This window comes from Erithacus rubecula, assembly GCF_903797595.1.
Source record: "Erithacus rubecula genome assembly, chromosome: 18".
Taxonomy (NCBI): domain Eukaryota; kingdom Metazoa; phylum Chordata; class Aves; order Passeriformes; family Muscicapidae; genus Erithacus; species Erithacus rubecula.
Genome location: NC_136670.1, coordinates 6,263,781 through 6,328,517, shown reverse-complemented (window position 1 = coordinate 6,328,517; position 64,737 = coordinate 6,263,781). Strand labels below are relative to the sequence as shown.

Here is a 64,737-nt window from a genome sequence, read left to right as displayed (position 1 = left end):
AGCTGATGAGCCTCGCTGCTCCAGCTTCTGATACCCTACCTCGTTTTGGAAAGCTGCCCTGGCAACAGGGTGGGGGCAACTGGATGATTTAAGTGCCAGGCAATGTGAGTGAGTGTATCAGAATCTGGCCGGGGAGGAGGCGGCGTGGCCCTGCTCTGGCAGGGCGCTGGGCTGGGGTCTCACTGCATCTCATCAGGAATTCTCTCATGGAGGATGAAGAGTATTTCTGCAGGTTTGTGTGTGAAGGGATGACTCAGGAGATGTGTCAGCAGGACTCGGTGCATTGCTCCATGCTTTGGAAACTGGGAGGCCACAGTTTGTTTCCAATGTTCAATGTTTGAAAAGCTGGGACGGCGATTGCTGCCTGGTTCTTTGCACTGAGTACAGGGATGGGGCTTTGGGACCAAATTAATTTCTGACATAACTTTGGACATTGGTGGAGTTTCACCATTGGTAACTGTGGCCAGTCTTAGGTTTGTGAGATTGACTCACTCACAAATGACCCGCTGAGTCACAGGTCAGTGGACAAGTTGCATTGGAATATTATTGACATTTCTTAAAAATAGGCTTTGATTCTTAACGTCTTTTTTAATCAGATTGCTTGGGTACTTTCAATGAAAGCATTGCAAATTGACAGTGATTTTAATCACCATTTATCCGATTATTTTTATTTTATTTTCTGTAAGGATATAAAATATTAAACTTAAATCATCAGTCATTGAAATAGATGATTGAATGATAAAGGATCTGATTCTTGCTTTATGGAAGGTGAGTGACTGGATCCCTGTGCTGGGACCAGTTTCTCTGACCGTGTAAACTGGTGGAGCTGACAAGAATAACTGGCCTGGGGCAGGGATCCAGTGCATCCCCCTGCTCCTGTGCTGCTGCTAACCCCCAGGGCCAGGTGGGAGATGCTCCCCAGCCCCTGCAGGGGTTACCCTGTGGGTTACCTTGGGATGATGTGGCAGGTGGGAACTCAAGGGGGTTGAACCACTGAAATCGCCAAAACCAACCGAATGTGGAACTTTGATCAATCAAGTTTAAAAAAGAAAAAAATCCTTAATGTTCCAACAAAATCCTTAATGATTGTGGAAAACTTAAAATAAAGCACGTTGGTTAGCACATCCCATGGTCCTGTTTGCTCTGTAGTTTGAGGGGAGAAAAGCAAAGCCCAAACTTGCCCCTGCTCCAGCTTCACCCCTGATTTGGGCTCCCCAGGGGGAGCAGGAGGCCAGTGCAGCCCTGTTAAGCAGCTGAGCAATGGGAAAACCCCTGGCCCAGCATCTCAGGGCAGCTCTGCCAAAGAGCCTTTGAGCATACCCCAAATCCCTGCTCTGCTTGGCTGTGCTGGGGCTGGGCACTGTCGTTCTGCTTGGATGCTCCTCATCATGCCTTAGCAAAGATGGGCTGAATGGGAAGGGAAAATTGCTCCCTGCAGTTTGCTTTCTCAGCCAGCTGTCCCTGAACAGCCCAGGATTGCTGTCCTGGGCCAGGGAACAGGGATAAGGGAACAGGGATCAGGGAAGGGGCTGTGCCTGCAGGAAGGAGCCCCATGGTCCCACTGCCCTGAGCCACTGGAGCCACTGGAGCCACTGGTGCTGCTGCAGGGAATCCTCATCAGCCACTGGACAGAGCTGCTCTGCCCCTGCAGCCTGGAGCACAGGCAGCAAGGGCTTTGGGATCTGAAGGGTAACATCCAGTCCAGCTCCTGTGCAGGTGTTGGGGAAGGAGGTTTGTTTATGGTCTCAGCTCTGACTTGGTGCATCCTTAGTGAGGGTTTTTCTTGGGCTTGAAAGCAGAGCTGAGACCACAGAGTTTGTGTAGAAGTCTCCAAAAATCACTTCCAGTGTCCTGGCATGCCTGTGGCACTGTCTATCCAGGGCTCAGGAGGTATTTCACAATTCAGCCAGGGCAGGGCTGTGATCTCTGTGCCAACATGAGGAACTGAGGCAGAGAAGGGACCAGTGACTTACCCAAGGTCCACAACGAGACCTTGGCACCTGGGAAAGGTGTAAGAAGCACCTGGATCCTAAAGCTCTTTAGTCCTAGACCTGTTTGCCAGCTCTGCCAGCAGCCCCTCTGTTTCCCAGAGCTCCCCAGAGGATCTGATTTAAGGCATGTGGACACAGCATTACCTAATTCTGCTCTTTTAAACCCAGGCATCTGTGAGAGTAAGACTAGTCTGGCATGCTTGAGTTTTAATTAATATTTTTAGCAGAGATTTCAAGATTTAGTATTTCTGGGGTTCAAAGTTGAAGAGGCCTGCATGAATAATTTCTGATTCCATTCACTGCTGCTAGTACTAAGATTTGCCAAAAGCAGCTTTTAATGGCAAGTCAACCCCATTAGTCTTGAAGGGTCTGTGATATGCTTAGAGATATGAAAATTCCCAGGAAAGGGTATTTCAAGTGCTGTAGTGACCTTCTGTAACTTTGACTGTGTTATTTTAAAGAAACTTTGCTTGCCTGTGCACCATTTCTCTAGAAACATAAAAATCCAACAACCATCACAAAAGCCATTCACATTAGCAGCCTCCTTGTGAATTTTAATTAACAGGAAATGCCACTCACGCATTGAAATTCAACATCCAGAATATCTCTGCTTTACTCCTTTGATGTTCCCCATCCAGTCCTGGACCAATATCCATATGTTCTCCTGAGACACTCGGAGGAAAATAATTTTGGTTTATTTATAGTAGGAAAGCATTTTGTCGTTGTCTTTCATCCCAGAAGCATTTGAGCTGCTCTACAAACTGTTCACACGGAGGAGTCTCTGTGGGTCCTGCAGCAGGGAGCTCTGGTCCTTGCATTCCAGAGCTGTGATCCTCAGCTTGCACTCAGCAGAGATGCTGGAATTTCAGGAGAGGCAGGGAAAGAGTCATGAAACAAATGGAAGTCCAGCATGACTGGAATTCCAGGGAATTCAGCTATTACAGGTTGGATAGCCTTGGTTTCCTGATCACATTTATCCCTCAAAAAGGATATTGCTGGGATTTTCCTATATTTCTATAGTAGTACCTAAGAAAACATGATCTGGCTCTGTGTTACTGTAAGATGTTCATTTGGAAGTGATTTTAACAAAGAGCCATCCCTAATTAGTTAATCTTTCCCACACCCTCAATTTCTCAAATGAGCAGAATAACGTGATCAGCAGGTGCTGATGATACAGCCATGGAGAATTACCTTCAGAGTTAAATCATTTTATTTTAACCCTTCATTCTTCTTATTTCCCCAGCCATTTTATTAAGCTGTATAGTTAATTTACCCCACCCTCTGCTTGGGGTAAGCATTGCACCCCCTCCCATCCCTGTCACCATGACAAGGTGACATTGTCACCACAGGTTGAACCCGCAGGTGTCTTGGCACAGGCTCACCCCAAACTTTGCAGTCTGCACCCAGAACTGAGTTTAAAACCTCTGTGCTGGTGGGTACAAGCTCAGTGCTCATCCCTAGTCCAGGTAAAGCCAGGCTCTGTTTCCTGGCAATGCTGCCAATTGAATCCTCTGCTGTCTCAAGCTCCAGAAAGCTGCTCACAGAATGTGGGGCTCACTTTCCTCCTGTAGTGCTAAAAAGTCAAAATCAGTGATGTAAGAAAATTTTAGAGCCTGAGTTCTACAGAGAACAGAGCTGGTGAAGAAAGTAAATTCCTTTTCTACTGTCTGGAAATGGCACAGAGCGGGGAAAGGCGCCTTGGAGCATTCCAGGAGGACACACAGTTCCTCCTTAGAACTCTCCCAGCCACAGAGTACTTTTTTCATAACCAAAACGAGCCAGACTCAGGGTCCTTGAGCAGAGTGTCACCACAAGATGTCACAGTTGCTTCACTGCCATGAGTGGTCCTGCCTGTCCCATGTCCCAGTCCTGCCCCTGTCCCACTCCCAGGTATCCCTATGAACACACATGCTGGTGTTTGGGGGTTTTTGCTGCTGTGTTTTGCTTGTTGGGGGTTTTTTATGGCAAAGCAAACTCATTCATTGTGTTCTGGGGAAGGTTAGGCATTTAGCTTTCTAGCTCATTTACAGGTAGTTTGTGCTATAAATCAGTTACCCCACATTTATGCCTTTGCTGTAGGTCCAGCTGGCAGACAACAATTTTGAGTAGAGTTAGAGGAAAAAAAATCTAACTTTGACTGCAAGCAAACACTTCTTGGTGCTACCAGAGTTACTGCTCAGTGTCCCCACAGACCTCAGGTGCCTTTGCCAGATGGTGTAGCAGACTCAGAAACACCACAATGTTGTGGACTTGAGAGGTTTTTGTTCTTTATAGCCAATTGCTAAATTTATTTCTTTTTCTGCCCCAGAAAGCTGCCTGTGCAGCCTGGATGGGGTCCCAGGGGCTGATGCTAATATCAGTTCACTCTGCAGTAGAGTGAGGAAGGAGTTCAGTCTTAGCAGAAGCTGATGAGCCTTGCAGAATCCAGCTATGGGTCTTTTGGGTTAGTCCCTTATAGAGTGCACATTGAATTCAAGACCTAATTCATGGCCTGTGCAAGCCATTGCTATGGATGCCCCAAACAAACAGCACTTTCTTTCCTGCCCGCCTGGCTGGTGCCTGCTCCCTGCTGGAGCCAGGCAGGGTTCCTCCTCTGGCCTCTGTGCTCTGGGGCACCAGGAATAAAGCTTTGCTCCAGCAGCCACACAGGAAAAACAAACCCCCAGCTATTGAAGAGGAGCTGTTGAATGGAGCAGCAAGGGCACAGTGGTGCCTGCAGGAAGGGCAGGGGTTTGGTCTGCCCGTGCTCGTCATTCCTTGTCCTCCAGTGCTTCCCCTGGGGAAGGTGCTGCTCTCCCACCTCTCTCTGGAGGGCAGAGCCTCACGTGCTTTGTCCCCAGGGGTGGCTGGGACAGGGCTGACCTCGAGCCCTTTGCCCTTTCCAGCCCAGGGGAGCATGAGAACATCCTGGGGGCCCCTCAGTTCCCAGCTGGAGGGGGGCTTGGCTTGGCCAGCAGGTTCCCATAAGGGATGGGCTCAGTGGCAGCTGGGTGAGCTGTGTCACCTTTGCCCACAAATCCTGGCTTAGAATGAGTGTCTGGCCAAGGGGCAGGTTTGGTGAGAGCCAGGGAAGGCTCCTGTAACCCCAAGCTCATAACCAAGGGGCAAACACCGTGGCTGGTCCTCATCTCCAGGTGAGCAGGTTTGGAGGCTGGAGCTCTGCTGGGCACATCCTGGGGCCAGGCAAGTTGGTCCCTTGGGACTGCACATCCTGGCTGTACATCTGGAAGCTTCTCAACAGTTTGGGAGTCCTGACTGGGGCTGGGTTTTTTCTGCAGTGGGTTTTCTGGCTACAGAGAATTCAGAAATGTTCAAAAATGAAACTTCCTCTGCTAGGACTGTGAGATGAGCCTTGAAGCTGTTTGTGAGCCCTGCATGCAGTTTCAGCAGGGAGCAGCAGCCTGGCAGAGCAGTTACCAGCTGGGTTGCTGGATCCCCTGTGCCCTTTGTGCCATGGCTGATGTCTGGAAGAGGAAAAGATCCCTTTTGCTCTGAGATGCCAGCCCTGCCCACTGCTTGCTGGTGGGCAGGGTGAGGAGTAGTCATCTGATTTCCCCACAAGGAATGATGACACCCCAGGTTCCATATGATCCTTGTTCCATCTTCGTCAGCCCATGTGACTAATTTTTTTTTTTCAGCTATGTGTCATTAAAATAAGCCTTCTCTGCAATAAGAGTAAGACCAGAAAAAGTGTGAAGCCCAAGCAGTGCTGTGCATCCTGGTGCTGTTATTCCCCAGCTTCACTCACCAGGTTTTGCACACTTCAGGGATTGCCAGTGTTGCTGATCTGAATTGCCTTAAAACATCCTGGGATTTGAGTCTTGGTGCTGCCTTGGTTTCCTCCCCTGCCTCTCCCAACAGCCACATCCAGGATCTTCTTAGAGCAGTAAGGCACTGGAGCATGGAGAATTTTCGGGCAAGTCTGGGGCACCTCACTGCCACTGGGTATGTAGAGTCAGCTTTAATCCCTCTCTTTCCCTCTGTCTTGATAGCTGTTGTATGGACTTTCCACAGAAAACCCCCTTTCCTAGTTAAAATTGTCCCTCAAAGGATAGCTGAGGCTGCTGTCCAGCAGTGGGAGACAGGGATTGCCTGGCTGGGTTTAACCCTTGGGACAGGCTCTCCTCTCCTCTCCTCTCCTCTCCTCTCCTCTCCTCTCCTCTCCTCTCCTCTCCTCTCCTCTCCTCTCCTCTCCTCTCCTCTCCTCTCCTCTCCTCTCCTCTCCTCTCCTCTCCTCTCCTCTCCTCTCCTCTCCTCTCCTCCCTCGTCCTCCTCCTCTCCTCTCCTCTCCTCTCCTCTCCTCTCCTCTCCTCTCCTCTCCTCTCCTCTCCTCTCCTCTCCTCTCCTCTCCTCTCCTCTCCTCTCCTCTCCTCTCCTCTCCTCTCCTCTCCTCTCCTCTCCTCTCCTCTCCTCTCCTCTCCTCCTCTCCTCTCCTCTCCTCTCCTCTCCTCTCCTCTCCCTCCTCCTCTCCTCCTCCTCTCCTCTCCTCTCCTCGCCTCTCCTCTCCTCTCCTCGCCTCTCCTCTCCTCTCCTCTCCTCTCCTCTCCTCTCCTCTCCTCTCCTCTCCTCTCCTCTCCTCTCCTCTCCTCTCCTCTCCTCTCCTCCCTCCCTCCCCTCCCCTCCCCTCCCCTCCCCTCCCTTCCCCTTCCCTCCCCTCCCCTCCCCTCCCCGAGTCATTTCAGATGTGAGGCCTGAGAAATTATATTCTTTCCCAAATGATTTAAATAGCTTTGTGAGACATTTCATCCTGTCTTTAGTGGCCAAATTCTTGTCCTTGGAGACTTCCTCTGGCACTGCAGCTCCAGTGTGAAACTGTTTTCTCTGTTTGTCACCCTTAAACATGTAGATTTGTGTTCAGAGGCAGGGAGAGCACCACTCAACTGCCTCTTGTCCATGCAACACCTTTGAAATACAGAGCTGTCTAACAACTACAAGAAACCAGTTGACTCCTCTTTCTCCCTCCAACATCCTCTAAATAAGCACCAAACCCTCAACCACTGCTAATGAGGTGACCCCTCAGAATGTCTCTATTATGATTTTTGTAGAATAACACAATGTTTTCCCATGATTGCATTAATAGAGGAGCAGTTGCATCGTACTTAGTGTTTATTTTTCAATAAATGCCTTGAACTTCCCTGTCCTGCTGCTGCCAGGGGAGATCTCAGCCCCAGCTACTCAGGGAAGTTAGCAGGGAAGCAGAGAAGGCAGAGGCACTCAGAGGACAGCATAAAACCCCATAAACGAGCATCTCAAGAAAGCCCCTAATCAGTGTTCATGAACACAAAATTTCCTCTGCTAACACCCAGGTACTTGTTCTTTCCCCAGGATGAGAGCCCGTGTTTACTGTGAAGACTTTCTGTTCCCAAAGATGCACAGAACTGTGGCAGAGCTGTGGTGGATTTACTCCAAACCTGTCCCAGCAGATGGCAGAGAGCTATGGACCTTGTTTCTGCAGTGTTCCTGCATTACAGTAGTGATAGGAGGCCTTTTTTACAACTGGATGTTTGCTTCCCTGGAGTACTCCTGGCACCTCTCCATTGCCATGGCTGTCTCCTTCAGTCTGCTCCTTCTCCTGACTCTCTTTGTGGTGCATCCTGCCCGCTGTGTCTTCAGCATGATCATGCCCACATTAGGCACCAAACAGGGCAGGAAGCTTCTCTTCTCCACCTGCATCATGATTGCAGTGGTGAACATAACACCCAACATCATCAGCAACATTAAAACCATACTGCAGGTTATTAAGTGCATCTGCAAGAACTCCTCTGACAGCCTTCTGAACTCAACTGCCCTGCTAGAGACAGTTTCCTGGGAGTTTGGGGCTGCAATCCAAGAAACCATTCATTCCATTTATAAGCCTATGAATGGACATTTTCGCTTTTCATTGCTGCAGAACAGCTCCTTGATTTACGAAAAAATGCACCTTGCTGGTGAGAAAATGAGCAGAGAATTCTTGTCTGTTGAGGTACTGGTCAAAGACTCTGTAAGAGTAGCCAACAGACTGGCTGCTGGTTTCTTCATGCTCTACCTCTGTTTTGAGTCCAGCTGGTATTTGAAAAATTATCTCACCGATCTCCGCTTTGACAACTTTTACATCACCACGCAGCTGGAGCGTTTAGCCGCGGACAGAGGAGCATCTCATCTCCTGGTGGGCTCCTCCAAGAAACTCATCCGACCCACAGGCTGGAGGCTGTCCTGGGAAGAGCTGGCTCTGTGCCTCGTGCGAGCCATGCTGGTCACCGTGGCCCTGATGCTGATGCTGGTGCTGGTGGCCATGGAGCACTTTGCCTTCAGCGTGGCGCACACGGCGGTGACAAAGGCAGCTCAGTTCTCTGCAGTGCCCGTCACTCTCAGCATCACTTACAAGGTGAGTGCTGCTGAAACACTCATCTTAGAAAATTAGGATTTTAGTTACCTTGATGAGAATAATTAAAGGTTAGAAGTTAGAAGGGAGTAGTTATCTGAAACTTAAATAATTGATGTCTGTCATTTCATGTTTACTCAGCTGTGCTTAGAATGGGAAAAGACAAAACTAGTGAGAAGATCCAAAGGAACATAGACAATGCACCCAGAAACCCATTCTTTGAAAAACTGGACTAACCCTAGAAATCATTTGTATTGCCATTGATAGGAAAGGTCAAGAGTCTAGGGTGAGGAAGACTCGCCTTTCTTCCTCCTTTTAAGACCCCTGCCCACGAAAACGACCCCAGACTTAATTTAAGAAGTCAATCACACATGCCTAATAGCTATTGAAGCTAATTACTATAGGAAGCAGGGAATGGGAGGGGCTGTTATGGATATGGATTTATTTGAATCCTTTGCCAATAAACAGACTCTGTGATCACCTGTGATTTTGCAGTGTGTATTAGAGGATTACCTCACACTGCTGCCCAGCACTGAATAAACAGACACTTTCTAACTTTAAATTCTTAGAGAATCTTTTGTCCCTCAGTATGGGTATTAGACCAATACTCATATTTTGGTAAATCACTGGGGTGTCCTGCCCTGTCCTGCCCTGTATGGGGACCCCCCTCTGTGGCCCCTCAGGGAGGTGGCAGGGTGTCACTGTGGAGCTAGAAAGCAGAGAAGAATGCAGCAACATATCTCCTCCTCCAAGAAGCAAGAAGGAGCGATTTATTGAAAAAACATGGCATTTATACAAGGGAGATTGTGAAAAATGAAGTAGAAAAGGCTCATTGGTCAAAGAAGGCAACAGCTCTTCCAAAATATGCTCTCTGCAAAATATCACGAGACACTCACACAGCTCAGTGGTCAACACCAGGTGTCTGTCTGTGTTTTCTTTCCACCTTTCCTTGTTTTGTCTCTAAGAAAGAGTTCCAGCCTGGGAAAGATCCTGTCTGGAGCTAAGAAAAGTCAACAATCTGGGAAAAAACCCGATTAGCTTCCCCACGAGCCATCAGCAGTGTCCACAGTAGTGGGGATTGCAGTCTTTGTACTCATTACACAATCCTGGCTTCCCTCCCCAGCTGCCAGCTGGATGAGCCACAGGCTTTGGGGGAGGAGGCGGTGGCACAACCTCAGTTTCTCTCTCCCAGTGCATCAAATAGCAGCAGACACACTCTGCAAGTTACAGCTCCTTGGGAGCTTGGAGGAGAGCAAACAGTGCCCCAGGCCCCTTTCCTGAGCAGAGGGAGGAATGGGAGTGCCTTGGACACTGTCCCCCCACTGCAGAGTGGCTGCAAGTCCAAAAGGAAGGGGAAGCTGATGAACACTGAGAATGACTCCTCATCCTATTGCACAGGCTGTTTCCTCAGTAGAAATCCCTGCTTGCTGGCTTTGTTGTCACCCTCTGCAATCCTTTCCACAACCCCCCTCCCCAGTTTCTATTTAAATATCCTTGGGCTTGGTGTTTTAGCTTCCCTCTTCTGTCACACAGCCTGCCTCCTTCCCCAGCCCCAGGATTCTTTGTACATACCTGCTCATGATGCATTTACAGCTTAGAAAAAGCCTCTAATACTCAGATATTCAGCCACGGTCTGGGTGATGTCTTTCACCATAAATCTCATACAGTGAATGCTGTTAGGATGTGTCTACCAGTGGATGGGGATGACAGATAGGACTGACTCTCAGCCTGCCCAGTACTCAGTGGCCACACATCACACTGTTACTCAGCCTGAAGTGATCACACACCTCAGTGTCCTCCTCTTAGTGCTGTAGCAGTGATTCCACACCCCTAGGCAGATGTTTCTGTACTAATCAGTTGCTTTTGCTTTCTCCACACCCCATTTACATTTTAACTCTCCTCATTTCAGGCTGAAATAGGACCCGTACCCTTTCTATTCAAAATTTTCAGACGTCCTTCTGAAGAATTACTCCTCGGGGGTTTCAACAAGACCTACCAGCATCACCTGGTCTTCAGCTCACGGCGGTGCGGGATCAGCATCCCCGCAGCCCCCAGCCACTCCGTGCTGCTGGCGCTGGGGCTGCTCTTCTGCATCCTGTACGGCTCGGCGCTGCTGGAGCCGCTGCCGCGCCGCCTGTGCCGGGGCATCGCCGCCTCCTTCTTCCCCGGCCGGGAGCGCCGCCGGGCGCTGCACCTGCTCGGGAGCCTCAGGAGCCACGGCAGGCGGCCAGCACCGGGAAACGCGGCCGGGGGACGGCAGGGGGATGGCATCAGGGGGATGGCTGACACCCCGGCACCGCCCGATGCCGCGGCATCGCACATTCGGCTCTCCGGAGTTGAGGCGTGTGGAGAGAAAAAACACTAAAATTGCAATGTCATATTTTTGCGTTGATTTGGAAAAATGAGCTGCGTTTCTGTGGATGATTCAGACACCCCTTTAAGGCCCCCTTGGAATTTTATCCTCTACATAAGAAATCCTTAGGATGACTCATGCTAGAGAAATGTCCATCCCCCTGTAGACCCCCGTGTTATCTTTTAGAGTTCTAATTGGTCATTATTTCTCCTAAGTAAATGGTCACTTTTCACCTACAACCTTAAAGTAATTGGATAGCTTTTAAGTTGTAACTTTATTGGTCACTTTTCAAGCCACCTCAACCCTATAAAACCCCTTTGATATTCCTGTCGGACCCCCTTCACAGAAATAAAGTTGCCTGCGGAATTTCTGTGCAACATTCCCAGATTTCTTTCTCTCGCTAAGGGAGTGCTGCATCTGTGCTGGAAGAAGTAAACACTTCCTTTATTTCTTAAGTAATACCTTCAGGAAAAAAAAAAAAATTAAAAAAAAAAAAGAGAGGGTCATTTGACTTGATTAATTTAATTTTCACTGAGTTTTTCTTTCAGGTTTTGTGCACAGAAACCTGGGTAGACCAGATGAATTTATAAGATAGTTTATTCACCAAAGAAAGTGTCATTTCAACCTGCTAAAGTAAATTCAAGATCAATATGACCATGACAGGCACATCTGGGCATGGGTGGTGACGGAAATCAGCACAGGAGGGCTTTAAAATCTCTTCAAAATGGCTGTTCAAAATAAAATATAAATAAAATAGCTGCAGGACCTCAGAGGAGAATGAGAACAGTCAATAAAGGTCAGTTTGGGTGCTGGTCTCTTTTGCCAAGTAAGAAGTGATAGAGTGAGAGGAAACAGCCTCAAGTTGTGCCAGGACAGGTTTAGATTTGATATTAGGAAAAAATTCTTCAAGGTTTACCAAGCACTGGCAGAGCTGCCCAGGGCACCATCCCTGGGGGGATTTAAAAACACATAGATGTGACACCTGGGAAGATGTGTGAATGGTCCCTTGGCAGTGGTGGGTTAATGCCTGAACTTCATGGTTTTAAATGTTGGGTTGTTTCAAACTTAGAAACTGTGTCACTGTATCCAAATTAATAAATGCATCACTTGGGCAGCATCTGAATGTGTTCTTTTTGATAGAGAGGCAGACTGGGCACCTCTGTAAGGGCAGATAAATCCCTGCCAGATTAAAAACCAAACAACTTCACAGCTTCATTTCTTAGAAGCATGTCTTTATTTTCCACCCTTCTTCCATTAAAGTCTTCATTAAGGTAATTATTTGACATAATGCACCTCAATGAGATTAAATGACAGAAATTAAGCGGTAGCTGCTGCCAGATGCACTGAATTTTCTCATCTTCTGAGGTACTTGAAACAAGTATGTTTGGATTATAATTAAAAAAAAAAAAACCACCTGTTGAATTCATCTCCCCAGGTTTTTTAATGCCCTGTTGTTCTGATGATTAATCCAAGCACATTTTATGCCTACACAGCAACTGGGGGCTTTGTCATGGTGTTTCTGTAGAAAATGCCCTGTGCTCTATTGCTTGGGTGAAAGCAAAAAGATTTCCACTGAGCAGATAAAATTATCTGGAGCTGGGGATTCAAATAGCTGGGAGGAGAGAAACCCTTCAGACAGCAAACCATCTGAGCAGCACGTCTGCCATCAAGAACAACTGGAAAGGAGTTTTTCCTCAGGACAACTTCTCTTTTTGACATCAGCCATGCTGTCCCTGGTGCCAAATTGGGCTGTCATGTTTTCCCCAGACAGGGGAACTGGCAGGAGGCAGAGCTGCTGGAAATTGCTCTGCTCTCCTGAGAGGCATTGTTCCTCAGCCAGATAAAGGTGTGACAACACAGAAAACATTGTCATTATAAAGCTCTATTGCCCACTGGAGGGGTGAGCTGCCTTGCTTGGGTTTGCTTGATGGTGCAAGAGAGAAATGCTGAGCAGATTAACCAGATAGAAAAGTTAATTCATTCACATATTTTTTATTAAGTACAATCAATGTACAAGTCTCGTTATTTGCTGAGGGATTTTCGTCCCTCAGAGCCTCATTCTCACACCTCACTCCTGCTCATGGGGCTCTTGCTTTGGTTTTACTCAGCACATCCTTCCCATCCCACAGGCAGCAGGGAATGGGGAGCAGGGCTTTGTCCTGGGTCACTCACCCAGCTCCTGGGTGTCCCTCCTCCAAGGGGAGCCCTGCTGCTCCTGCTCACTCCCTCATTTCTCCCTGACTGCAGGAAATGCTCCAGCACTCCTGGTTTCTGTTTTGGGTGCTGGTGCAGGGCAAAGTTCAGGTCAGAGGTTTGTGTGCCACAGGCACAGGCAGGGCTGGGTGTCCCAGGGGCTGGGGAGCCTTTGGAGATGGGCACCAATGATGGTGCCAGTGCCAGCCCCAGCTTTGCTGCTGCCAGGGGTTTGTCACTCACCCAGACCTGCTGCAGCTTTGCCACCAGTGCAGATGTGGCCCTGGATCTGTATCCACAGCTGCCATTCTTCCCAGGAGTTACCAGGAGCTGACAGCCTGGCAGGACACACAGCGGTGGCCTGCTTGACTGGCTTATTCTTTGCACTTATTGAGATTTGAGGCTTCTTAATTATTTAGAGAAAAAAATTTAACCATGAGAGAGAAAAGCCCATGGATTGCTTTTACCTCCACCAGTGCAATAAACCCAGGGGACAGAAAGACACTCACACATAAGACAAATTCCACCCTGAAGCACCTGATTCCCTTGGAATTTTGTGGTGTGTTTTAGTGAAGGGATGGAGGTGAACTGACTCCATTTTCTCTGCCTCAGGTATATTAAGTAAAATATATGCTAAGTTCCTGCTTGTGGCTGGCTGGCAGGCAAGAATGAATGGCCTTAATATACTGAGGTGCAAGTATAAATAATCCAGCTCAGACAGTCTCTAGGAAAGATCTCATTCATAGCCACAAATCTGCATCTACCAGAGCAGAACAGGCAAGCAAAAAAAAACCTCTATCCAGAAGTATTTTCTGATTTTTAAGCAAACTCTATTTTTCATTTATCCTATCTAATAATACTATTAGATAGTAATACTATCTATATTATGTAACACCACTATTAGACAGTAATATTATCTATAGTATTTGCAAATTCCATTTTTATTGCATTTATCCTATCTTAAATATTTGCACTGTTATCACAATGGAGCAGAGACACTTCCATGCACCAAATTTTAGAAAAGGAAATCTTAATGGACATAAATAAAAGCAAAAAAGCTACTTCATAGCATTTTCCATATAATTCACAGTGAGTTTCCCAAATCCTGGCTCTTTCAACTGCAGATTGTGTCAGGTTTCACTCTGAACTCAGTGCCTCACATTTTGCAATAGAAAATTTCCAAATTAGTTGTAACTGGTTTCCAGCTTGCAACACAAACAGTAGAAATGAGGTAGAAGCAACACTGGTTATCCCAGAAGGCTGCTAAAAGCTGGGATGTGGATACAGCAGCCAATCCTCCAGGCATGTTTCTGGGCTCCCTGATTCCCAGAACTCTGAGCACATCACTGATCTCAGTGTTCAGGTACCCAGAGAAGCCCTGAGGTGTGTGACTTCAGCAAGAACCTCCAGGGGTTCACAGGATAGCACTGGCAGTTTGAGGAGGTGCTGAGGAAATGGAGCCAGTCCATCTCCATCCCCCAAGCCCTTCCCAAGGACTGAGGCAGAGGCATTTGTGTGTTCCTTTGCTGATGAGCAAAGATTAAATCTCAAATGAGATGTTTTCAACACACAAACTGAACATGAACAACTACCAGGATTTTGCACATTTCTTACTTAGATGCTATTCCAGTTGAACATTCTGTACTTTCTCATCCCACCTGGAAACAGCTGGGGAGATGGTTTCATATCTGAGAAGGGAGAGAGGCCAATTCTGTGAATTTATTTCCCAAGAGATTTAAAATAAAAAGGCCTGACTAGTCAGGGGTGATCCACAGCTTGGACAAGAGGTTTTCCTTTGAAGTAGGTTGAGAAACTGAAACAGCCAAGTTGAAAGGCTGGAAACTCCCTCTTTGCACTAGGAATCAAGCTGTTCAGACATTAAAGTGAGAACTCTGAATTATAGGAAGGAGCAGGTCAAGCCAAGGCTGTGTCTGGGATGGGGTGAATCACCTTTTCCTTTCACCAGGAGAGGGAAGAAATTGCTCCATGTGCCCAATGCTCTGCACTGCCAGGGCATCAGCAATGCCAGGCTCACAGCCACTGTGAGGGAGAGAGGAGCTTTGCCCTCATCTAGACTTTTTCAAAAAAGAGATGCCTAAATTCATGTGAGTTTTGCTCTCTTAGAGCAGCTGGTGATGCAAGTGAGGTCCTGGGCCCTGAAGGAGGTGAGTATGGTGCTCTTGTGGGGCTGATGGGAGGAAGGAGCTTTCTCTGGCATTAGAATAAATTCCTCTAAGAGCTGGGAGAGGTTTGCCCTCTGTCTGGGCACTGCAATGAGCAGTGCACACAGGAAAGACTGAAAAAATATTTGAAACCACAAACTGGGTGGAGGCTCCTGAGAAGCAAGAGCTGCTCTGATTTCACCATCTGTTTTTTCAGACTAACCAGAACAGCTCTGAGGAGGGAAGGCTGATGGATCAGAGAGATATTTAGGGAGAAGATCAGCAACAGGACCAGAGGTCATCTTTAGTCAGGCTTTTTTCTGTCCTTTCATGCCCTAAACAGCTGTGCAGGGTGCAGGGATGGAGTTCAGTGATGAAGAACTTTACAGACACCTGTTCCAGTGTTTGCTGGGTGTTTGTACCAGTTCCAGCTAAGGACTTGGAGCATTTTGTCACCCCCACTTTGTCACACCTGTTTGGTGTGACATCCGGCCATGGTATGATACCAAGTGAGGGTGGGCTTGTATTCCCCCCTGATGCATGCCACAGCTCTGCCTGCATGGATGGGGAGCTGGAGGCTGCTGTGCTCTCCCAGGGCTGTGCTCATCAGGTGTGCAGAGTGTGCTGTACCAAGTGCTTGTTGTTACAGAGTTATGGTGTTGACATTTAGATGTCACAGAAAATGAAATAACTCATAATTACAGTCTAATTGTTCTGCCAGAGTTTTATTCTTTCATAATATTGCATGAAGAGCTTTTATCTCTCCTTAGCATTACCATGGCTATTATCCCCCCAGGATGGCCTGCAGCATTTATCCACCCTGATTTCTGCTCTGGGAACTGCCAGTCTCTGTCCTGACTCCAGGCACATCCTCCCCTGCATGCTGGCAGGGGAGCACTGGGGATCAGCACTGGGATGGGTGGTTGAGGTGGGATGTATCACAGACAGTGCCCCAAAACCACAGAAGATGTGTCATTTTTCACAGCACAGCTCCAAGCCTTGCTGGTTCTGGCAAAGACTCACCTTTTGTTGCCCAAACCAGTTTCCTCTTACAGACATCAAGACTCCAGAAAGACTGGGACTCCCAGGGCTTCCACTCCTTTGTGCTGCCCTGAAAGCCAATCCTTCTACCTACTTCTCTCTTTTTGCTTATCCAGGCAGATTTCCTGGAGGATGAGCACACTGGAGCAGGTGGAGCAAGAGCTGTGAGCCCTGACCTGGTGCTGTGGCTGATGCCTGCAGGGGCCATGGGGTGTGCAGGGGATGCCATCCATGGGTTTTGGGCTCAGTGAAGAGGAAGGGACAGTTTGAGCCCATTTCCCATGGCACTTCCAGCACCCACAGCCAGCCCAGAGCAGCAGTGCTGGTGACACAGGGTGGGGAATCCCCTGACACAAAGGATGACAATATTTGTTTTCACAGGCTTTGTAAAACACACTGTGTCCTATGCACACTTGGCCTCACTCAAACCTGCACAGACCATCCTTTTCCATTCTGGTAATCTCTGCAGAGCTGCATAAATCCCAAGTGGTTTGGTTAAATGACTTATCAAATCAAATAACTGCAGATTTTTTTAAACTTTTTTGTTTTGTTTTGTTTACTATTTGGGATGCTTAGCCCTTCCAGGAGCTACCTAGAGCAGAGTTTGAAGGATGCACCTCTTAAAATATTAGTAGGGACAGTTCACAAATAAACTATATTCAGAAATTAAAGGCTCATGAATGGCTGGCCCTGGCCAAGCCCCTTGTTTGCAATACCTATTTTCATCTGTTTGATAATTTTGGGGTCTCAGACTGCAAACACAGCAAGGAAGCAGGGGAAGGGAGAAGGGATAATCTTCTTGTTTGTGAAAGTGGCCTCACTTGACTTGCTTTGAAAGCTCAAATTATAATTATTAGCTGAAGAAAAGTCACCAGTTATTTTGTGTCCTGAAGTCATTTGCAAGGCATGGTGCATCCCAGATTTAATAGCAACAGATCTTCAAAAGAGATGATAGAAACCAGAGAGGGAGGTACCCAGGAGCCAGGAGGAACCTGCCAGTGAGACAGGGATAAGAGAATCTTGAGATGACCCACAGAGCTGCCTGTGCTCCTTGAACCTGCCATTAAAAACCATCCCTGTCCCCATGAGAGCATGGGGAATGTTCCTTTCCCTGTGGCAGCACTGCCCCAGGCTCACTGGTACAACAAAAGGCTGGAGCCCCTCGGGCCTGGCACCAGCAGCTCCATCAGACACCCCCTGCCCACGGGAAATGCTGCTGGTCCTGTTACCTGAGAGAAGAGCCTGGAATGGTTTCACCCACAGAAGCCCACACCACTGCTTTCCTATTAATTGTTTTCCATTCCTTCAGTCTTCAGCGTTTTCCATAAAGCTGTTCCCTTCCACACCACCAGATGAGATGCAGCCCAGGTCTGGGAGCTGCTCCCTCTAGAGCTGTTCACAGATATCAGTAGAAAACCACCAGGTTTTTTTTTTCCCTACATTTTTTTGTTCATGAAGCAAAAACCCAGATCGATTTTGCACCTGTTTAATTCCTTGACAGCTGCCTTTTTGGCTTGATTTCTGAGGGCAATAACCCAGAAAGCCCCAAAGCAATTTACTTCTTGGCTGTGACTCTGAAAGAGAAGACATGTGAAGGTGATTTTGACAGAACTTCTCTCTCCTTTGTCTTTCTGATCGAGCAATAACTGCTGCCTCTGTCAGGCTGACTCATACCCCATCCCTATTGGCACTTGTCAGCCCTCAGGCTGCTCAGCAGAGCCACCAGCACCTTCCTGCCTGGTCCCTGCTGAGCTGCAGGAGTGCAGAAGTGGGAATCACTTCCTCACCATCACTGGCAATTCAAAATTTGGCCATTGCCTAGGGCCCTAGACCCTGTAACCAGCGTCTCAAAACCACTTGTGGTTTCTGTAATTCCACTTCACATTCACTGGCACCACATGGACACAGCCTCTGTGCCCCAGCTCTAACAGCAGAAGTTTTATGGGTTTCATATTTGTAGTAATGAAGCCCAAGGGAACAGAAAGAAGTTTTTCACAGATTTAGGTAGGAGGATACTTTATTCTAGCTTTCTTTCTTTAATATATAAAGCCTCAGAGTTCTTTTCTGTTCATAGGACTAAGGGAGCTGCCCAGTGAGGCTGTGTGAGAGGGATGAGCAGCAAGAAAAGTTCATGGACATCCTGAAGTGTTGAAGTGCCTGAGCAGCCTGGGCACAGTGCTGCTAACCTGGCCACAGAGCTGCACAGACACTCCTTCCCAAAAACAGCCCTGCCAGCATCCAGGGACACAGCCTTTTCCATTTGGGGACCTCAGGAAAATGAGGATTTCTCTTTCCTGATGTTTCAGAGTGGGTGGTGGCAGATATTCACAGAGGATGGCAGTGCTAGGCAATGCCAGCAGAGAAGGAAATGCTGATGTGTGTTAAGAGAACAAAATATGGAATGTTAGTTAAAAAAAAAAAAATCAATGTCTTTGGCCATCAAAACATTTAGATTTAAGTCAAGCTGAAAGAAAATATTTTAGGTAAGTGTCAAGCTGGGTAGACTCTTAAATACACAGCTCAGTCACATCCTGAACATCACAGTTACTGAAGGAGTCTGTAAAGGGAATATTAACCAATAATACAGCAAACCTCACAATTCTGACAACAAAATCCCCCAGTGGGTGCACTGGGCAGACACACATTCCCCCCCAGCCCAGCCCCAATCTGGTGATGGACACAGAGCAGCTCAGGGACTGGCAGGAGGAGCTGCTTCAGCAGAGTGCTTTAATGCTGTTGTTATCTGCACTAATAACTGCTGGATTGTCAGTGCTACAGAGCAAAACAGCCAGGAAATAATTGCCTGCAATTATCCTGCACAGTGTTCCAGGTCAGAACCAAAACAAAGCTTTTTCCAGAGTCTGCAGGAGTTTGCTTTGGTTTTGTTTCCTGATCCCACAAAGCAAATTCCTGGAATGGATTTGAGGAAGCAAATAAACCCCAACTTCCCTCTCAGGACATTTGTCCTGCTCCTCTCCCACACACAGTTCTATGACACATCCTGAGGACTCCCAGCATCACTGTGACATAGCAGCAGTGGGATGAAGTGCTGGAATTGTGTCTGTGTTAGAGTCACTCCAGAGCACCAAAATACACAATCCCTTGGATTATGTGAGAAAACATGTGCCCACACTCCCAGTCCTTCCCACAAAAGTGCAGTAAGGGACAGGAGCTGCCAGGCCTCCCAAACCTGGGGCTGCACAGGGTGAGGCTGGCTGGGACACAGAGGACCAGTGGAACCCTAAGGAAAACAAATGGAAAGAGAAGAAGAGAATAATTGGCCTTTAAAACTGACCCAAAGGTGAATGAAATATCATGGGAAGTAGTGAAAAACTGCATGGTTTGTTTTCTGCCAAAGAGCAGCATAAGGTTTCCCAGAGCAAAGGAGAGAATACTATTTGCCACAGCAAGACAAGACTCTGGGGACAGAGTGCTGCTCCTTGTGCTGAGGCAAAAGGCATTTTATCCACACAGGTTTAAAAGTCAGCCTGTGAAACTCTGGGCTTGAATCACCCAGCATCAGAATGATCCTTCACACTTTGGGTATGTACTTCAGCCTCTGGGATCAACAGGACACCTCTGTCTTTCATTAAAATCTAATCTAATAAAAAAGAGAATTCTCCCCTCGCCCTTTCCTCCACTCCAGAGTTTAGGGAGCCCTTAGCACAATTGCTCCTTCAATTTGAAAATGCATTTTCTGACAGATTGCAGAGATGTCAGGAGCAAGCATGAAGCTGGCAGCAAACTGTGGCTACTGCTGACCATCAGGGAGACACTGGATACACCAGCTGGACACAGATACCTCAGCCTCATAGTTGGAAAGATTTGGAATCTCTCAGTCCAGGACTGGTTAAGCCTTCTCCCTCAGCAGTGACTGTGCTTGTTTGGGACAGGGATGGCCACAGGAAAGGCAGGACGAGGATGTCACTACCCCATGTCCAGGGAAGGAATTCCTCTGCCCCAGCCCAAGCAAAGAGGAAAGGCTGTGGATCTCCCTGGCATCACTCTGCTCCCATCCTCCTGGGGATGAGGAATAAAGGACTGCTCCCCTCAGCTCTCCTCGTCCAGTGAAGCCCGTGCCTCGGCTGGGGACACAGGCACGCACAGGCCGGGCTGCCACTCACTGCTGCTCTGCCTCTGCGCCTCCCCACCCTGGGATATCTCACCTGCACCTCCATCCCCTTCCTCCCCATCCTCCTCCTCCTCCTCGGAGCGCTGGGACACGGCGGGTTCAGCCGGGGGAAGCCGGCAGGAGGCGATGCGGGGTTCGGGGGAGCCCTGGTGGTTCCCGGGGTCCCGGCGGCTCCGGACAGTCCCGGGGGATTCACGGGAGCTCCTGGAGAGCTCCGGGGAGTGGCGGAATCCTGGCCGCTCCCTGCCCCTCCAGGCGGAGAGTTTGCAGGGGAGAGGGACGCCAGGAGCAGAGCGGCTGCAAGACTTGGGGTGAATGATGGAAAAAAAGGGGAGGGAGGAGCCAGGGTGGGCGGGAATGCGGGGAGGGGGCTCGGGGCAGCCCCGGTCCCCGCCGCCAGCGCACGGTGCGCGGGGCTGCGCCGCTGGCTGCGGGCACGATGGAGAACGGCTCGGGCAGCGGCAACCAGAGCCTGGGCAGGATGCCCCGGCAGCCCCTGGAGCTGCAGGTGGTCACCATCCTGCTGGTGCTGCTCATCTGCGGCGTGGGCATCGCGGGCAACGCCATGGTGGTGCTGGTGGTGCTGCGCACCAAGCACATGGTGACCCCCACCAATTGCTACCTGGTGAGCCTGGCCGTGGCCGACCTCATCGTGCTGCTGGCGGCCGGGCTGCCCAACATCTCCGAAGTGGTGGCTTCTTGGGTGTACGGCTATGCCGGCTGCCTGTGCATCACCTACCTGCAGTACCTGGGCATCAACATCTCCGCCTGGTCCATCGCTGCCTTCACGGTGGAGCGGTACATCGCCATCTGCCACGCCATCAAGGCGCAGCTCCTGTGCACCGTGTCCCGCGCCAGGCGCATCATCGCCTCGCTGTGGCTCTTCACCTCCCTCTATTGCCTCATGTGGTTCTTCCTGGTGGACACCACCCAGGTCACCTTCTCGGATGGGGCGCAGGTCATCTGCGGCTACCGCGTCTCCAGAAGCCTCTACATGCCCATTTACTTCTTGGATTTTGCCGTCTTCTATGTCATCCCGCTGGGGCTGGCCACTGTCCTGTACGGGCTCATTGCCCGCATCCTGTTCGTGAGCCCCGTGCCCGGCAGCCCGCAGCACTCCTCCCTGGGCTCCCTGCACCAGGGCAGCTCCCTCAAGCTCTCCTGCCGGGGCAGCAGGGGCCCCCTGAGCTCCCGCAAGCAGGTAGGGGCTCCCCGCTGGCCGGGAATGCCGGGCTGCTCTGCCGGGGCTCAGGGGCATCCTGGCAGCGGCCGAGTGCCACAGCACTTTGTTTGCTTTAGGGAGGGAGTGGGGAGTGTTGGTTTGCTGCAAAGGAGCCCCTCAAGCCCAGCTGGGGTCTGGCAGCACAAACGGGCTCCCCCTGCTTCGGTCGGGCTTGGTGGAGCAGGACAGCTGGGGAGAGGCAGGAGCGCAGGCACTTTTGCTGGTTAATTAATTATTGATTGCCTCCCCGAGCAGAAGAGGGCTGGTCACGTTATGCCAGTGGGACTCACCTCTCAGACAGCGTCCTGTGTGGGTGAACTCGGGTTTAAAGGAGCAAAGAGAAATGAAAGCTGTCTTCTCTTGGAGCCCAGCCCTGGCTGCAGCCCCTGGTCCGTGCAGCTGGGCTCAGTGTCACAGTGGTGTGTTTGCATTTTGGTGATTCCTGTGTCTCTCAGCTGCCTGCTGCCTCCCCATATCCTTCTCCCATCTCCTCCTGTCCTCATTGCTCGTCCTTCTCTGCTCACATGGACAGTCACTGCCTTGTGTCCCATCCCTCTGGACAGGTCAGTATGTACAGGTGGGACAGTCCCATTCTGAACAGGCAGGGCCCATTCAGCTTTCTTTTAAATGAGAGGGCTGAATCTGGGAGTTTGGTTTGAGTCGTTGAAATCATTATTTCTGTAGTGATTTCCAGATGGCCCACAGTAGACTTTAGCCTGCCCTGAAGTCCTCATGTTTGCAGCTCAGTAGTTTGTTGCCTGCCTTGCACAGGAACCTCCATTCCCCAGGAGAGACGAGTCAGGGTCACGGAGGGGAAACAGCTCAGAGGACGTGTATTTCTCCATGAACTGCTAAATCTTTCCACTCCAGCTTTTCCTCCCTTTTTCTCTGGCAGGTTTAAAGCAAGTGCTGACTTCTTCAAAAGCATTTTCCTGCTCTCCCATGCCCGCTGGCTGCTGCAGGAGCCTTGGGCAGGGTGTTTGGCAGCGAGGGCTGGTTGATGGATCTCTCCTTCCAGAGCAGCTGCTGGGGGGGCTGGAGGGGCTGTGCTGCTCCCCCTGCAGTGCTGTGCTGTGGAGTGGCACAGCATGCTCCAGCATCATTGGGACAATTGGCTGCTGGGGCATTCCAGCTCCTGGAAACACCTTGTGCTCTCTTTACTCTTACATCAGAAGTTTACTAGAAATTGTCCTTACCTCCCAAAATATCCTGGCATGCAAAGACTTCCCCTGAGCGGCCTGACATCACAGTGCTGCTATCACAAGGAATAACGATGGCACTGAGTTTTTAACTGTAGAGCAGTTTTCCATGGCTTCCAGATGGTGTGTGTGTGTAGCTCTGCAGGTGCCTCTGACCCGAGTACAGCCATTCACATCAACATTTCTCCTCTGGTCTCCCTTTATAGGGGAACTGGCTCTTCCAGACCCCATGCCCAGAGCTCCCTGGGAAAGGTCCTACAGGGGCTCTCTCAGGGATTTTTCTCCCATCTGGATGGATGAGGGAGATTTTCTGTGGCTGTGCTCCCACACAGCCCCAGAACTGCACTGCTTTCGGGGTGTGAAGATGCTGCTGTTCTCTCACTGGTGCTTCCAAAAGCACCTAAATCCTGAGCAGGACAGCACAAAGTGTGAGCTTGGCTGTATTTATAATTTCTACAAACATTTCGATGTCCATAATTCTCTTTCAGGAGAGAGACCACTAGAGGGAGTGGGATTCCTAAAAAAAAGGATATGCAACTCAGAATGATGGTGCAGGAACAAGGGGGGAGGATACTGGCTGGGGAGAAGCATCTGTGGCTTCCAGGAGAGGGGCAGAGGCTGGACACAGCTTTGTGAGACACCACATGTACATTCTCTCATTCCCAAAAGGCAACAAACTGTGGCAGCAAACAAGTTTCAGTCTTAGCAACAGCCTCAGCACTCACTGTATCACTGCAAGATCTTATTTTTGGAAGTGTCCTCACATTTCTATTAAACCACACACAGCAAACCCCTTCTATTTTAGCCATAGCTTGGTAATAGTCTCTTTCTTCTTCAGGGAAAGTTTTGTTGCCACAAGTAATGACTCTCAGTTTCTACTCATGGCATCACATAGTTTCTTTTGATGAAGTAAAAAAAAAAGTAAAAAAGCTGAGAGACTCTGAATATGATCCTAGTGCTTATGTCCATACTAAGAACTGGATTATTGCACAACTCCCCTTCCAACTTTTGAAACACCACTGCCTAGATATGCATGTGGCATCAGTGTTTAGTCATACTTTCCTCCTTGGGGACTTGTGTATTTTGTTAGTATTTGTCTGAGGAGGATTGTCACTTACCAGAAATAGCTGTTGAAATTATTAGGATGACTGGTGTTTCAGTGCAAAACTCCAATTTCCTTAACAAGCTTAGATTGTGCTGAGGGCAATTACTGCTCACTTCTGAGTTTTCAGTTTCTTTTTGTTCCCAATATGTTTATGTAGTACTCCCCTAGTGTGCTGAAAATGAAAGTAACCCATGGGCCATGGTAAGTAGCTAAGTAAGCCCTATATCAGCCCAAGTAATAGAAGATTCCTGACAGTCTCCTCTGCTTTCAGGGTCGCTCTGTACCAGGAGCCTATTCCCTGAAACAATATAGGTGGTGTAGGGAATCAGGAAACCTTAGGAAAGAAGATGAAGTGTATCCCATGACACCCCTAAAACTGAGATTCCCACCTTTAGACAGTATTTTCCCCATTTATTTACTGTAATGTACAATTTTCAAATTTGCTTTCTAGTACAGACATTCCCATGGTTATCCCAGTCCATTTCGAGGATAGTGAATACTTCTTCTAAAGAGATTAGAGATTTAAAACCTATAATTTCCTGGTTTACTTATGCAAGATTATTTATTGATGAAAATGATTTCAGCAAGAAACAGCGCCATGGCTTGGGTGTTTCCTTTAAATGCTTAGAGAGAGAAAGCAGCTGTCTGCAGCTGGGAAAGCTGTGCTGGAGACTCAGCAGCATCTGGCTGTTCCTGTTTTGCATCTCTCCCCACGCAGGTGACCAAGATGCTGGCTGTGGTGGTGGCTCTGTTCGCCGTGCTGTGGCTGCCGTACCGCACGCTGGTGGTGGTGAACTCCTTCCTGGACCCTCCCTACCTCAACACCTGGTTCCTGCTCTTCTGCCGCCTCTGCATCTACCTGAACAGTGCCATCAACCCCATCATCTACAACCTCATGTCACAGAAGTTCAGGGCTGCCTTTAGGAAGTTGTACAAGTGCCAGGAGAAGAGTGCTGGGCACCCTGCCCCGTGCACCACCCCGGTGTACTACAGTGCAGTGAAGGATTGCTCTCACAACAGCTCTGAGCACAGCCTCACCCTGCAGGAGGATCTGAGCAGGCTCCCTGCAAAGAACAATAAACAAATCCTGTGAGCCTGAAACGCAGGCACTGAGCTATGAGGCTGGGAGAGTGCCAAGAATTGCTTTGGCGTGGCAGTGAGCTTCATTCAATACTTCTTCAGGGCATTTAACAAAACATATTGTTATAGGCAAATTAATTTGCTTTTCCTTAGTGCTAATTTATTCTTGTTTGGTGGAGTGTTAAGCCCATGTCAATACTTAGCATCTCCAAAGCATCTGTTGTTAAATAGAGCAGTGCTACCCCACTTTGTGTTATGTGCAAATGCTGAGTTGGGCCAAAGCATTGAAAGGAATCCCAGGAACAGAAGGGAATTCAAGTAAAAAATATATCTCTTTTTAGAGTGGGTCTCTCCTACCCAAATGGACATGGCTGTAACACAGACACCCCATGGAAGCTCCTCCTCTGGAGTCCTTTTGAAGTTAATGGGAACAATTAGGCACTTCCAGGTGTCTGCTCTCATCTCAGCATTCCCCTGTGAGGAATACACATCCCTACAGAGGAGATTAATGTCTCCAAGATACGAGGCCATTGACTGTAAAGGGACTCTCAGGGGGAGACTCCTACATTAGGAATAGCCAAAGTTGGGTGTTGTGAGCCTCCTGTCAAGTTTCTGGAAACACAGAAACCCAAGGTGGAGACCAGATGATTTGCTACAATGAACTAATAATGAACAAACTAATAATGAGTGCACCCTATTGTAACAGAAGTACTTCCAAAGTTGTGATCTGAGTTTCTTTTGGATAATTTTATCTTTCCTGTCCAAATTCCTCTGGTTGCTTCAGCTGGAAACTGTACTCTTGTCCTGTAAGTGTGGGGTAGTCATGCACCATAGAGCAGTGTTGCTCTCTGCCCCAGCTACAGGGGTGAAGATTTCAATGGCAGCTGAAGAAATTCTCTTATTTCCTGGGAATAACTTGTGAAGTCCGTTAAGTGTTTTGTGACTACTGACACAAATATTTATTGCTGCTGTCATTTTGTAAGCAAAGTAGATATTCATACCTTGCAGGAGATCAGTCCAAGGACACTTGCCCCAGACTTGCAAGAGACTATCTGGACTATGAGTAAAATCAAAAAGATTACACATGAGCCAAACCCTAGGGCTCTTGCCAAATAAAACAAATGTCTGCCACCAGTAAACCTCAAGTGACTGTGAAGTATTACTTGAACAGCCAGTGCAGCCTCACTAGTCAACACTGGCTTTCACCAAACTATAGTGTTAAAAGATCTTAGAATTTTGCATCCACTCTGTGTGGATGCTATTTGTGTGTGATATTTTCAAGGGCACAAGATGTTAATTAACCATTCTGCATCTACAGGAAATCACTTTGCTGGGTGAGTCAGGACAAGAGCTCAAGTGCTCTCAGTGTGTTGGAACTGTCCAGGACCTATTTTGTTGTTTGTAGGGAGGTTTTGCATGTATGATTATTGTATTGCATGATATTAAACAATCTATGTAGCCTAAAATGGATATAGGATGAAGAAAGATAATATTGGCTTTTTGTAATTATTTTAAACATAATGCATTTGGAATTTAAGGATTCATGCTATTTTTGCACTGTTTTGTGTATACTGTATAATGAGAATTTAGGAATAGAGTTCCTATTTATTATTAAGAATGTTCTGCACAGAGATTTGTGATTTACTTATTGAAGAAAATGGAGGTGTTTTTGCTAACGTGAGGATTTGCTTCTAATATTTTTTATAGTACAGACTTTTTTCCCCCTTAGAACAGATTTTTTCCTTAGCAGCTCAGAACAAGCCATCAATAGAAGCATGTGCAGACAAACAGAGCAGGAAGGATCAGGGTAAGGTGGAGGAGAGGGAAGGGCATCCCTGGTGAGTGCTGGTGCCTCCCTGGGGCCTTGAGCACAGGCAGATCTCCTCAGGATGGGCTGTGCTGTGTCCTGAGCCCTTCACCCTGAAGCTGTGAGTGCAGAGAGCTGGATGTGGGAGGAGGATTTACTGCCTGAGCTGGGAAACCCACCTGCATCCTGACCTAAGGCACTTCTCAGGCATGGGATGTGCAGTTAGACAGACAGCCTTCATCTCTGTGAACACCTGCATTCCGAAGTATCTCCAGCAGGATGTTTTCCACCTCCTCATCACATTTCCAATCTTCACTCTTCCCTTTTCTGCTTCTCTCCCCAGATGGAGACACCCTAATAGCATTATTTTTTTATTTAAATTTCAGCCTCAGATCAACAGCTAATTGATAGTTCTGAAATATTTGTTCAACATACTTGAGATTCAATTAAAAACTGGTTCTCTTTCCTCTTTTCTGCACTTAGCTGCTAAGTACTGCATGACCCTTTGCTATTTTTTGAGAAGTAATTAGCAGATAAATTCTCCTGGAACCACAAGGTCTCCAACAAATGCACCAAAGCATTAAACTCTGTAGATGAGGAATGAGTTCTCAGTCCTTCCCCCTGCATGTATTCTGATACTTTAGGAGGAGCTGAGAGACTTTTAGGTGGAAGTGGAGGCAGAAGGTCAGCACTCAGCTTGCTAAGGAGATGCTGGTCGAGGGATGCATGCTGCTGGGAAATAAATCACTAGCAGAAAGGAATTAAAAGAAATAACTCATCACTGTAATTTCCTTTGAATGTTCAGGGTCTGAATAAAAACCTTAATTCCTTGTAAGGAATCAGAGAGCTCCCTTGAAGCTTCAGCCTGCATTACCTTGTACCTTGCAACATCCCACCCTGCTCATAAAGTCTCAAGCTGTATTTCACCCTCAGCATTTATTGGTCTCAACAGCATGAGTGTGGGCTGTGAGTTTATAAACATGCCAGCAAATAAAGAATCTCTTGCTCCTAAGTAATTTATCACATTGAAGTGCAACTCAACGTGATCAACCTGTTACTCTCCTAATTAAAGCTCATTATTTCTAACCCCTGCCCTTTCAGGGGTTGTTAACCTGGTAAAACACCATCTGGTTTCTTCAATTACAGACGAGTCAGTCCCCTGGCAGGAGAGGAGGGATCTGGCAGTGCTGCAGAGCCCTGGGGTGAGGGGAGGAATGTGTGAGTAGGGCAGACAGGGGCATGGAGGGGGCAGAGGTTTGGGGAAGAGCTGATGGGAGAGAGGGGAGTGAGGTTCATGGTGAACCATAGGCTGGCTGAAGCTCCTGGCATTCATCAGGGAGTTTCAGCTCAGGAGACACCACATCCAGCACTTTCACCTGAATTTGGCTGGTCCCAGTGAGAGAGGCCACACAGTAATTGCCTGTGTGCAGGGCATGGATGAGACCTCAGCAAGGGTTATTTACTCTGGCAGAAACCACAAATTTAAGCAAATTACTAAAATCTGTAGCTAAAGCTCCTATCAGGTTGTCTTCTTACTTTGTCTCTAGATTTGGGTGGTGGGAAGTAGGGGAAATAGGGCATCTGTGCCAGCCTGGGTCACAGGAGAGTGGCCATGCAGGTGGTTTTTTGGGAGAGCCTCTCCACTGTGATGCTGGTCAGCACTCTGAAAGCCAGCCTGCTCCAGTGACCCACAAAATACCAGAAGTTCCCTAAAAAGAGGGATTAAAAGACCATGAGAGCATCCAGCACCTTCCTACAACCAGAAAAGGCTTCCACTCCGTGGTACCCAACCACACTTCCAAGATAAAATAGTGGTACCTTGAATGAATAATATTCAGATCACCAAAGAGGATGCTGAGCAATTGCTTAAATTTTTAAGAGCCACAAGAAAGAGTGCACCACACATTAGGGGAAGAAGCAGATGCAGCCCTTTATCAATCTGGTCTGACCCCAGCTGTTTCTTTCAACTAATTAGTTCAAGCAGATCATAAAATTAAAGAGCTGCTAATAAAACCTGGGGATAGTCCAACAGCAATATGAATGTAATCGCTCACAGTTACTTGTCTATTTTGTAATTCCTGTTTCTCAAGGCTCTTGGGCCAGTGCTGCCTCCAGGCCTGCCCTCACTTGGGGGTTTTTCCTCAGGACTATTCAAACCAAGGCAGGAGTTCCAGAACTGCCCTGGGACACACAGAGGATCAAAGTTTGCCAATCCTGTGGGACTGACTTTAATTTACTGAAATACCCCCAGTTTAGCAACATATTTCTGTCCTGCCAGGGTCTAAATGAAGGCTTCAATGGGAGGGCACTGCCTGTGCCCCAGATCTGGGCTGCTTCCCCAGATGGTGCCTGAGGAAGGGAACATGATGGCAACACCACCAGTTCCTGTGCCATGGGTGATGGACAGAAAAATTAAGGACAATTTGTGCTTTATAATTGTTGAATTTTCTTTAATAACCACTCCATGAATTGGGCTCTGAGTGTGCTGTTTCTATAGAGACAGGGTGCTGTGAGTGCACCAGTGGCTGCTCATTGCTCTGCCAATTGGGAATTAATGACTGAAAACACAACCTCTGCAGCCTGTAAGAACTTTACCTGCTCACAGAGATGGCCCTGGGGTGGTCCTGGTGCTAACAGGTGCTCAGCAAGGGCCCACTGGGCTCCCACTGGTTGATCCTGTCCTTGTGGGCACACTGTGGATGGTTGCTCAGAGGAAATAAATTAAAAGCAACTTTTTCCAGAGGAGAGGGTTCCACCCTAAGGCTCCTTGGTGCCAGCCCCAAGCTGGCCACGGGATGCTCTTGCTGGGGGTGCCTGTTCCCTGATGCATTAATGCTCCTGGGGCTCAAGTTAGCTTCCTCCAGGAAGGGTCCTGAAGCAAAGGCAGTGGTGTGGAGCCAGACCCATTCCTGGCTCCTGGGCCAGAGAGGACCACAGGAATCCTTCTGCATGTTCCAGCACCTTCTCAGTGTCAGGGTCACCTTCACCCCAGCTCTGACCCTTCCTCTCGTGTGAAGATGAAGACCAAAAGAGAGGGTGGCTCCTGGGAGCCCCCATGCCTCACAAGGACAGCGGGGAGCAGCCTGGCTGTGCCCAGGATGCCTGGGCAGGTCACTGTCAGGGGACACTGGGGCTCAGATTGCACCTTCCCTCCAGCAGTGGAGGGTAAGGCTCCTGCCCTTCTACACAGGATCAGGCCAGTGCTTTTAGCTGGCTTCTCACATATCAGACACCTCCCTGCCTGCCCTTGGGGACACTTGGCTGGACACTGTGGGGACATTATCCCAGAAACCAGCAGCTATCGAGGCAGAGAGCCCAGCACTGACCCCCCTACCCTGGGGAAGCTGCAGACTTTTTGTTCTGCCTTTATTAATGCTTTTAAAGCAATGTGTCATTGCTTCAGCAGCAGAGCCACCTCCCTCCCTACTGTCTGTGTAACACATGAGCCAAAGACCTGTTCCATTCATCAGCCTGAGATTTATGAGGTGCACAAGGCTCCAGTTACCTTGCTGACCCTGACAAATGAATGAATGCTGGTTCCTTCCATATTAGAAGCAGAGCAAGCCCAGAGGAGAGCAAAACCATCATTTCATCAAACTTAGCTCCTTAAGTCTCTACCAGGGCATGAAATCTTCTGCCATGAGACCCCTCACACTCACAGAAGCCGGGGCAGCACTCCTGCCCGTGGAGGATGAGCCTGCCTCCCACCAGCCTCTCTGCACAGTCCAGCTTTGCTCATAAGAGACACTCCAGAAATAGAAAAAGGACTGAAGGCTTCAGCTACTCTGGATTCCTGGGCTGCAGCTGGGCCCTGCCCATCCATCCTCCCCCATACAGCACCCAGCTGCCATTTCCCTCTACCTCGTGCCTGGCTTTCCTCTCAGCTGGGCTGTTTCAAGAGCAGGAGGATGGGGGCACAGGCAGTGGAGAATCTCTCCTCTCCAAACCCAGGAGGAGCAGCCAGTGATGCACAGCTCAGGATGAGCATGGCAGCAGCCCTGGGGTCAGGAGGCAGCACAGGGACCTGTCAGCATGGCCTGGGCAGGCTCTGGGCCAGCGAGCTGCCTTTCCTCCTGGCCCTGTGCAGCCCCTGCCAGAGGCCAGCATGATGGGAGCATATGCAGTGTGCTCAGAGAGTTGCAGGGTCCTTAAATGCTGCCTAAAAGCAGTTAGTGAAAACAACTCTTTGCAAAGTAACCACATCAATAAAAAAAATGCAAAATTTTGGAACAGATAATTTAAAAAAAAAGTTAACATCAGATGCCACCAATGAAATTCTGCACTGCTCTCTGCTTTAAGACTGGGGTGAGTGTGCCACCACGGAAAGAAACCTGGAGATTCCCCTGCAAAAATCCACATGGGTAGAGTGAGCAGATAACTGTTTATTATTGCACATAATCCAGCAGAACAACCGACAGAAAACTCTGGACAGTAGATACTACAGAGATTGTAGTAAACAGCTTGCAAAATCTGTGATGAAGGTAAGTTTGTGTGAAGAGTGAAAGGTATCTGCATCTTTGTAAGACCTGAAAAGTATAACACAAAATCCTAGTCAGTTTTGAAAGCATGCACTTTGAGGTAAATCTGGTATTTTGCATCTAAGAAAATGAAATCCCTAAGGGGCTCTCTCTGTGTATATATATCCATATCTCAGTGCAATATGGATACAGTTATACGTCACATAAAAGCAAATCTACCTACTTTTCTCAGAAGGTTACTAGGAGGAAAGCACATTACTGAGTGCATATCACATGCATAAAAAATAGGGGGTGGGGAAGGAATTACCTTAGCACTGTTGAAAAAGATCAATTTTTGTGCTTAGTGATAAATAAAAGCCCCTCAGGTCTCTCAATGGAAATTGTCTCAGTGGTGAATAAGAGCAGTTGGCATATTGAAACTGCAGAGCTGGCAGGTGAATGCCATCAAATGAAGATAAAACATCAAAGGCAGCAGAGCCTGGGGTTTGCAATACATTTATATTAAAGGAAAGAAAAAAAAAAAAGAAAATAAGCAAATTGCTACTAAACTATGCTCTGTGGAAGTGTAGATGATGCTGCACAGCTTTCTCAGGACTGGTACAGCCACATGGCTTTTAGGAAAGGATCACATTCACTTCCCCACACTTAATACCACGTATTTGCTACTGTGGCAATGTTCCTGAGCTGATAAGGTTAAAAAATAGACTTGGTTCACAAAAAAAGTATTGAATTATTCTCACTCTCTTATGCCATAACTAGAGTAGTTAAATTAGGCAGGTTTTGCCCTGTGTCTCCAGTGAGTGTAATCCCCTGTGTGTCTGCCACTCTGTCTCTGAAATCCTTTCAGATTGACCTTTGAAGCAGACTGGGCATCTGTTTTTTTCCTTAACTATCATTTCCCCATTCCTTCCAGTCCAACAAGGTTTTCCTACCCAGTCCTGTGCTGTGGGACTTCAGGATACACAGAGGTGCACAACCAACTATAAATAACATCTCTTAAAAAAACATTATCTTAAAAAGGGATAGAAAATACACATTGCTCTTAAAGAAGAAACATGTCCAAGCACTCAGCCTCACACTAAACTGTAACTTCATCTGTGCTGACTTTCTAAGCTTGCACTGCTAAGGATCAGAGCAGATCATGGTGGAAAAATCTCCTTCCAAAGGTCACTCCCTGTGGCAGCTTTGGGAAAATGGGTGCAAATCGCCCAGGCCTCTCAGCCTCACACACACGAGCAACAGCTACAACTGCCCCACTGTACTCTGCCACTGCTCAAAGCCTGGCTGCTGCAGATTTCTGAGCCCAACACCCAAATACACTGCACTCACTCACATCTCTGCACCTTTGCTCTTTGAGGAGTAATGCAACCTCTCCCACGATAGCCACCCTGCATTCTCTGGCTGGAAAATCAGTTTGTTGGGTGCAATAAGAGGCCAGGACCTCCTGCAGCCTGGCACACCAAGGGGAGGAACCTGCAGGTGTATGGAGGCATTTTCAGCAAGAACCTCCTTTTCACTTTAACTCACAACATTTTCATAGAAATAAAGGGGTAAAGGGACAAATTCAGCACACCTACTGCCTTTCCCCTTACAGCAGGAAGCCACCTACTGCAAGACACTTCTGTGCAGAGCATTGCTGGTGGCAGGAGAGGGCTTGGATGGTGCCTGGTCCCAAAACAGGCCCCATCTCCACCCAGAGCACCCCCACAGGCACCAGCAGCCTTGGATCCACCAGTCCCTCACACCCCACCCCGCAGCCCCATCCGTGGTGCATCGGCCGCCACGGGCAGGACTCGGGTCACACTTCAACAAGCCCAATTTCAACTTGCTCCCCCTCTCAGTCCTCCATACATGGAAAATGATGCCAGGTGACAGGGGAAAGGAAAGACTTTTTGTTCATCCCTTTGGATGACTTCCAAGCACGGAGAGCAGCGTGTCCGCCCCGAGGCACGGCACGGCCCTCATGAGTCATTCTGGTTCTGTATTGCTTCATCTCCATGCCATGGATGACAATCTTTGGAAAATCTCTGACACCGAGTCAACCAAGGGAATAAAAACACATCAGTGTGCACACATGAGACCTTCTCACTCATTTTCCTACAGCTACAGATAAATCCCTCATCCCTGGCATGGCAGGACAGTTGATGGCTTTGGTGAGAATAATTTAAGGCAACTGCTATTTTATACAAAGAAGAGGAGACCACGGTGCAGAAACCCTGGCTTTTCCTTGGTAGATTGCAGAGGCCAGCCACAGCCTGGGAGCAGGAAACTGATCTTCAGACACTTGTTTAAGGTTGGTGTTTGCAGTGCAACCTTGGGATCTCAAGTCCTCCTCTTAGGTGTTTCCAGGTGGCTGAACTTTAATCCCCGCCAAGGTCTGAGGTCTCCACCAGCAGCAACGCCTGGCCCAGACACAGATAAATGAGAAAGTGAGAGCAAAACACATGACAGCACATCACCACAGCTGTCTGCAAGGCTTTCACCTGTGCAGGCTGAGTGAGACTAAAAACATGACAAAAAGCAGTACCCACAGAACAGTTTTGTCACCCAGGAGGTCCTGGGAAAGCAGCCCCATATCCTCTCAGGGGCTTAAAGGTGTCTCTTGTGTTAAGTTCACATGAGGATCAAAGGTCAGGTTCAGCCTTGATGGCAAAACCTCACAAGATTTTATTGCCATCAAATCCAAATGTAAACCCTTATCCCAATTGAAGTGGAAGACCTGAGCAAGCTCCAGTCTTACAGACATCTTGATTCATATTTATCTTTAGTAAGATAATTATATAACAACCACTACAGAACTAGCACTGGTGCAATCAGAGCTGCAGTTTTCACAGCTGAATATTTCCTATGTGTTCTTATATCTTGCTGGTCTGAGTGCCAAGAAATACTGTAATGCACAAGTTACCTGGGAGTAGCCATGTTGAAACAGCAAATTGAAAGTGTTTCTTGAAACACTTCAGCATTTGCAATAAACAAATTTCAAATTTAACATCACACACTCCCACACTGGAATTTTCCCTCCATTAAACATGCCCATGCTACTGGGAAGGCAAAACTATATAACACAGTCTATGTTCTTAATTTTGAGAAAATTTATGAAATTATGAAATAATTTCATGCAATAATTTTATGACATTTATGAAAAGTGAGTCAAAATATCCAGTGACATCTGCCAATTGAGGATAAAATCTCATTCTGCTTCTTACCTTGTTCAAGAGGCTCATCATGTCAAAAAATGTACAAATAGGATGGCCAGACCAATGTTCAGTAAGATGACCATACAGATCACGATTGTGTTAGGTCCCTGAAGAAAAAACCCAGGAGAGAGTATTACACACCACAGCTCCAGGGGAGGAGACAGACAGCTTGATTCTGCTGTTCAAAAATACCACAATCATCCCCTCCCAATGCACTGAAATCTGCCATTGAAAAACCAGCCTGAATTTCAAACTAGTGGAATGTTTATCCTGTCCTATTCCTACTTCTTCCCTGCAAATTAATTTGAAGGAGGTTAAATCAGGCTTCTTTTGCAGCTAAATTAGATTAAAGGAGACCCTGATCACAGAAACATGAACTGCTGATCCCATGTCAGTCTGCTCCTCCCAACTCTCTTCTGCATCCACACTGCCTGTGTTTGTAAACTTGCCATTTTTAATATCATAGAATCATAGAGTGCTTTGGTTTGGAAGGGGGCCTTGAAGATCATCTATTTCCAAAGCCCAGCAAATGAACCCATGTGAGATTGCTGTAATTTCAGACCAAAGTATTTCCCAGCTGAGCTTTTCTAAAGTCACATCGGAATCATTCACATCCAGAGGGCTGCGAGATGGGACTCAGAGGGCTAATAAAATGTCTGGGTTTCCAGCTGTATTTGCTAAGAACAAAATTGAATTTCAGTGACTGTATTTTAAACCTGGGAAACTGACTGGTGATTCAATACCACAGTTCAGCTCATGAGGTGCCCCTACAGCAAAAAAAAGTAAATGTAAGGGGTAAAAGAGAAACACACTTGAGCTTCTCCTGTTTTTCCCCCCCAAATTTCACATCCAATTTGGCTGGTAATGGGGTGGGTAAAGAAGGCGAGAAAAGTGTATAAAATAAATTGGAAGACGCCTGGTTTTGCACAGATTTTGAAACACAATGTGTCTGAAAGCATATCTGCCCAGGCAAAGAGAGGAGGGCAAAAGAGGAGGGTTATGAATGTCAGGCCAAGCACGCAGGCAGGGCAGGGGAGGGGGATAGCAACACTCTCCTCCGGTGGGCTCTAGATCCCACAGAGAGCCTCTGGGCACCCCCTGCAGCCCCAGGGACCTGCATCCTCTGGGCCCTGCCAGAGCTCACGGGGAACAATGAAGGAAAGGCAAGGGATGCCCCACGTCACCTCGTCACACTCCTCCGCCTTCTGTGCTGCCAGCAGTGCCGCCGGGGCCGGGCCGCGCTTGGCCCCCGCCCTGGGCTCCGGCCGGCCTGGCGCCCGGGCCTCAGTCTTCCTGTCGGCCGCGGGCTCGGCCCGGCCCGTGGCTCTGCGCTCGGGGCTGGGGCGCTGCTGCGGCTCCGGCCTGGCCTCCGCCGCCTTCTCCTCCCGGGCCTGCGGCGGGCCAGGGGTGCCCCCCCGGCGCTGCGGCTCCCCCCGGGGCTCGGGGGAGGGCGGCTCGTTCTCGGGGAACTGCTCCTCCTCATAGTCCGTGGCGGGGGTGACCGGGGAGGTCCGCACGGCGTAGCTGTGGTAGCCCTTGAAGAGCTCGGCGTCGGGCTCGCCGTGCGCCATGCGCTGCAGCGGCCCGATCTCCATCTGCTCGGCGGGGCGGCCGCGGCCCCGCGAGCCCGGCCGGCCCTCGCCCTCCGAGGGCGCGGGGCTCCCGCCGCCCGCCTCGGCCCGGCCGCCCGGGCGCGGCGCCCCGTCCTGCCGGGGGCCCGCCTTGGCCCGCTTGGGCTCGGGCGGGGTGGCGGCGGGGCTGGGCGCCGGGCTGGCGCGGGGCCGCGGCTCCTCCTGCTCGTGCAGCTGCGGGCTCTCGGGCGGCGTGGGCGGCGGCGGGGCCGCCTCGGGCCGCGGCGGCGCCTCCTCCTCCATGTTGACCGCGTGCTCCGCGTTCTCGATGATCTCCTGCAGCAGCTTGCGCTTCTGGTACTCGGGGCCTGCGGAGACACGGCTGGCGTGAGGAGTCACAGCCACACAGAACCACTGCTCGAACACACCGCCAACATCATCCGCTACAACCCGTGCCCCAACACCTCGGCTAGACCACGGCACCAAGTGCCACACCCAGTCTGTTCTTAAATGCATCCAGGGATGGTGACTTGTGGGATTCTTTGGGCACGGTTGTCAGGACAAACTCAGGAGCTCTCTATATTCTGGTCTTGAAGTTTGCAGTTTATTACAAAGGGCGTGGGTGTATAGGGCCCTGCTGAGAGCTGCCAGAGAAGAGAGGGGGATAAGAGACGTAAGAGAGAGATTTTCCTGTTTACAACACAATAAATCTTCGTTCATGTTGAATATATTAATTTCCACTAACCAATCTAATACAATATACAAATTCTCTTAACATTTGCATGCAACCTATAGAAATCACTATATTACCATGTTTAACTGCTTTCTTATCTCTAAACTTTATCTCTGATCTTTCACATCATACTTGGAGAGGATGTCTGCTGGCTTTTGGTATTTGTGGAATTTGGCATTATCTAAACAAAGGGAAAAGACCTTCAAGTATTCACATTGTTGCTCTCAGCCACACAATCAAAAACTGCTATCATTTCTTGCTCATGTTTTCAAAATCTTTTGCTAAACACTCGTATTTATAAGGTTTTTCTGGGTCATCCTTTTTTATTTAATGCCTGGGAAGCTCTTCCATGTGGCTTCCTTGGTGTCAAACAGCATGGTAACTTCACAGGATACACAGGATGAACAGTGTCATCGGGAAAGGCAGGGTCCCCAAATGGAAAAACATGTTTCTTATATATGGAACAGGGCTGGAAGTTACACAACCCTCTTGTCTGCCCTGAGCTCTACAACAGCAGCAAAATTACCTGGCACCATCACGAAAGGTGACTCAGGGCTTCAGATTTCGTTTTGGCCTCATCACTGCCTTGTGAGTCCCTAGCAACATTGCCTCACTTCAATTGTCCACCTATCATTAAATCTTTACTTCTTATTAACCCCACTGCAAATTTCAACCCAGCCTTGGTCAGGGAAATTCAGACAGAGCCTGACACCAAAGATACCCACCAAAATGCATCACTAAAGAACTGGGAATGTCTTGTGGAATGACAACCCTGCAGAGTGCTCCACATGCTGAGATGTGCTGGGAGAAGGATCCCCACACATGACCATGATGCTGATAGAAAGTGAGAACAGGAAGAGCATCCTGTGCAGTGTGAGGTCACAGAGCAGCTTCTTGGAAAGCAAAGCACCTGCTCTGGCCTCATTCTGCTGAACCCCAGTGATGCTGGGGAGTGCAGATGTACAGGGCTTGCTCTGTGCTCCTGAACAAACAGATCCTGGAGCCACACTGGCTCTGGCTGCCTTAAGGTCCCTCCCCTCATCTCCTCCATCTCAAGGACTGATGCAGACCTGAGTCAGGTTGGGAAATTTGGCTTGGTGCTCCTTTCCCTGTCAAAGTCAGTGGTATGATTTGCACACTGCTACCTCCTGTCCATGCAGGCAATGCCTCCACTTGGAGGGGCAGTGGGGAAAAGGAGGGCCCTGATTTCAGCTGCTCTGCTCTGCCTGCACACTCCTGTCAATCAGCAGGTGACCCATTCAGGGCCATTTATTTCTGGCTGCAACTGAGTTATTTGGAAGCCATTTCAACAGTTGTTCAGACTCCTCAAAATAGGCTGCCTGCAGCTCCAGGCTCCTTGCTCTCCCCTGCTGCTTTCTTCTCTTCCTGACCAATTTACAACACAAAAACCCCCAACTGCCTGGAGGACATGCACTCACCTCCCCATCTGCATCTCCCAGCATATTTCAGCAAGGGTTTTGGCTTCCATCCTTCTCTAAATTACTGGGGATGATATCCTAACTGAATTTCAGGGCTCAGCAGTTATTAGGGATATGGGGCTTGCTGAGCAGGACTGCCTGTGCCAGACACAACACAGTCAATCTGCCAGGATAGCAGGGAGAAATACAGCTACCAAACACTGCTGGGCTCTCCTGGCTGTGTGAGCAGAGTTCTCAGTCCTAGCAAAAGCCAAGGCTGGACTATTGTCTATTTGTTCCTGGATGGTGCAACCATGTCAGAAGAGACTATTCTTGTGCACTTTGGGAATTTAGTGGTTTAAAAGAATCATAGAGGAATAACATGCATCAGGAGGTTAGAAGGCCACTGAGAGAGGCCAGGACCCAAGTGAGGCCCTGCATAACAGCAGCAAGAGGATCCAGCACCTGAGGAGACAGGAGTGGAGGTCAGGCTGCCCCAAGTGTTTTACAGAGACTGTTTCAATTGTCTCATTCAATCACCATGGGTGGAAAAAATCATCTAGCTAGATGTCCAAAACCTCCCCACAGGAATTCCAGTTTCCTTTGTCTCTGTGCTATAAATACCCCAGTGTGCAAAGGGTGAATGTAGAGCTCTGAGTGGCAGCTGGGGGCTTATGTGAGGATCAAGCAACGTTTAGCCATTGTTAAATGAAGTGCCATGAGCTGGCTCATGCCCATGCCCGGGTGCTTTGGTGTTTCCCCACTCAAAGCCAGCTCCAAAAGGCCTTGCTGGGTGCTGGGCAGGAAGAGGCAGCTCCCCAGCACAGCATTGGCCCAGCTCTTAGGTGCAGAACAAGGGAATTTAGGAAAATCTGTCAGCATGACTCTCCCCAATCAGGCAGTTTTTAGCTGCTCCCATTTCCCACTGTGTGCCCTGGGCCAGGGTGTGGTGCAGGAGATGCAGACACCAAGTCAGAGCAGGGGAAGGTGTCAGGTTTTGCTGAGCACAAGTCAACCTTTGGCTTCCACCCCCAGTTTTAGTGCTGTGATAGTCCCTCTGATCCTGCCTCAATAACCATGGGACACTCACTCCAGGCAATAAATCCAGATAATAAGAAAGATAGGATCAAAATGTAGGCACATGGAATTTTATTTTCTGCTCTGTTATTGCCTTCACTGTCTGTAAAAGAAAATTTTCCAGGAGGAGCATACCTCTAGCTAACTCAGTCCAGGGAAAAGCAATGGCATTCACAATGCTGCTTCTAATATTACACTTCCCATCTACTAATCCTCAGTGCTTGGTCTCACAGAAGGAACCTCCCAAGTGTTTTCCCAGCCAAATAATTAGCAGTGATGCTAACAAATGAATAGAGAATCAGGGAAATAGTATTTTGTATTAGCTGCTTTCTTATAGGATATTAAGCTCCTAATTAGCAGAGTCTGATTGTTCTGAGGGCCCACAGGATATGGGTTTGTGAGTCAATGTGCAACACTGTTCCAAGCAAAAGCCACAAGGGATATATCTGCAGGAGAGCTGCAGATAGCCCCAAGCTTGCTGCTTGTCCTGTCTGGTGTTCTGAGGGCTTTGCTGTGTGGAAAAGCATGAGAAGCTGAGAAACTGTGGGGTTCTCCTTCAGGCTATGGTAACAGATCAAGTAAAACAGTGGTGTAAAGAGGACAGCAAATCAGCCAGGGCAAGGGGCTGGCTGCAACCGAGCAAAAGAGGATTTAGGATAGACAGGAAAAGTGGGTGAAGCACTTGAACAGACTCCCCATGGAAATTTCAAGACCCCTCTTGGAAGATTCCTCTGATCCTACCTGGCTGGTAGAAGTCTGGGGAGAGCTCCCTGGCCATCATTCTGGCTATGCCTGATTCGTTGTTGGCTGCCTGAGCTGCCTGCTCAGACCCTTCAGCCTTGGCTTTGGCATGAGCCGTCCTGCAGAGAGAAGAGGGGAGAACAGTGAGCACCCTCTGGCCAAGGTCATCCCAGCTCACACTGCAAACCCTGGCTGGCACCAAAACTGCAACAGCCCATCTGGCATAACAGCACTCACAATCTGCCCACACGACCCCAAACCCTACACTCAGGGAGAGAAGAGCAGATTTTCAGCATGGAAGGGGCCCAGATGCTCAAGAGTAAGGTGGAAAGGCTGCACAGAGGGAACAGGGCAGGTGGATTAGCAAATGTGAGCATGTTCACATGCTGCAGGGAGGCAGCAGGTGCTGCAGAATGGAGTCACTCTCTGCTGTGCTGCTCAGAGGAATGACCAAGGCATCAGACAGGCATTGCTGGTGGCTGAATTCCTCTGTGTGTCACCAGCCCTGAGCTGCACCTCACCAGAGGCAGTGTGCCCCTGCTCAGCACACAAGATGGCTTTTCCCAATATTTTTCTCTTGTAGCTCTCCAGAAAACAACACACCTTGTCCAGGGCTCCTTTACTGGCTGCAGCCTGCCAGGCTGATTTCAGCAGAGCTGTTATCTCCCTCTCAGTTTGGCTCTCTGAGTCCTCTCTGCTCCTTCCCAGCACATCTCCTCCTTGCTCCACAGGGCTACAGGCTATGGGAGTTATTTTACTGGCCAGCTGTCATATTCCTCACATGCCTCATGCTCAGGGCCCTGTGATCTTCTTGCTAAAAGCAGGGCTGGCTTTACAGCCCAGCTGCTTGCAGTCTGGGAAGGAGCTGACTTCAAACAGCAACATTGCACCTTAAAAATAAGGGTGGGTGAAGCACAGTATGTTCAGCTGCTTTTGCTGCACTCAGGTCTTACCAAGAGCTGCCTTCCCCATGCTCTCAGTGTCATATTTTCTCAGGCTCTCCATATTCCCTGTTTCACATTTTGTGTGATTAGTTAGCATTCCTGAAACACCCAGTTCAACCTAAATTACAACCTTTAATGTGGTCTTAGGGTGTCTGATGAGCCCTTTTCAGATGCAGGTTGGTATCTGGTCATGGTTTAGGACAAAAAAGGAGAAAAGAAGCAGTTCTCATTCCTGCAGTGAAAACACTCCAGAGGAATTTTTGGACTGTTAGTCATGAAATGAGGATTGATTCCTTCCCATTAAACTGAGATGCAGTAGGCAGACAAGACAAGTCTGAATACTCAACAGGTGCAATAGAAATGCTGTTCTGAGACCCTTACAAGGCAGAAGATATACACATATGCCATTCTGAGTAGCTGCAGGGAAAGAACTAAAAGTAGGGCATCAATCCCAACTGATACAGGCAACAGTGTGACTTGACAAGGGGCCAAAAACCCTCCTCAGGGCCCTGTGATAGAGAAGAGGCTGCAGAGCTGCTGTGGCTCAGCCTGTCCCTCCCTGGGATGACATCCCACTCTGCTGGAGCCATGATTCACCTCCTTGCCCACACTCACAAGTTATCACCCTGCTTTCTCTGCAGGTTCAGCTGCCTGGGATTGCAGTCATTCTTGGTCTTTTTATCCAAAATTATTACAGCTTCTGAAAAACCCAGACACATGATGAGGCAGAAAACAGCATTTTTAGGCTGCTGCTTGCAAGCAGGGGGTCTGAGCCAGTCCTGAACAGAGAAAGCACCTCCTTTTTTGGTAGCATATAATCAGTGTGATTAATTCCAGTATAATCTGGCAGGGGCCGAGGGGGATGTGTCTGTGCTCTCCATGCCTGGGGGATCAGAGTGGGCTGGGTGTGCTGTGCCTGGGGCACACAGCCTGCCTGGCGCCAGCCCCAGGGAACAGGCTTGAAGGGAGGATCCAGCTCTTTACACTGCAGGACATGCTCCAGGCCCTGCCTTTGTCCTGCTGCTCCTGGAGGATGAGATTCACCATCAAGAGATAAAATTCTCCCTTTCTGCTGCTCTCTGAGCCAGGCAGATGCTGTCCTGACCAGTTCCCAGACAATCAGCCAGCTGGCCCCAGCTGGGGGAACAGCAAGCAGCTCCTGGCAAGTGCTTTCCTCAAGGCAGCTCCCAAAGAAGTAATGTGGAAATGCACTGCATGTGGGGTCTGCTCTCACTAGTAAGGACAGAGCTGGACATGTCACCAAGTGGGTGCAGATGGCTCCTGTGTGCTCAGCTCTCTCCCAGAACCTGGGGACAACACAAGAGAACAGCCTGGGGATGTTGGAAGTTGAGGTAGCTCCCAGTTATGCTTTTCTTCTGCTGGAGTTTTGCTTTCCTCCAGAGAAGCTGCTGGATGCTATTTGATGGCAATTCCTGCAGATGGAGAGATGGCAAGACCAAGAAGATCCAGCCTGGGTTGCAGAGGCTGCAGTGAGGATGCTGTGGGTGGTGGGGAGCTGAGCCATCTCTGTGAGACACTCCAGCCCCAGGAGCAGCAGGGTTCTACAATGAAGGATGTGAGGGCAGGACACTCTGGGGCAGCTCCTGGGCAGCACACTCAGAGCAGTAACAAGAAGCTGAGCAGCACAACTTTGGCATCCTGCACTGCTCATGGCAGCTCTCACTCTGTGGGACACAGCTGGCCTCTGCTCCTGTTCTCCTGCTTGCAAAGTCATCCAGAGGTGTTTGATTTGGGGGGAATATGTGCAACACAGCTGCACTTTCAAATCTGTCTCCTCCAGCAGAGCACACATCAGCCCTGTGGGCATCCCAGGACAGCACTGCTCCCACAGCCAGCACATCCCAGGAGAGCACTGCTCCTACAGCCAGCACATCCCAGGAGAGCAGCCAGCACATCCCAGGAGAGCACTGCTCCCACAGCCAGCACATCCCAGGAGAGCACTGCTCCCATAGCCAGCACATCCCAGGAGAGCAGCCAGCACATCCCAGGAGAGCACTGCTCCCACAGCCAGCACATCCCAGGAGAGCACTGCTCCCACAGCCAGCACATCCCAGGAGAGCACTGCTCCTACAGCCAGCACATCCCAGGAGAGCACTGCTCCTACAGCCAGCACATCCCAGGAGAGCACTGCTCCCATAGCCAGCACATCCCAGGAGAGCACTGCTCCCACAGCAGAGCACATCCCAGGAGAGCACTGCTCCCACAGCCAGCACATCCCAGGAGAGCACTGCTCCTACAGCCAGCACATCCCAGGAGAGCACTGCTCCCACAGCCAGCACATCCCAGGAGAGCACTGCTCCCATAGCCAGCACATCCCAGGAGAGCACTGCTCCCACAGCTAGCACATCCCAGGAGAGCAGCCAGCACATCCCAGGAGAGCACTGCTCCCACAGCCAGCACATCCCAGGAGAGCACTGCTCCCACAGCAGAGCACATCCCAGGAGAGCACTGCTCCCACAGCAGAGCACATCCCAGGAGAGCACTGCTCCCACAGCCAGCACATCCCAGGAGAGCACTGCTCCCACAGCAGAGCACATCCCAGGAGAGCACTGCTCCCACAGCTAGCACATCCCAGGAGAGCAGCCAGCACATCCCAGGAGAGCACTGCTCCTACAGCCAGCACATCCCAGGAGAGCAGCCAGCACATCCCAGGAGAGCACTGCTCCCACAGCCAGCCTGGCCCCAGCAGGGATCATGCTCCACTGCTGAGATCATTTATCTGGCAGCAGCCAGGTGATGAACATTAAGCTTTCAGAAACATGGCACAGAATCTTAAGCTGATCTTCCCTGGTTGATCCCCACATCCCCAGAGCACCAAGGCTGCTCACAGCCCTCCAAAAAAATCTGCACTCAGGGTTTAGTAGCACTCTGACAAAGCCCAGGCTAGAGGAAAGGGTCCAGCCATAACAATAACACATAACTGGCCTCGAGTATTCCTGAATTTGTTATTTATCCACGTGGCTGGCAGAGCCTGGGAGTTCAGCACAGAGGAAAACCTGGCCCTGGCAGCAAAGAAGGAGACAAACACCAGCCACCCTGGGAGAGCCCAGAGCATGCACAACAGCCTGTCCCATCCCATAGGCCTGGGGTCTGCCAGGAGCAGGAGCTAAGGAAAGAAAAAGCTCAGGGAGGTTTGAGGGTGTCAGGAAGGTGATCTTGAAACCCCAGAAGTGAAACATGGAAGAGGAAAAATTTCTTCCAAGGTTAAAATCTCAAAATGCAGAATGAGCTTTTGCAAAAAGGAAATGCCAGCTTTGATAAATTTGATGCTATTCAAGCACACTTTAATCAGGGCCATACTTTTTTATTTACTACTGTTGTGTTGTCAGCTCCCAGTAACTCTGCAGTAAACAGCCCCTGCAAAAACCAACAGAGGAGAAAGTCTGGAGATAGAGGAGCTCAGTGGGAAACCAAAACACAGACCCAGGGGAGAGCAGCCAGCAGCAGAATCCAAAAAACCCTTTTCAAGGCAGCGCTGGAAAATGAGCCACAAACAATAAACACATCCAGCTGGAGGAAATAAACACGAGGAGGGACCTTTACAAACCCAACGCAGTGCTCCCCATCCCAAAAGGCAGCACTGCCAGCACGAGCACTTCCCAACTGCACCCTGAGCCATCTCCCTGGGCAGAGCTGTTAAAAATAGCTGCAGTGAATTCTCTGCAAGGAGGAGCAGCAGTCGGAGCCGAGCTCAGGGGAGGCATGTGGGCAATGCCTGCAGCCCCTGTCCCAGCCCTGCTGCCTCTTGGCTTCACACTCCAGCAGGACACCAGCCTTACATGCATCTGCTGCTTTATTTGCTCCTCTGGCATGGCTCTAATGCTTTAATCGTTTTTGTGCTAGTGCAGGACAGAGCACCACTCCTGTCCTTCCTGGCCACCTCCCAGAAGCACGGCCTGAAGCATTGCTGCAGCTGCTGTGAAATGCCCCAGGACACACGAGCCGCAGCTGAGCACCGCGCTAACAGGTGAGACCCAGCCCGGCTCTCTGCACAGCTCTGTGCCTCTGCACATCCACATGGGATTAGACTGCCATGAAACTGGAATTAGCAGGGAATGCTGCAAATACCAGACAGGGCTGGGCTGCCTGAAGATGCAGCAATGACCTTGCAGCTAGTAACAGGGGAAGAGTTCAGCTCTCTGTCCTTCCTTCTCCCTTGTTAAATTCCCTTGTTGATTCAGCAAACTCTGAGCAAGGACCAAATGAACACCCTTCCAAACCAACCCATTCTATGATTCTATGATTCTTGATATTAGGAACTGTCTAGAAGACCATTAAGCAAAAGTAACTCATAAGTCAGTTCTGGGAAGAGAGTCTTCTGCTGAACCCCCCTCTCCTGGAAATTGACTTTTTCCACTCCCAGCCAAATTCCTGCTCCAGCATTCAGCAGAATCATTTTGTCCTTATGAAGAAACTTAAAATAATTGTTTGTCTTGGCAGGAATGTTTGCAGCACTCAGAAGGGATCAAGGGAAAGCTGAAGAAGTGTTTTTGTTAATGACACCACGGTGCCTTCTGTGGTCACATTGTGAAGGGCAAGAGGACACAGACCTGACCAGCACATACCCGGGCTGGGGCATTTAAAGGTCCATTCCAGAATTCTATGTTTCTACATCCTGACTAGGATAGAACTTTCTGGCTTCTCCATTTGACACATTTATGTCATCTCTCTATCTAGAGCATCCCTTTCTTCCTTCTCAGTCCCAATCAATCTTCTTTCTCTCTCTCTCTCTCTGCCTCCCAGCAAAACCCTGCTACCCTCATTTGTCTGTAACCAGCCCATGAGACTGAATATCCCTCTTCAGTTCACCTCTCATGCCACTTTCCCTGCCCTCAGTCAAACCCATCTGTCCCACCCCATGGGTGTCCTGCCCTGACAGACAGCTGTGCCATTCCTTTTGCTCTTTTTGCTCCATCAGTCACATTCATGTACCCACTCCACTTCCACTCTGACACCCCTGGCTGCATGAGCACCTGCTGCTTTACAATATGGGCTCTGCACCTGCAAGGTGTGATCTAAATCATGAAATAGGCATAAATCAACACAATTTGCATCCTAAAGTAAATACCTCCATACTACTGGAGCAGAAAGCCAAAAAGAGAAACCATACTGATCTTGCAGAGCAGCTCATGAGATGCTCCAGGCTCTTCCCTCTCAGTACCAGCACTTACACAGAAATGGTAGCACAGGCTACTTGCCTGGATAAATCAGACCTTTTCTCCTTCCTTCCACACAAAGGCATGACCAGGCCATTCAGCCCAGAGAAAAGCATCCTTTTCTCTGCAGTGCTTTAGGAGCACAGGGCTGGCAGAACTCCCTGCCACCTAACGAGCTCAGCCTTTATGATTACTTGGTGAATTTTTAAAATACCGAAATGTTATCCTTAGCTCTAAATAGCTCTGAGCCACTTGCATCTTTCACTGAGGGATACTTCCCCTTGGAACAGTTAAAGTGATATTAATCTTTCACCAGACAGATCTGCAGCTGTCTTCAATAAGATGACAACCTACTCACCCCAGCCCCACGTATAGGAGATCTGCTCCACCAGTCTCTGCCACCTGAGTGGCCCCAAAAGGAGCAGAGCAAGCCAGAGTCTGTGGGCTCAAAGGGCTGCTGGCCCCAGGATAACACCAGAGCCCAGGGACACTGCACCATGGGCAGGACAGGCAGCTCCTGGCCCTGCTGGAGCCTGTCCTGCCAGCACAGCCAGGATGTCAGAGCATCCACAGAGGTATTTTTGGGAAAAGGATTTGTAGCTGCCAGCTGGACTCTCTTCTTCCCCCCCTGGTTTTCAGGGCCACCCTGCTGCTCTGGGTGCAGATTGAGAGGAGCCCTGAGGAGCAGGTCCCTCAGAGCAGCACAGCCTTGGGCTATGCCCAAATGGCAGTGATTTATTCCAGCTTCCAGGACACCATTACCAAAGACCTTAACAATGCCCTGGGGACCCTGACTTGATTAGCTACTGCTGCAGAATGAAAGGAGCTGGGTTATCCCACCCACTAGTGCATCAAACCATCTTTACAGCACACATGCAATCATGGTCCTTCAGCCTTTCCACCCCTCCATGCTCCTCCCTGCCTGTACCTGCACTGAGTGAGCAGGGGCTGCTCCCTGCCCTGCCCTTGGAATTCCTGCTTCCAAGGAAGACCAGGGACACAGCAGACATTTGTTTTGAGGGAGCTCACCTGACCCAGGAGGTCCTGCCCAGCCCCAGGCTCTGCCAAACAGACAGCATCTATAAGAGGAGAGTGTTTTACCAGACTGTTGGATCCACCAGCATTAAAATGGGTCAGAAACTCTGTGTTTTCACTCTAAGATTATTGTTTTTTAAATCAAAATTTTTAGCAACTTCTAAATCAAATGTTTTTTCAGATTTCAGAAATCCAAACCAAAAGAGTGAGGAACTGTTGTATGTGTTTTGTGAGGTTTTTTTCCCCAGTCAAAAAAAGAAAAGCATAAATGAAGGTGTATCTCTTAAATATTGCATTTGCCCAAAACCCAAATTACTTATCCAAATTTAAAGTAGGAGTCTTTTTCTCCCAGTCCTGTAGGTCTCTTGAGTTGATGCTCATAGATCTGAGGTCCAGGAAAAAGAAGAGAGGGAGCTGGGAGGGCACCCAGGCCACCTCCCATGGCTCAGTGCCTGCAGCTCCCAGGCACTGCACCCAGGGCTGCTGAGAGCAGCCAGGCAGATGGGACACCAATCCCTGCCAACCCTCACTGAAAAATCATCAGCCTCTGCAGGAGCAAAGTGAAAAATCTTGGACTGAGAAAGCCAAAGGGGCTCTGGCTCAGCAGCAGGATAAGCTGAGAAAATGCCTCTCCTCCAGGAGAAGGGAGGGAGGGTTTCTGCATCACAGGCTTTCTACTTGAATTGGAGGTTTTACTTAAATATTATTTCTTTTTCAAGATAAGGCTATTTCACATTCCACTGAAATGATGATAACCTGTGAGCAAAGCATGATTGAATTCAATGATTTCAAAGCCCAGCTCCCTGCCAGCAAGCATTTGGATGGGAGTCAGAGCCATTCTTGTTCCACACTGCAGCAGATCAATTGAACAAGATGCTATCCTTTTTCCATATTAAAGTCACACTTCATTTCTCCCTTTCTGTGTTAGTAAGCTGTTGAGATAAGTATTTCCCAGAAGGTGAGAATGAACAGCCCATTAATTGCACCTTTCCTGTCTGGCTATCTGTACCCATCCCCTGACATTCTGCCATCCCATCTCTGCTGCTCTTGAGGGGATCCCTGCAACACAGAGCCCCACTTGCCTCAACCCTGATAACCCAGCAAGCCCTGGAGAAAGCTGTGTGCTCTCCAGCACATGCTTTCTCCTCAGAGCTACTGAAAATGCATGTTCCTTCTTACCCTAATAAGGCATGAAAGTGCCTGAGGAAATTCATGTGAGGTGGGTGGAAAAGAGATAAAGCCATGCACCCTCCTCCAGAGGCAGAGCACATCCCTCCTAAGGAGCACGGTGGGCCAAAAATGTGTCAGTGCTGGAAGTGCAGCCAGGCTGTTCTGCAGAGGCTGGAAGAAAGGAGTGAAGGCATCACACCATCACTCACCAGTGACACTGAATCCCTCCAGCCCACAGAGCCTCACACGCAGCCCCTCTCTGGAGGGACACACTGTGGCTGTCCCACAGCTGGGGTGGGTGTCTGATCTGGCTCTGAACCCCAGCACTGGGGCTTGCTGTCCCCATGGCCACACTGGATCAGACAGCTCACCCAAACCCTACAGCTCCCTCCCTGCATGGCTCCAGGGGATGGGTGGAACGAGGATTAGGCAGAGGTTTGAAAACAGCAATATTTCTGCAGAGCTGGAGGCTGCTGTGCCACACGGACAGTGGGAGAGCCCCAGCCCTGGGCTTCAGCTGGTGCAGAAATAGATGCCAACAACTGGGCTTCTATTAACCAAGGGTGATGAAACAGGATTATCCTCTTTATAAACACTCCGAGCTCTGGGAGAAACATCTTTACTGGGACAGAAGGACTCAGGAGCATCCCCTCAATACTGTGTCCTGGCACTCAGCTATAGCAGGGAGCCATGTGGCTGCCCTGGTTTCTCCCTGTCCATGTGCACACTGACTCTCTGAACCCTGACCATGGAAGATGCAGATTCCCATTATGGGGGCTGTGAGGCAGCCAGAACTCCTGGAGCAGCCAGAATACCCAGCCATCAAGGAGCTGTGCTCAGCTCAGGCCACTCCACTGCCTGCACTTGCTAGGAGTGACCCTTCCACTGCAGCCTATGGGGAGGTGAGGGGTAGTCCTTGGCCCCCCTGCACTTGTCATTTAAGCCCCAGGAGAGCTCAGGCTGTGACATCTGTGATCTTTGGTGTCTGATCTCTGATCAGACAGCTGCAGAAATGCTGCTCCCCAGTCGTGTCCCTCCCTGGCAAATAGCAGCCAACAACGACCCAGGGCTGGGGAAATCTCTGCCCATCTCCTGCCTGCTGCTGCATCCTAATTACACCCCCATCCATCACACCTGGAGGTGTGGAGTCCTGGAGCAGAGAGATTGTGAGGCTGGGAGAGCACAGGAGGATCAGCTGCTGTCCTGGCAGGGGCTGTCCTGAGCCAGGGGTGGCCACAAGCATCCTGCCCTCCTCTGGCTTTAGACCTAAAGGTCTGGGAATGTGCTGAACTCCTAGGTGTCTAATGCCTGTGCCTCTGGCTAAAAGCACGTTTTAAAAAAATCCTTTTGCTTTTTTTTTAGAGCAAACCCCAAGTCTGATTCAACAGACTTAAAATCCCAGCTCTGAAATCTGGCCTCAGGGAAAGCTGAGCTGTGCTGTCAGCCCCAGGAGCACCAAGGCCACCGTGGCCACCAGCCCAGCACTGCACTGGACACAAAGCATGCCCCACCAAAGAGGTGCCTCAGGAAATTGTCCCTTTGGCTGCCAGGAGCAGCAGGGACCAGGGCAGAGCTGTGCCCAGTGAAGCACCTTGCAGTGGGAGCACTCAGGCCAGCCCCAGCAGCGTGGGCTGCCCCAGCCTGGCTCTCAGCTGTCACACTCTGGCCATGCTGATAGAGCCCTGCTCTGCCTGCCCTTATTTAGTCAGGAGCCTGTGCTGACTGCAGCGATTTTGGGACGTCATTTGCACCACACAGCCGCGTTCCCCAAGGAGACGCTGCTGCTGCCCGGCCACGCAGCCTGCAAATGCTGAGCCAGGAGACAGGCCATGCTGTGGGAATGCAGCCAGGACAAGAGGCTGGAAAGTGATACAGGGGCTGTCAAGTGCTCTTGTTATTTGAAGGGACAGCTAAGATGTGCCCCAAAGTCATGGGTATAGACAGAAAACCAATTTAGGCTTCAAAACCAGGCGACAGCTCGGACTGTGAGCAATGCCCATGTGCTGGGGGTGGGAAGGCACATCAATGTAATGCCTGGCACTGGAGTTCTGCTGTGATTCCACAGAGCCCAGGCTCACCCTAACAAGAAAACCCCACAGAATCAGGAATTGATGCCCCACACTTCAGAGCACAAGCTAGAAATTCCTCCAGATATCTACTGATATTACATTAAAAGAAAAATTAATCCAAAATGTATTCATTTGTAGTTGTACTCTCCACACAGAGGCTACAGGGCCAGCACAGGAGGACAAACTGGTAAAGCACAGCAGTCATTACAGCCTCGAATATCTTGCTTTCCTATGGATCCCGTGACATCCAGCAGATTATCTGAGGTGTTCCTGCCAGGACATGCACCCTTCAAAGGATCCCAGAGCCTGGCCAGACCCGTGCCTTGCAGGACACATGGCCAAGTCCCTCCATTGATTTTGGTCCAAGTCACTGGGAAGCACAACCTTTTGCAGAAGCAGACCATGTCAGATACTGCTGCAATGGGACAGAGGTGGGATTTGCAGTATTTACATTCATTTTGTCCTTTAAAAGCACCAGAGAGAAGGAAAACCCCTGTAAAATCTGCCTAGCTACTGAGCATACAGGTTTCAAAAAATCAAAGGTTCCCCCTTGCAGACAGTCCTGCACTTCCTCTTACTTTATTTTATTTTATTTTATTTTATTTTATTTTATTTTATTTTATTTTATTTTATTTTATTTTATTTTATTTTATTTTATTTTATTTTATTTTATTTTATTTTATTTTATTTTATTTTATTTTCATCTGTTCTGAAGAGATGAAAGCCAACCATTTTCATGCTGCTTCTCCCTGTACTCCGTGGCACCATCCTCCCCAGCTGACAGGCAAACACAGGCTGCTCCCCAGGCACAAGGAGCATCAAGCACCCAGGGTACAAAGCACCCTATTCTGTATCAGCCCTTGTGCCCAGAAAGCTGCAGGGCAGCTGCTTCACCCCTCAGCATGGCTTTAACCAGCTCACCCATGGCCTGGTGCTGGCTGCCCCTGCTCACAGTCCTCCAGCCAGTTTGTCTACTTCAGCTCCTGAGAGGTGAAGCCCCAGCTGTGATCCCAGGCTCTCCCTGTGCTTCCCACCCACCCCAACTGTTTTTCAAAGGAGTCCCCAGGCAGGATGGAGGGTGGGAAAGGGGAGGCTGGGGGGACACAGCAGGAACAGCCGTGTCCCAGCTCTGACAGGAGTCCCTTGGGATCACAGCAGGACAAGTCCCGGAGCACCAGGGCACAGGGCAGGGCTGATGAACACCACAGGGTGTGTGTTAAGTGTGTTAACCCCACATCCATCCGTGGCTGCCCCTGGGCAGGAGCAAAGCTGTGTCTGCCAGCTGCCACAGAGGCTGCATTCCAAGGTAACTTTTCTCCTGAGTGAGAGCAGCCTGGGTGAGGATTCACTCCAGCTTCCATCAACTCCATCCCTCTAGCTGATCCCCAGAGCTGCTGAGAGACATGCCCAGGGTTTTTACCCAACATCTGAGCAGCACTAATAGGCTTTGCATGGGGTGAAGTTGGCTGGCCTGGATGGGTTACTCAGGACAGCATGGCCCCATGCCAAATGATTTCCATTGAAATAATGAAAAACAGAGTTGTTCTCTCAGCTGACAGTGAGATGATGTCCTCAGCTTCTTGCACAACTGGGAAAGCAGCTGGATTGCCAACCCAGGAGGATTCAGGAGGGAGCTGAGGAGGCCAGGGCAGTAGGACAGGCAGCAGCTGGCACTGCCCACAGCCCTGGCTGGAACAGCCACAGTGAGACACAGGTGGGACAGGAGCTGTGAAGCAGCCTGGTGCCTGGGACACCCTGGGGGCAGAGCATGGGACAGGGGAGGTTTGGTGAGTGCACTGCCCACCATCCCTGCCCAAAGCTCACAGACAGGGCACCCCTCAGTGCTGCTGAGAGCCCCAGCCGTGCACCCCAGAGCTCAGCACGTGCCTGGGATTCCTGCAGCACAACTGGCCCCAGCAGCTTCCAGTGCTTGGGCTTGTTTTCCTCGGAATTTCTATCCTAAAGAGCCTTTTATGGTGCAAAAGGGAGAAATCTGGCCTTCTCCTGGCATTTCCCCCCCAGACAGCAGGAGGCTTGGATGTTACAGCAGTTTAGTTCTGCAAGGGGCTCCCCCGAGCACTAAAAGCAAATGAAACTCAAACATCCATGTACAACAGTACAGGTGTGCAGAGGTAACTGGGAATTTGCACAGCCCACCTGCTGTGTCCTGATAATTAGTGCCTTGTAATAAGCTGACGTGCAGAAATGTCATATCCTCCCCCAGGAAAGGATGGGTGTAGCCCCTAAAGGCAGTTTTTTGGGTAAGGAACACACTGCCATCTGAGGAAAAACATAAATGCTCCATGTAGAAAGCTCCACTTCACAGTTATGAGCTCAGGCAATGCTAATGATAGTGCAGCCCTTCTATAAACTGTAATAATCCATTTTCACAATCTGTCTGCAATTACACTGCCCTGGGTGTGGAAACTGAAGCAAGGTTCACGGCCAAAGCAAAAGTAGGTGTCAGAGCTGGGGTTTAAACTAAGGACCTCCTCCAGGAAAAATTATGTAGATTTACCCAAATCTGAGCTGAAAGGAGAAGGGAGGAGAGCACGAGTCAGATTTATAAAAGGCATCAGGTAGAGAGATATAGCAGGAATAAGCCCTGATGGAAACACTGAGTTACAGTTTACAGGACAGGCAGCCTGAACTGCCCTCTCCCAGCGGGTCCAGCTCTGCTGCAGGACAGGACTGGGGTTCCACACTGCCAGCGAGCACAACAATCCCTTCCCTGCCCAGCATCACACCACTGCAGGGTCTGCTGGCTGAGGGCTCCCTGGAGGAAACCAGCTTCCACATCTTATTTCCTCCAGCTCCAAGGTTTCCTTAATAGGAAATTATTCCCTGGCTGCACTGGGGAGGGATGCAGCCCCCACCAGGGCAGCGGGTGCATTCCAGCCCCTGACTGAAAACACTGCAGAGCCGCTTTTGATCCAAGTGTAAATAGTGTATAATAAAAAGAGGTTTGTGTAAACCAGCCAAGCTCTCAGGGAGCAGCGTTTGCAGCTCCAGCCTCCTTATTCACGCCGTGGCCACACGCTTTCCCCAGGCACTGCAAGGCTGGTGTCGGGCTCAGCCTGCCCTGCCAGAAGGATCCAGGGCCCCACACCACCCCAGCCTGTTATTTTTATCCTAGCTGGCCCTGCATGGAGCTTCACTTGCAATCCTGCTGGGTTTTCTCTACCAGTCCCTGAGGCAATTGGGTTTTGTTAAAAAAAATCAATCGTGCTCCCCACAGAAGTGTGAAGAAGAAATAGCCGCCAGGAGAGTAAAGTGGGGGTTTCTCCAAGGAGTGGAATGGGGTTTGGGAATAGGTGTTCTCCTTGCTTATTTCCCTCCTCTGGTTGATAATGAAGTAACTGATAATTAAACAGGAATTAAAAGGAGTGAGACAGGACAGCCATGGAATCACAGCCACAGCCCAGCAGCTGAGCAAAGCCTGTGCAGGGTGAGGTTTTCTTGGTGAGGTCAGGTGAAACCTCAAGGACTGTTAGGACCACATTTCCCCAAGGAAGAGGAGAGGAGTGAAGGCTCCCAGATCTCTGTTCTCTGCCAGGTCAGCTCTGAGACCGGCAGGAATGCTGCAGGAGGAGCACGCTGCCAACACAGCTTGGACACAGGCAGGGATGTGAGCTGGAGGAGGAGAACTTCCCCTGCCCTTTCCAGGCAGACTTATTTCTGAAGCCACTCTTGTTTCCTCTCTCCTCCATCCCAGGAGGGACAGTGGAGCAACTACACTCAGCTGCTAAAATTGACAACCCTAATGCATCCCACAAACTTCTCTCAGACCCACACTGGGAGCTCCAGGGCCAAACTGCGTTCTGCTGCCAGCCCCTGTTAGTCTGGGACACATCTGGCTGCTCATGAGCCTGTTGGATTTATCACCATCAAACCCTCTGTTTCTCACGCTGCCCCATCAATGCCCAGGGGCTCTGACAGGCTGGCACAGCATCAGGATGAGCGCAGGGCTGGTAACAATCCCTGCTGTACAGCATCTCCCCTCTGGGCCAGGGCTGCAGGGGACAGGAGAGGGGATGAGCAGAAGGACAGCTCCTGAACACATGGGTGGGGACGGTCCCATCCCCACGGGACCTGGAGCTCCAAGCACCCACCTGGATGCCGCAATCTCTGACTTCTGCCGGGCGATGGCCGCGGCCCTCTGAGCCCCCTCCACGCTCCTGTCCACCTTCTGCCGGATCTTGGCGCTCTTGAGGGGCAACACACGCTTCTTCATGCCCTTGACCAGCACGTTGTGGCGGTACTTGCCCTCCTCCTTCTTGCCGTCGGGCAGCGTGGTGCAGCCGTAGCCGTGCCGCAGGTTGTCCAGCCATTCTCCCTCGTACTTGAGCCCGCTGGAGCGCTCGCTGACGCCGAAGCCGGCGCGTTTGTCGTTCTTCCACTCGCCCATGTAGGTCTCGGTGGTGGTGGCGTCGATGTCGGACTCGAAGGGGGTGTACTCCTCGCCCTCGGCGCCCTCGCCCAGGCTGACGGTGGAGGTGGCGTCGCTGGCGGCCGAGCTGATCCCGCTCTCGCTCTTGAGGAAGCTGACGCGGCTCTTCTGGCTGGCCAGCGACGACTTGGACTCGGACTTCTTCAGCTTTCCCAGCAAGGACCCCCTGCGGAAGAGCCCCCCTTTCTTGGGCTTGCCGGCCGCCGCGTCCGCGTAGAGGCTGAGCGCGAAGCCGCCGCGGGTGATGGTGGGCGAGAGCGGCAGGCTGTCGGGGCTGGCGGCGGGCGAGTCCTGCTGCGGCAGCGTGCCATTGCTGTGCTCGCTGCGCAGCGACGAGAGCGAGGTGCGCAGCGGCGAGCGCACCAGCGAGGCCATGCCGTAGGGCACGCTCTGGCGCACGCCGTAGCCGTGCCGCATGCCGCTGGTGAACTGGCCCTGGTACGTGCCTGCGGAGACAGAGCGCAGCGTCAGACAGCGGCGGCGCGGCTGGCAGCCATTTACCCAAACAGCACTACTGGTCTAGTACCCGGACTCTGCTGTGCGGGCAAAAGACTCTCTAAGAATTTAAAGTTAGAAAGTGTGTGTTTGTTCAAAGCTGAGGTGATCCTCTGATACGCACTGCAAAATTACAGGTGATCACAGAGTCTGTTTATTGGCAAAGGATTCAAACAAATCCATATTCATAGTAACAGCTCCTCCCATTCCCCGCTTCCTGTGGTAATTAGCTGGAATAGCTATTAGGCATGTGTGATTGACTTTTTAAATTAAGTCTGGGGTCGTTTTCGTGGGGAGGGGTCTTAAAAGGAGGAAGAAAGGCGAGTCTTCCTCACCCTAAACCCTTGACCTTTTCTATCAATGACAATACAAATGATTTCTAGGGATAGTCCAGTTTTTCCAAGAATGGGTTTCTGGGTGCATTGTCTATGTTCCTTTGGATCTGCTCACTAGTTTTGTCTTTTCCCATTGTAAGGGGAGCCGAGCAAACATGAAATGACAGACATCAATTATTTAAGTTTCAGATAACTACCCCCTTCTAACTTCTAACTTTTAATTATTTTCAGCAAGGTTACTAAAACCCTAGTTTTCTAAGATGAGTGTTTCAGAAGGGAGGTGAGCTCTGCGGCTACACTGAGCCCAGCTCTGCTGGTGCTCACCCACACACAAAAGCATCAGTGAGTGCCCAGTGTTATAAATGAGGAACAAAAGTCTCAATATTCAGCAAAATTCAGATTGCTTTATTTTATACAGACAGAGCAAGCAGCGCTATGGGGATACATGGCGGCACTGCCCACTCCATGCTCCACCAAACTTTGGTTTGCAGCTCCCTTTTATAGCATGGTTTCCTTTTAGTCATCAATAACTGGGGTTTTTTTGCTGTCATAATTCTGCCAGGTAAGCAGTGGTGGTCCGTGGGATCGCTGGACAATGTGAGTATCTAGACAATTTGTCAAGTCCCATGGATAACCATCTGGTCTTCATAGATAAGAAATGGCAGAAGTCAGGAAGTCTGGTCTTAGGGATGGACTGCAATTGATTACACAAAGGCAGGAAATCTGATTTTGCAGAATCTGTTGGGCTGTGTGAAAGCCTTGTTTTGCAAGCTGTCAGCAGGTACAACTTATTTAGCAACATAATATTCATAACAGAGGGATTTAAAACAATGATTTAATAATATATTTTCCTTTCTTTTGTGTCATGCCTCATTTCAGACCTAAGTATTCTGGTTTATACAAACCCCAATACTTTTATGATTAACACGAATCTTTTATCACTTATCACACTAGGGAGCAGAGGACACCAACCCAAGAGCCTCTGCTGGCAGGTGACAGCCCTTTGCAAAGGGACTGAGGCACCAGGGGACACTTTGCAAACACAAATCCACTTACTGGATGGGATGTGGATGTTCATCCAGGGAAGGGAGCAGCAGGCAGCCACCCCAGGTGTGGATAATACAACTGTCCCTGAAAAGGGCCCCTGGGATCTCATACCCTAAGACAATGAAACTTTTAATGAGAAATGTTCCCCCCACTACTGAAACCCCTGTTATCATTTAGGATTTCTATTAGTCTTTAACTTTACTAGATGACTGGTTTTTTCTCACCTAGAATCTCAAAGTAATTGGACAGTTTTCAACTTATAATTTTACTGGTTAGAATCTCAATCCCCCTAAACTCTATAAAAACCCCATGCCATGCTATTTATCTGGATTTTGCTGGTAGAACCTTTGAAGAAATAAAGCTCCCTTCAGAACCTGCACAGTGACTCCTGGGATCTAATTCCTTGCTAGCTGAGAAGCTGAATTCTGCCCCGGGGCTCCTGGAGCTATCCAGACCCCGGAGCAGCCCGAAGGCAGAACCACCCCAGCCCAGGCAGCTGCACCCAGGGCTGTGGTTTGGGCTGTGCAGAGGGTGGCAGCAGCCCTAGCAGGATGTGAGCTGCAGTGGCACTTCTCTCCTTGGCTTGGTGACAGCCCCTCTGAGCCTGCTCTGCAGTCTGTCGCTTGCAGGCTGCCAGGACCAGCTCTAGACCCCTGAGTCACATCCCTCATGTCCAATGACTCCTGGGTGCTGACATGTGGCTTCTCTGAATTCCCAAGATCAAGGCTTGTGCCACACTGCACAAAGCAAGAGATGGCAAAAAAGGGAGGAGAGCAGCAGCTCTGTGTGGAGTTCCTTCAGCTCTGCCCCAAGAAGCAGCATCTCACCCCACTCCTCCAGACCCAGCTCAAGAGGGCAGGCAGTGTCCTGTGATGGGAGAACAGCAAGGGTCGTGTTCACCATGGCCAGGGCTGCACCTTGGCCACAGGACCCTGCTGAGAACCAGCAGGACTTGGCAGTGACACCCTGAAGGAGTGGGACACTGCTCCTCTTCAGACCCCCTGATCCCAGAGGTGAGACCATTTACAGCCTCCAGCAGAGTGGAGACCCCAAATCTGACTTTTCTCACCAGGATGCCAAGAGATTTCATTTGGCTGCATCAGAGGCCCCACAAGAAGAGCTCCTGGGAAGGGCAGGAGGCTGTGGGGCAGCAGGCAGCCTTCACCCACAGCACCAGGGCAGCACAGAAGGTCAGAGTATCCCTGAGCCCTGTGGTTTGGGGATGAGCCTGGGATGAGCTGTCTTCCCAGCCTGGCTCTCATCAGTCTATAGATGCAGTTGCCTCAGAAACCAGCAAACCACCCAAAACAAAGGCAGCATTCCTGTCTGCTCTTGGCATTGCAGGACCTGGAATGGGCCACCCCAGACCAGCAGCCTGTGGAACAGAGGCTGCCAGCAGCTGCCTCAGCCTGGGGCACAGGCAGAGGGTGATGGGGGAGCACCAACACCTTTGGAAAGGCCACTCTATTCCTTTACTGTCCCAGGTGCTGCTTCATCTAAGTAAAGGGTCTGCTGTGCTGGGGGTATCTTCACAGACATCTGTCCTAAACCTGGTTTGCAAAAAGCAGTGACCTACCAGAAGACAGATGATTTTGGGAGAGCAGGCATTCCTACAGTTCTGGAGGGGCTCAGTCAGGGCTGGGCTGAGATGGAGGGGGTGACCCATCTTCAAGGAATTAATCTCCCCCCTCAGACTCTATTACTGAGCCCAGGGATGACCCTGCTCCCCAAGGAGCAAATCCAGTTCCTTCTTTGGTGATCGTGGGAGTGCATATTTTACAGTCTCCCAGGCCACTTCTGCAGCATAATCTCTCCTCCCAAGCTTCAGGTTTCGTTGAAATCCTCTTTGGATCTGCCTGTGGAGTGTTAACTTACAGTGCTGAGGGCCAGGAAAGACAAGAAGTGCCCGAGTGAGCAGCAGCTGCTGCCCTGGGTGAGCTGCCCCCAGCCAGCCCTGCCCACCCTGTGACACAGGAGATTATGGGGTCCCTGTAAACAGTTGGTCCCCCCTACAAAAATGTAGGGGTTCAGGTAGTACATGGCATGTGCAGACTGCAGCCAGCCATGGGGAGCCACTTGCCAGAGCAAGGAGCCATTTTCCATTTTCTTGGATGAGTTTGAAGCTTTTCTAGGGAAAAAATAAGGAAAAAGAAGCATGGGTTTGGGCATGAGTCAGGAGTCAAGGACCATCCCTGGAGATCCCAGGCAACTGGGTATGTTCCTCACCATGCTTCCAAATCCCTCTCCATAAAATGGGGGTGAAGTGGAAACTGAAGTCACAGGGACCCCCAGAGTGCCCCCATGTCCCTCCCTGGTGAGGTCAGCGCCCCATCCCACCCACCCTGCCAGCAAGCAGGGCTGACACATGATCAGGGTGACACTGGAGACCTTCTCCTAGGATGGGAACAACTTCACACGTATCAGGCTGCAGCTGGTAATGCTGCCATGTTAATTCCCTGGAAAAGGAACTCTGGAAAAGCCTTGCAGGTTAAGGGGGTTCAGCCACTCCTCAGGAGGCAGGTCAGAGCAGCTGCTGCACTCCAGCAAAGCCCCAGCCCACTCTGTGCCCCTCAGCAGCAGCAGAGCCAGCTGGGTGGGAGAAGCCACATGGCACAATGGGTCTGCAGGGAGCAGGGATGGAGCTCAACACAGGGCTCAGCACCAGCTCTGCTCCCTGATTTCAGCCCCTACAGCACAAGCAACATCATCCCTGTGACCAGAGCTGGATGAGCAGAGGGCACTGGCAGTGCTGCCCAGCCAAGGCAGGGTGAGCAGGCACTGCCATGTCCCTGTCATGCTGCCATTCCCTGCCAGCTGAGGCTCTGTGCCAGGGCAGGGCCATGAAGCAGCTCTGGAGTGGAGCCAGAGGCTGCAGAGGCTCTGGGCAGTGAGGGAGGGCACACAAGGCTCGAGCAGAGCCAAGCCCTGCCTCACCAACACAGCCCAGAGCAGTCAGTTCTGCAGAAAATGGGGCTGTGCAAGATCTCTCTGCAGCAGGGCTGCACGTCCCCAAGGCACCACACAGCCCAGTACCCCCCAGCCTGGGCAAGGGGGCACACAGAGCTGTCAGCCAGGCTGCCACGTGTCTGAGGTGCAAAAGATAATGAAAGCAATGGATGTGGAACAAGTAAATCTCTGTTTAGAAAAGGGAGCCCACTTTCCTGCCTTCCCAGTCCTGGTGATTCATCAGGGCAGTGGGACAGAGATACTTCATCTCATCAGGGCCCCAATAATCCTTTTCTGATTGCATTTTATTTGTCCTAATGACAAAAGTCACTGGCTGCTCTGCAACCCCCAGGAGTACCATTCATCACCTCTGCACAGCCCCAACCAAAAGCAGGTGATGCTGCCTGGGTAACTTCATAGGATGGGAAGGATTAAATTGCAGGATCAATGGAAATGACATCCCTGCAGCCTTCACCTCCAACACTGCAGAGGGGTGGGAGCACCCTCTGCTTCACCCCAGCAGCAGGATGGGATGGTGCATGGCTGCATCCAATGCAGAAGCTTCAGCTCCCAGTGCCCTCCCACCAGCAGGGACACACTTCCCAGCCTGTCTCAAGGCTCCCATATAATTAGTGATGAATGTAAATAATACAAACAGCCATGTAAATAATGCAAACAGCTCAAATCACATCCCTGCCCTACAGTCCCCTGCTGTCACCCAGATACTGTGCTGACAGGCAGGTTAAAGCTCAGTGTAAATGGCCAGGGACATTTAAATGATGCACATCACCCTGTGCAGGACAGGCCAGCAAAAACAGAGTGCTGCCTTTTGGTGCCAGCAGTACTGTCTGATGGGTTCTGCTGGAAAAGAAAGCCAAAGAAAACCACATAGAATTCACCATATTAATTCATGGGTCACACTCAGCCAGGCAGGAGCTTTGCTACAGAGGCAGCAGACAAAAGCCAGCTCCACCGTGGCTCTCCCAGGCCCTTTTCCACTGCACTTGCCCAGCCACAGGGAGAAGTTGTGCTGCTCCATATCACCCATTTCATCTCCCCAGTAAAGCACTTCTGCATTTCTTTTCCCCTCTTCTGTGGTTTTGTGATTACTGACTGGTCTAATTGTTTCCCTGTGGTTAATTGACACCACTGTTTTCCTTAGCACTCCAGAGAACAAACTGCAGTATCAAAAATAAGTTGGTTTTAGGCTGCATTGATTTCAAATGATGTTTTTGCCCCCATACACATACATACAAACAGCTATTTGTACAGCAAAGACAGGCTTTGAGCTGGATCATGGGTATGCAGCATGATTCAGGGAGATCTTTTTCTGCAGTAAAACTTGACTCAGGGTTTTGACTCACAGTCAAATGCACAAAAGTATCCAAAAAATGAGGCCTTCCTTACACATGGACAAAACTCACTGGGCAAAGCCAAATAACTACATGTTTACTCATAGCTTATGTTGCAGAACAGTGAGTTCCTTCATGCTATGCCTTCCACAACCCCACTCACTGCCTGCTTCAGCCAGAGCACTCTGCCCCTCTAAAGGGGCAAATAACCCACACACTGCCTGGGCTAAACTGTACCATGACCCTGGTTCTCATTAGGCACCAAAAATCTATATGAGATTTCAAAAAGCTTCACTCCAGATTTGGGCTTTTTTAAAACCTTGGCCAGACACAAGATTCAAATACAGACAACCCTATAAAGTACATTTTAATTGTATTTTGAAATGTAAATTTTTATGTATGTCTATATATATATATGTATATATAAAAAGTTAAAGTCTATTTTAAAACATCAGAATCAGCTACATTTCCCTGAAATCTGCAAGCAGTCCAACCATGACCTAACGTTTCTGATGACCTGGCAAGGGCTGCACATTCCCAGAACCCTTTTCCTCGTGTGGCTGGCTTCCAAGGGGCTTGGGAACCATGTCCCCTACTCGAGGGACAGAGATATCCAAAGCCTTTCCAGATGTTTATCTTGGCAACCTCCAATTCAAACATTAACAGGTCCCATTAGCAGCCTGGCCACATCTGGATCTTGCAGGTGGTTGCTGTGTGCAGATGAGGAGACAGAACAGGAGAAGGTCCTCACTGACCATTCCACCCTGCCCTTCAGATGTGGTGCTGGATGGTGACCCCTGGCTTTGGCTGCTGTTTTATCCATGTTCCTGTGCCATCAGAGATGCTCATGGATTGAATGAGCAGCTCACACCAGCCAGGGAGGGATGACCCAGCACATGGAGCAGCCCCTGGGCACCCCAGCACAACCCCGGTGGGGCTGAGCTCAGTATTTTGGCAGGGCACATCTTCACAGATCAGGGCTAAACTGCCAGCCTCGAGTGGCAGCAGGGATCATGCAGCTGGCACGTTCCTGGGAGTGGGACAACACCTCAGGGAGTGCTGTGCTGACAGAAGCAGGATATTCTATATCCTTACAGGAGAAAGCTTTGGCTCATCTTTCCCACTCCTCTGTCCCAAGCTTTCAGTCCCATATCTAATCAAAGCCCTATGTCAAGTCTTACCACTCAAAATCCTTCCCCAGAACATCAACTGGAACTCCAGTAGCCCTTCACCCTTAGAAGGATTTGCATTTTAGGAAATAGCTGTGCAAATTCAGAGGAGACCCTGGCACCTCCAGAATGAAATTCCCAGTGGCAGCCACTGCTGAGTTACCTGATTGCTGCTCTTTACTCATCAGAGCACACCTGCCATGTCACCTACTCATCTTAGGGCCTCACGTGAAGGTTCTGTGTGTTCAACCTGCAGCCATTCTGTCACAGGACAGAAGGGGGAAAAATTTAAGGAGCTGAAGGGATGTGTCTGTTTATGTCTGTACCTACATCTAAGGGCACAAGGAAAGTGGGTACACTTCAACACTATATTCTCAAAGTTAGCCACAAACTCACACAACTCATTGAGAAATATTAATGAAAAACATAGCCCTGAAAGTCAGTCTTGAATTAGTCCATTTTTCTAATTCCTATAAACGTGATGTTTTTCATTCTGAAGATTTATATTTATTTTGCTTTATCAACTAACTCATATATTACAGTTATTTTGCTTTATAAACTACTCCAATGCCTGTCCTAGATAAATATAGGTACAATTTTGATCCATATTTTGGAGGGTATTTCTTTCAAATCACTCTCTCTATTTAGCTATCCTAAATGTGGCAACCTGGAACATTAGAGTGCTGAAGAGCTACAAAATTACTTGCACAGAAATCCTTGCAATGTTTCTAAGCCCAGAATTGCCACTAATGCAAGAACTCAATGAGACCGAATGTTTACAGAGCACAACAAATATCCAACTACACGGTGCAGTTGTATAATAGTGGATGTTGAAACCTTCCAAGTAACCAAAGGGATTTATTTTGGGGAAAGGCGTGTGGCTACATATTCTAAACAGCTTAGATGGACTCAACCAAAACTGTGGCAAAGCAGATGTGCAGGCAGCCTGTCAGAGGCACGCAGGCAGTGTTTGGTGCAGAGAAAAGCTGCTGGGATGCTGTGGGTGGCTCGTATCCGACACGAGAACATTCACAGCTCTCTGCCTGCTGTGTCTGCACCAGCCGGGAATTCCTGCATCGGCTCAGCCAGAAAATAACCAGTCCCTGTGGAAGCAGGAGCCAAAGACTGCACAAAGTCAAGCTGGTTGGTGTTAATGGTGAAAACAGACACTTCAGGGACGCTTGGGGCAATGCTCCTGCTGCTCCTCCCTCGTGCCTGCAGTGAGCTGTGTGCTGTGCCCTAACTGGGAAAATCACACACTGATGAGATGGAGCACCCCCAGCTCCCCTTCTCGACTGAAGCACCCCAATGGCTCATTGCAGAGCACTGTGCCTGTACAGATGTCCCTGGTGGGGACAGGGCCAGGTCAGCCCTTCAGCAGAGAACACACGCACCCTGTGCTGTCACAGGCTGGGTGTGACGCTGCTCATCCCCCTCCCACTCCCTCGGGAGCAGCCTTACCTCCGTCAGCGTAGGTCTCGGTGCCGTAGCCGTCCTGCAGGCCATTGTTCCATGTACCCTCGTACTTGGCTCCGCTGCTCATGCTCTGCCTCGCTCCGTACCGTCCCTTAAAGCCATGGGTCCACTCGCCTCTGTAAACCCACCGTCCTTTGGTCTCGATGCCCAGGCCGTGCCTCTTGCCTTGGGACCAGTAGCCTTCGTAGGTGTTGCCGCTGGGCCACGTGTATATGCCCACCACCTCGAAGCCGTAGTTCCAGGAGCCCGAGTACTCGCCCTGGCCCTTGGGGCCGGTGCAGATGCCGTGCCCGTGGGCTTTGCCCCCCTCCCAGCCCCCGCAATAGGCGCCTCCATCATCGAAATCAAACCTGCCGCCGCTCATGGTGCCCTCCGGTGCCCCTCAGCCGGGCAGCGCTCCCGGGGCAGCGCTCCGCGGCTCCCGCATCCCCGGAGGGAACGGGCTGGGCGCCGACAGCGGCCGCTCCTGCCTCGCCTGGCCCGGCCGAGGGGCTGGGGCACGGGAGGAGAGAGAAATTGGACGAGAGGGAGGGGAGAAGGGCGGGCCGAGCTCCGGCCCCCCCGGAGGGGCAGCCGCTCCGCGCCGGTACCTGCCCCGCGGGCACGGGCATGGGCCGCCCGGGGAGCCGCCCCCGCGGCACAGGGAGGGATGGGGGTCCCGGTCCCCGCGGCGGACACGGGCTGGCAGTGCCGATCCCCGCGGCGGAGCAGGGATGGGGGTCCCGAGCCGGTCCCGCTCCCCCGCCCGGCCCCGCCGCCCGCCCCGCTCTCCTCCCCCGCCGGGAGAAAGGTCAGCGCTGCCCTAACAAGGCCATCGGATCCCAGGAGCTGCTCCCAAAAATAACCCCCCGGAGCCCGGCCCCCGCCTCGGGGCCCTTTTATGAAGGAGGGGAGAGACACATCCCACCCCCCCCGCCGTTCCCCGCCCCGGGCAGGGATCCAGGCGGAGAAGAGGCTGGGAAAGTAAATGTCTGCTTAAAATAGAGCCTGGGAAGGGGCCGGCAGCGCTGTCCCGCTCCCGGAGCCGCGGGATGCGAGGACAGAGTGCCCGCGGCCAGGCCACTCACACCGTGTGGAACCGGGCAGAGGCAGAACACGGAGCAAGAGCACAGCCCTCACCCGAGTGCTGCCAACAGCTCACTCTGCCCCCTGCTACTTCCCACTGACTTCCAGAGCTTCCAGAGCAGAGAGAAGGATAGTAGTAATCATTT

At 50.1% G+C, this 64,737-nt stretch overlaps 3 protein-coding genes across 4 annotated transcripts; 2 read left to right on the top strand and 1 right to left on the bottom strand.

Moving 5' to 3' along the window:
* Nucleotides 1-5,644: 5,644 nt before the first annotated feature.
* Nucleotides 5,645-10,717, top strand: OCSTAMP (osteoclast stimulatory transmembrane protein; the record flags this gene model as incomplete). The annotated part of the gene is made up of 3 exons (XM_079321799.1): nt 5,645-5,936; nt 7,317-8,355; nt 10,262-10,717. Exons 1-3 carry the CDS (start codon nt 5,893-5,895, stop codon nt 10,715-10,717), a joined length of 1,539 nt encoding a protein of 512 aa, XP_079177925.1. The 5' UTR covers nt 5,645-5,892.
* A 9,887-nt stretch (nt 10,718-20,604) lies between these two features.
* On the top strand, nt 20,605-31,656 carry LOC306810018 (thyrotropin-releasing hormone receptor-like). The gene is made up of 2 exons (XM_079322045.1): nt 20,605-21,434; nt 24,478-31,656. The coding sequence occupies exons 1-2, from the start codon at nt 20,673-20,675 to the stop codon at nt 24,850-24,852; spliced, it is 1,137 nt and encodes a 378-aa protein (XP_079178171.1). The 5' UTR covers nt 20,605-20,672; the 3' UTR covers nt 24,853-31,656.
* JPH2 (junctophilin 2) lies at nt 31,009-64,329 on the bottom strand. 2 transcript variants are annotated; one of them, XM_079322042.1, is made up of 6 exons: nt 63,512-64,319; nt 54,369-55,152; nt 39,862-39,980; nt 35,506-36,260; nt 34,331-34,428; nt 31,009-33,526 (listed from the first exon to the last, which is right to left on the bottom strand). In XM_079322042.1, the coding sequence occupies exons 1-5, from the start codon at nt 63,888-63,890 to the stop codon at nt 34,348-34,350; spliced, it is 2,118 nt and encodes a 705-aa protein (XP_079178168.1). In that variant the 5' UTR covers nt 63,891-64,319; the 3' UTR covers nt 31,009-33,526; nt 34,331-34,347. The 2 variants fall into 2 exon arrangements, with proteins under 2 accessions (XP_079178168.1, XP_079178169.1); XM_079322043.1 differs by lacking the exons at nt 31,009-33,526; nt 34,331-34,428; nt 35,506-36,260; nt 39,862-39,980 and adding an exon at nt 53,396-53,615 and having other exon boundaries at nt 63,512-64,329.
* Nucleotides 64,330-64,737: the final 408 nt, after the last annotated feature.

Coding starts and splice junctions, on each gene's coding strand:
- LOC306810018 (XM_079322045.1), top strand. CDS start 20,673: ATGGAGAACGGCTCGGGCAGCGGCAACCAGAGCCTGGGCAGGATGCCC. Junction 21,435..24,477: donor CCCTGAGCTCCCGCAAGCAG/GTAGGGGCTCCC, acceptor CTCCCCACGCAG/GTGACCAAGATGCTGGCTGT.
- JPH2 (XM_079322042.1), bottom strand. CDS start 63,890: ATGAGCGGCGGCAGGTTTGATTTCGATGATGGAGGCGCCTATTGCGGG. Junction 39,981..54,368: donor TCAGAGATTGCGGCATCCAG/GTGGGTGCTTGG, acceptor TTCTCTCTGCAG/GACGGCTCATGCCAAAGCCA. Junction 34,429..35,505: donor AGGCGGAGGAGTGTGACGAG/GTGACGTGGGGC, acceptor TTTTTTCTTCAG/GGACCTAACACAATCGTGAT.